This window comes from Nycticebus coucang, chromosome 8, assembly GCF_027406575.1.
Source record: "Nycticebus coucang isolate mNycCou1 chromosome 8, mNycCou1.pri, whole genome shotgun sequence".
Lineage (NCBI taxonomy): Eukaryota > Metazoa > Chordata > Mammalia > Primates > Lorisidae > Nycticebus > Nycticebus coucang.
The window spans coordinates 106,416,100-106,481,362 of NC_069787.1; the positions used below are offsets into that span (position 1 = coordinate 106,416,100).

Consider the following 65,263-nt stretch of genomic DNA (forward strand, 5'->3'; position numbering starts at 1 on the left):
CTGAAAAAGAGGATGGTCCTAAAGGTGCAGCCGCTCTACTCCAAGAGATTTTGGAGGAGAATTTCCCAAGCACTGCAAGAGATGTAGAACTTTAGATAGCAGAAAGTTTAAGAACCTCAGCAAGACTCTATCCAAATAAAGTATCTTCTAGACACATTGTGATTAACTTTTCCAAAGTTAAGATGAAGGAGAAAATTCTGCAAGCAGCCAGATGTAAGAAAAGCATCACTTACAAAGGGAGAAATGTCAGAATGACTGCAGATCTCTCAGCTAAAACATTTCAAGCCAGAAGAAGATGGTCATTGACCTTCAGTCTCCTAAAACAAAACAACTTGCAGCCCAGGATCCTCTATCCAGCTAAACTGAGTTTCATTTGTGATGGAGAAATCAAATACTTTAATGACATAGACATGTTGAAGAAATTTGCCATAATTAAACCTGCTCTCCAGGATATTCTCAGACCCCTCCTCCACAATGACCAGCACAGTGCTCTACCCCAAAAATAAACTCACCCAGAAAAATTTTAACAAAACCCAACTTCCACAGTGGTGAAAGGATTAAAAATGTCCACTGGTCATCCAAAAATCATGACACCCAAAACACAACCAGGCTTATCAATTCTCTCAATTAATGTGAATGGTTTCAATTGTCCTCTAAAGAGGCACAGGCTGGCTGACTGGATACATAAACTCAGACCAGATATCTGTTGTATACAAGAATCTCACCTTACCTTAAAGGATAAAAATGGACTCAGGGTGAAGGGATGGACTTGTATATTACAAGCAAATGGAAACCAGAAAAAAAGCAGGGGTTGCAATTTTAGTAGCAGATACAAATGACTTTAAACCAACAAAGATAAAGAAAGATAAGAAAGGTCACTACCTATTTGTCAAGGGAAACACCCAACATGAAGAGATTTTGATAATTAACATTTATGCACCCTACTAGAATCCTCCTCAATTCATAAAGCAGACCCTAATGGATATGAACAACTTGATATCCTCCTGCACTATAGTAGTTGGAGATTTTAACATCTCTTTGACAGTTTTGGATAGATCCTCCAAGAAGAAACTAAACAAAGAAATATTAGACTTAAACCTGATCCTAGAACAAATGGACTTTACAGACCTCTACAGAACATTTCACCCTAATAAAACTGAATATACATTCTTTTCATCAGCCCACGGGTCATCCTCCAAAATAGATCATATCCTAGGGCACAAGCCTAACCTCAGCAAATTTAAAAGTGTAGTTGGGGCAATGCCTGTGGGCTCAAAGGTGTAGGGTGCTGGCCCCATATGCTGGAGGTGGCAGGTTCAAACCCAGTCCTGGCTAAAAAGTGCAAAATAAATAAATAAAATAAAGTAAAATACAAGTGTAGAAATTATTTCTTGTATCTTCTTGGACCAACATGGAATAAAAGTTAAACTCAACAGCAATGGGAATCTTCATATTCAAACAAAGTCATGGAAGCTAAATAATTTTAGGCTGAATGATAGCTGGGCCAAAGATGAGATTAAGAAGGAAATCACCCAATTTTTGGAACAAAATGATAATGAAGACACAAATTATCAAAACTTGTGGGATACTTCAAAGGCAGTCCTAACAGCGAAATTTATAGCATTGGAAGCCTTCACCAAGAAAACAGAAAGAGAGGAAGCCAACAACTTAATGGATCATTTCAAGCAACTGGAAAAGGAAGAACATTGCAACCCCAAACCCAGCAGAAGAAAAGAAATAACCAAGATTAAGGCAGAATTAAATGAAATTGAAAACAAAAGAATCATTCAGATGATCAACAAAGCAAAAAGTTGATTTTTTGAAAAGATTAACAAAATTGATAAACCTTTGGCCAACTTAACCAGAAATAGAAAAGTAAAATCTCTAATATTGTCTACCAGAAACAATAAAGGAAAAATAACAACAGACACTTCAGAAATTAAAAAAATTCTCAATGATTACTACAAAAATCTCTATTCCCAGAAATATGAAAATCTGAAGGAAATGAACCAATACCTGGAAGCACGCCATCTTCCTAGACTCAATCAGAAATAATTAGAAATCTTGAATAGACCTATATCAACCACTGAAATAGCATCAACAATATGAAATCTCCCTAAAAAGAAAAGTCCAGAACCAGATGTCTTCACATTCAAATTCTATCAAACCTTTCAAGAGGAACTATATTATACAACATTTTCCAAAGCATAGAAAAAGAAGGAATACTTCTTAAGACATTCTATGAAGCAAATATCACCCTGATCCCCAAACCAGGAATGGATGCAACAAAGAAAGAAAATTATAGACCAATATCATTAATGAATATCAATGCAAAAATATTCAATAAGATCTTAGCAAACAGAATTCACCAACACATCAAAAGAATTCTATACCATGATCAAGTTGGTTTTATTCCAGGGTTACAGAATTGGTTCAACATATGCAAATCTATAAATATAATACATCACATCAATAAAATAAAAAACAAAGACATATGATTCTCTCAATTGACACAGAAAAAGCCTTTGATATATACAGCATCCTTTCATGATCAGAATTCTTAAGAAAATAGGCATAGAAGGAACATTTCTTAAAGTGATAGAGGCCATCTACAGCAAACCCACAGCCAATATCATGTTGAATGGTGTGAAATTGAAGACATTTCCACTCAGATCAGGAATAAGGCAAGGATGCCTACTGTCTCCACTGCTATTTAACATAGTAATGGAAGTCTTAGCCATCACAATCAGGCAAGATAAGGTGATTAGGGGTATCCAAATAGGGTTAGAGGAGAATGAACTCTCATTCTTCGCGGATGATATGATCCTATACCTGGAAAATCCCAGGGGCTTAATTTAAAAACTCCTAGAAGTGATCAAGGAATACAGCAGCATCTCAGGATACAAAATCAATATTTACAAATCAGTAGCTTTTATATACGCCAACAATAGTCAAGTTGAGAAAACCATCAAGGACTCTATTCCTTTTACAATAGTGCCAAAGAAGATAAAATATCTGGGAATTTACCTAACAAAGGACGTGAAAGACCCCTATAAGGAGAACTATGAAACTCTGAGAAAAGAAATAGCTGAAGATGTTAACAAATGGAAAAACATACCATGCTTATGGCTGGGAAGAATCAACATTGTTAAAATGTCCATACTACCCAAAGTAATTTACAGATTTAATGCAATCCCTATTAAAGCACCATTGTCATACTTTAAAGAACTTGAAAAAATAGTACTTCATTTTATATAGAATCAGAAAAAAACCTCGAATAGCAAATGAATTACTCAGAAAAAAGAACAAATCAGGAGGTATCACATTACCAGACTTCAGGCTATAGTATAAATCTATAGTGATCAAAACAGCATGGTACTGGCACAAAAACAGAGTGTTAAATTTATGGAACAGAATAAACAACCAAGAGATGAATCCAGCTACTTATTGCCATTTGATCTTCAACAAGCCTATCGGAAATATTCAGTTGGGGAAAGACTCCCTATTTAACAAATGGTGTGGGGTGAACTGGCTGGCAACCTGTAAAAGACTGAAACTGGACCCCCACCTTTCACCATTAATAAAAATTGATTCTCACTGGATAAAAGATTTAAACTTAAGACATGAAACTATAAAAATACTAGAAGAGAGTTCAGGGAAAACACTTGAAGAAATTGGCCTGGGAGAATATTTTATGAGGAGAATTACCTAAGCAATTGAAGCAACACCAAAAATACATTACTGGGATCTGATCAAACTAAAAAGCTTTTGCACAGCTAAGAGCACAGTAAGGAAAACAAACAGACAACCTTCAGAATGGGAGAAGATTTTTGCAGGATATGCTTCTGACAAAGGTCTGATAACTAGAATCTACAGAGAACTCAAACCAATCAATAAGAAAAGAATAAATAACCCTATTTCTATGTGGGCAAGAGACTTGAACAGAAACTTCTCTGATGAAGACAGGCACATGGCCTACAAACACATGAAAAAATGCTCATCATCCTTAATCATCAGAGAAATGCAAATCAAAACTACTTTGAGATATCATCTAAATCTAGTAAGATTAGCCCACATCACAAAATCCCCAAACTACAGATGTTGGTGTGGATGCAGAGAGAAGGGAACGCTTCTACACTGCTGGTGGGAATGCAAGCTAATAGGACCTTTTTGGAAAGAAGTTTGGAGAATACTCAAGGAACTAAAAGTAGACCTACCACTCGATCCTGCAATTCCTCTACTAGGTATATATCCAGATGATCAAAAATTATTTTACAACAAAGACATTTGTACCAGAATGTTTATTGCAGCCCAATTCATAATGGCCAAGACATAGAAACAGCCCAAGTGTCCATCGACCCATGAATGGATTAACGAATTGTGGTATATGTACACCACGGAATACTATGCAGCCATAAAACAGATGGCGACTTTGCATCTTTTATGTTTACCTGGATGGAGCTGGAACATATTCTTCTTAGTAAAGTATCTCAAGAATGGGGGAAAAAAGTATCCAATATACTCAATACTACTATGAAATCAATATTTAACCACCTACACACTCATATGAATGGCAAAACATAACTATAGTTCAGAAAGTAGAAGGGAAGAAGAGGGGGGAATGTGGGAGAAGGGAGGATATTTGGGGGCACCTCACCTAATGTGCATGATGCAAAGGTACATTTCAAAACTATTAAGAAATGAGTGATGAATGTGTTATTTAGTTCAATGTAAGCATTTCACATTGTATATTGAAGCAGTATCCTGAACCCCATAAATGCATCAATGTTAAAATAAATAAATCAATTAATTAATAAAAATAGAAAAACACAAATATGAACTCACCTGGTGGATTATGTTATCTATGTTAGGTTACACAAAATAAATTGTTTTTGTTTATTTTTGTTTATAAGCAACAACAAAAAAATCATTATCTCAGTTGAGGTCTGACATAGGAGCAGAAAGGGTTAAAGAGCATTACATATATCAAGGGTTTTTATGTATTTAATCCATTTAAGTAACTTTTTATATATAATACATATTAATCTTATTATATGATTGTTAAAAATACTTCCTCCAGTTTCTTGTTTGCTTTTGAACTTTATTTATTATACTTTTAAATATCTTCTATTTTCCCCCAAATAATGCCTGTAGTTATTACAAAAGTGAAAGTACTCTAAGGCTTACAATAAAATAGAATCTTTTGTCTCATCCCTACTCACTCAGTTTCTGATTTCCAGAAATAGTCATTCTCACCTATTTTAGTTGTTTCTCTGGCACTTACCTTCAACTTCCAAATAATAATAAGCTTGTATCTTTGTTATATCAATTTTAGATATTTTCTACTGACTCCTGTTAATGGATATTGAAAATTTATTACCTTTATACAAGCTTTTCCTTCCTCTTCCCACATAAACATTTATACCCTTTATTGGCTTTCTCTACATATCACTTAATTTTGATGCAGTGTTTATATGACTTTCACTGTATAAATATTAGTTGAAGTGAATATTATCCTATGATTAGATTTCTATTCCAGTCAACTTTTTGTTTTTCTTAGAGTCAACAGTAGCCTCAGGTTTCTGTTTGTTCACTTGAAATTGTTGGTTTTTGAAGGTCCAACATAATTGAATATTTTCTGTTTCATATATTCCAGTCTAATATATGTTTTTCACTAATTCTTCCCAAATGCTCAAACATATCATAAAATCAGTCTTATTAGAATCAAGAACATTGAATAAGACATTTGTTTTTGAAGATACCATCCCAGAATCCTTCATGCTGTTATTGTAGTCCTTCTGCTAAGGTTGCATCACAACTCAAGGTGGGTTATGCTGTGCTTGGTGTCTCTGAGTCCAGGAGCCCACTAGTATAATTTCCTAGGGAGTAGACCTGAAGTTTAGGGGTAAGTAGGCATAGTCAATTTTTTGGAAGGAGTAGAGGTAAAAAATGGAATCCTTTGTATTAACCTAGATGGAAGTGGAAGACATTATTCTTAGTAAAGCATCACAAGAATGGAGAAGCATGAATCCTATGTACTCAATTTTGATATGAGGACAATTAATGACAATTAAGGTCATGGGGAGGGGAAGGAAAAGCAGAGAGAGGGAAGGAGGGAGAGGGGTGGGGCCTTGGTGTGTGCCACACCTTCTGGGGGCAAGACATGATTGCAAGAGGGACTTTACCTAACAAATGCAATCAGTGTAACCTGGCTTATTGTACCCTCAATGAATCCCCGACAATAAAAAAAAAAAAAAAAATGGAATCCTAGTTTTTCTTTTTATAAACATCTAATTGATCCTTTTGCTTTTATTCTTTATCCCCACCCTGCATTTGGCGCTCTGGCTTCTGAGCCCCTCAGGGTTTCTGTGAATAAATTGAATTGCTTCTCCTTGTCATATCCCCTTGTTACTCTTGGTTTCCATTCTTGTGTTCTGCAAAGTCAGTTACTATTCATCTAATCACCTTCCCAATTTTTCTCATTACTCATCTGTTTTCATCTCTTTCTATGGATGTAGAACATCTTTATCATTTTATGAAAACTATTTTATGCCCAACATTTTTAAATGGGTAAAAAAAAAAATAGTGAGTGTTCCGTCTAGCCCACCTATTCAGATTATTTCTGCCTCTGGCTATTTTTTTCAATTAAAGAAAGGTTAACTTGTAGAATTGAACATAATGCAAATATTTCCAGTCTATGCCTATGCAAATTATTCCTGACCAAGGCAATGCAAATCGGTTTGTCCAGCAGGTAGTATAAATCTCTGCAGGTCAAATCCTCATTTGAATTAGTAGTAACATCTTACTGGTTCCTTCATTAATTAATGAGTTAATTTAAAATCTTTGACAAGTTGTCATTTTATATTTATATGAGTTGTGGTATTATCTTTTGTAAAAAATTGTCTTTTAACAGTTTCAGAGTTCTTGCTAGGCTGCACAATAAATCCATCTGGCAGAACCAGGTAAACTATGTACCCAGAGAAACATACTTCATGAACAGCTTAAGCCAAGATGTATTTTCTTCTTGGCTTCTGCAGGTGAATACCAAGTGGAATAGAAATTTAATATTGCCAACTCTATATTCTCTGGGGTCCCCCCTCCCCAGTTAATTTTGTGCTTTGTTTTTATTTTAGATTCATTTATAGTCAATAGGTTATACTTCTTGGGTAATAACAATGACTGGGGGTTTGGCTTTAAGGTCTGACCATTTGGTGATCTATTCTCTGTTGGTTGAGGGACGACAGAGAACCTGGCTTGTTTGCTTTCATGTTTGTCTGTTTTTAATGCAAATCAATTGAAAATTCCATGTTTACTAGAAAGGATATTTATTTTCCATCTAGAATGGTGAGAGCTTTAAAAAATTTCTCTTTCTTGTATCACTTGATTGCGGCTCAAGTTTAGAACTAAATCTGTCAGCACTCTGTAATTTGGAAGAGTCTTAACTTCTCAACGTGTGTGTATATTTTCCTATTTTTGGAGGGCGTAAATAAATTAGATTACAAAGTCGTTTAAATTAAAGGAGCTTTTCTCTTATTGATTTATAGAATAAATAAGTGCCTATATAAAATCCCTAAAACATAAGGTAATTAAATTTCTACTACTTTAACATGCTATAAAAATGTGCTAAAAATGGTTCTTCCTAAAACTAACTCAAAAACCTTTTAAGAATCTGAATTCACATAACTTACGTAAATGTTGGCAAACAAGACTAGTTTACCAACGTGGGTTTCACAAAAACATCTTTGTTTTTTCTGACTTATCACTGTTGAGTATAAGAAAATAGCTTATTTTATTAGGGTATACTTTTCCTAAGCGTTTTTTTAATTGATTATATAAGCTAGCATTACTTCTATGTAATGTTTTAGATTATGAAAAATGTAAATTTATGTTCAATAAACTGAATCATTATTCTGACAAACTTTTTATTTCTATAGCAATTATGTTTTGTAGTATGTCATATGGAAGATAATTTCTAAGATCTCTAGGTGACTTCAAAACTTGAACTGATAATCAAATTAAATTAATTTGTGCATAATCAATGAATACCTAGGTACTTTCTAAGCAGGATAGAAAGCTGATGTATTGATTACTAAGCATAATTTTGCTTGTTTTTATTCGATACCAGGGAAGCTATAGCAACGGATCATATTAGTGGAAGCGCTCTTTTGCCACACAGGGATGCATGTGACTGTAAAAACTTGTGTTATGAGCTTTGTTAATCTGCTTAAATGTTTCAATATGATACAAAGTTCTCAATTATCTAGTCTCCAGTTTTCTTTGTAAAATAGAAGTTAATTACTTCAGTTGAAAGTAATAATTAACACCAGTGGTTTCAATTGCACCAGGAACAAGAGTGACAGAAATGCAACTAAGAATATGCTTTAGTTTCCTCCTAAAAGCAGCAGTTCTTGGGATTTTAATCTTCCTAGCACTTCACACTTATTGAAGACCTCAAAGAGTTGTTGTTTAAGTGGTTACAACTATTTGTGTTTACTATATCAAGAATCAAAACTGAGAACTATTTAAAGTACTCATTTGTGTATTTATTTGAAGATGACAATGATAAATGCTATCATAAATAACATCGTTTTTTATTAATTCAAAATTAGTTTTGAACTTCTGAATCCCCTGAGATCCATAATAGAATAAAAGTATCACCAGCTTATGAAAGAACATCATAAAGGACAAAACTTGAAAAGCGATTTTTACTTGAGTAATTTATAATAGTAAGTCTGAAAAGCTTAGGGTTGAGCTAGCAAATGTGTTAAAAAATTTTGCAGTGTTCATTCAATTTTGATGGGCTCCCTTCCTTGATTTACTGATGTCTTCACCTTTTTAATGTCTTCACCTACAAGGTGAATGGTCATGCTTTCTAGGGTAAACACAATGCCTGATTTGCCAGGGACTGAAGGGTTTCCTGGACGTGGAACTTTCTGTGCTGAAACTGGGCCAGTCCTGGAGAAACCAGGGTAGTTGGCTGCCCTATTTACTTTTGTGTAACATGCCTAGAAGGCAAAGATTCTGTGACTTACCTGAATAATTTTACATCCTGTATGTTGACTTTACGTTCTTAGTTGTGAAAAGGAAGAAAGAAGAAGGAGGAAGAGAAAGAAAAAAAGGAGGTGGAAGAAGATAATGAAAAATGTTCCTCACTTAGGAAAGTGCTAAGGTTATCTACAATCATGTTACCCTCTATATTTATTTTTAAATGCTTTATTATCACTTTGATTCAATTGGAAACTGAATACTGTTTCTCAGGCACCCATGATCCTGTCTTAATCAATTTTCCAAATCTTCTCTGACAATTTTATTTTTGCTTTTCAAAAATGAGGTCCAAAATAAAAAGAATATGCAATAAATTTTTCAAGACATCTTTTATACCTAAAACAGCCTTTGAGATTCCACAAAGTTTCCTGAAAAATCATAAAGATTTGTTTTACTTTACAAAAAGAGAAGCTAGAAATAATTAGGTTTGGTGGGTTTCATGGGAAGAGTTGTCAAATCAGGACAGAAATTCAGTTCTTCCTAGGTTAAATTAGTATGGGTAAGATGCTGTTAATATAAATATTGCAGAAACTTTATGTTTTGTAGGATATTTGTGCTAAAATCAAATGCTTTGATTTCTGTATATGTTTTAATTTTAAGAAAAACACTGATCAAAAATCTTATAAAGTAGTTCTGTTGAATTTTCATGTATTTATTTGAGTCTTAGTGTTTTATCTGATGTACCAAGCAACAATATGTTTCAATTGTTCTGTAAGATATTGATTGGCCAACAGCCTTTTTTCTTTTATAAAAAATCTTAAATCAAGTAATTTTTAGATCAGCGATTCTCCAGGCATATCAGACCTACTACAAAGTTTTGTAGAAATAGAGACGTCTAAGCACTATGCTACATTTACTGAACCTCTTTCTTTACTTGATATTCTTAATGTATTATATAAATGCTATCTCTAAGGATTATTAGATATTTTATATCTTAAGATTTTTTTTCTCTATAAGAATATATTCATATAGTTTTGGAAAGTAGACATTCACTGACTTAGAAAGTAGGCTGAATTATTGCCCTATGAGATATTTGTTTGCCTGTGGCTCAGTCGGTAAGGCGCCGGCCCCATATCCCGAGGGTGGCGGGTTCAAACCCGGCCCCGACCAAACTGCAACCAAAAAATAGCCAGGCATTGTGGCCGGCGCCTGTAGTCCCAGCTACTTGGGAGGCTGAGGCAAGAGAATCGCTTGAGCCCGGGGGTTGGAGGTTGCTGTGAGCTGTGTGAGGCCACGGCACTCTACTGAGGGCCATAAAGTGAGACTCTGTCTCTACAAAAAAATAAACAAAAAAAAACTTTTTTGGTGAATGGGCTTATTATCTTTGTTTTGCATGCCAACAGCCAACCAACTAATGTTCCTTGAATTATTCTTTTTTCCTTGAATTATTCTTATTATGAATTCTAACCAGTCCTTTCACATTTGAAAATTTTCATCGATAAAATAACCATATTCCTGTCATTCATAAGTAGTTTTGATTTTACTCTAATGCTCACTGAAGTCTCTCCTATTAGTGTTAGGCCAGAGTTTGTGTCTTTGACAAAGACAGACAGCTTCGAGACTTAGGGAAATAGATGAACTGCAGTCATGTAGGCAACATTCACATCATAGCAGTGGATTGAGTCAGGATTCCTAGAGCTCCTTTTGGTTGAGTAACAGATGGGGTTGTGAGATTACTATCCATGTATACTTTCGTACCATCTACAAATGATGATAGTTTTGCATCCTAATTTCCAACTGTCATGCTTTTTATTGCTTTCAATTGTCTAAGTGAAATGGCTAATCCTTCCAGAAAGTATTAAATAACAGTTCTTAATAGGGAACATCCTTTTTTATTCTTGATTTCAGTGAAAATGCTTTTAATGTTTTGCCAATAGACTGATTAATTTTTAGTCTAATATGTCTTGTTAAGAAGTCAGCCATTCATATCTATTTTAGCAAACTTTTATTTTTAAGTTAGTATCAGTTGTAGATGTTCTGCATCATATGATTTCCTCTTCGGATGTGTTAATAATATAAGGAATCACATTGAATCTTCCTTTTACATTCTAGGAATTAACACCATTATTTATGGTACATTTCTTAATGTGCTTCCTGATTTTATTTGATTATACAGGGTATCCCAAAGGTCACCTGATGTCACCATGCACATACATAGGGAAAATGAAAATTGTAGCTAATGTACCTCTATTTACAAAATGTCCATTATAAAATTTTACAAAGTGGGGCAGCGCCTGTGGCTCAGTCGGTAAGGTGCCGGCCCCATATACCGAGGGTGGCAGGTTCAATCCTGGCCCCGGCCAAACTGCAACCAAAAAATAGCCGGGCGTTGTGGCGGGCGCCTGTAGTCCCAGCCACTCGGGAGGCTGAGGCAAAAGAATCGCTTAAGCCCAGGAGTTGGAGGTTGCTGTGAGCTGTGTGAGGCCATGGCACTCTACTGAGGGCCATAAAATAAGACTCTGTCTCTACAAAAAAAAAAAAAAAATTTTACAAAGTGGAGTCCAACAAGTAGAGAATATTTTGTAAAATTTTGTAATGAATGAATAGAGGTACATTTAGCTATAATTTCCCATTTTCCCTGTGTATGGTGACCAGTATTTATTTAAAATGTTTACGTGTATATTTATAAAGAAGGTTAATACATCTTTTTCTTTATTTTCTTTTTCTTTATACCTTGTCTGATTTGGGTATAAACGACATTGGTTTATAAAATGAATTAGAGAGTTTTTCTTCTTTTTCTCTGTGTTCTAGATTGTTTTATATCACAGGTATAAGGGTTGGAAGTGAAGACTTAAAATTGTCTTTATTTGATGTTATAGAATCATTTACCTAGGAAAAACGAGAAAAAAATACCCAATCTGTTAGAAATGATAACAGTTTGCTAGATACAGGAGCAGCCTACAAAAATCAGTAGCATTGACTATAATTTACTATGTCAACCATAACCTACTGGAAAAAAAGTAATAAAAAAGGAGAAATTGTTCACAAAGGAAATAAATCTAAAAAGAATCTAGGAATTAACAGAAGCAAAACCACACAAGATCTCTAAGGAGAACTCTTAAAACCTCATCAAAGGATACAGAAGATGACTGAATGAAAGGGGAGACGTTCCGTGCTCTCAGATTGGATAATTTAACATTATAAAGGTTTCTATTCCCCATAAATTCACCTATAAATTCAATATACTCCCAGTGAAATTCCAGGTAGTTTTTTTTGAAATATGTTAAAATTACTCTAAAATTTATATTGGGGGATAAACTTTCATGAATAGCTAAGTCTTTATAAAGAATAGTGATGGATGGGGATTTGTCTTATTAGATATTTATATACTACAAAGCCAAAGTAGTATGTACACAGTGATATTAACACAAGCTTAGACAAATAGACCAAGGGGACAGAACAGAGCTCAGAGACAGACCTATGTATATTTGGGAAGTTAATGTTCAAGGGAAGTTGCATCAGAAATCAATGGAAAAAGACAGAGAATCAGCAAACTAGTTCATTATACAGAGAAAAATAAAACCAATTCTATCCCCAATACCTCACACAAAGGTGCATTCTAGGTAAACTACAGACCTAAATGTTAATGGTAAAATTACAAAATTTTGGAAGCAATTGTAGGAGACCATTTTTGAACCTAAGAAAGGAAGCCTTCTTAAACAAAACTTCAGAAGCTCAAAACATAAGACAAAAGTTATTACATATAAATTAAGAATATCTGAAAAAAAACCCAAACTTTTCTAGGCTCTGTGCCTGTAGCTCAATGGTTAGGGGCCAGCCACATATCCTGGGTGAGTTCAAACCCAGCCTGGGCCTGCTGAACAACAATGACAACAACAACAACACTAACAACAACAAAAATAGCAGGGTGTTGTGGTGGGCGGGCACCTGTAGTCCCAGCTACTTGGGAGGCTGAGGCAACAGAATCACTTAAGCCCAAGAGTTTGAGATTTCTGTGAGCTGTGACGCCATGGCACTCTACCAAAGGTGATGATGTAAGACTCTGTCTCAAAAAAAAAAAAAAAAAGTTTTCTAACATTTCTCCGAATTAAGGATTTCTGTTCATCAAAAGATATTGGTCCGGTGTGGTGGCTCATGCCTGTAATCCCAGCACTGTGGGAGGCTGAAGAGGGAGATTGCTTGAGCTCAGGAGTTCAAGACTTGCCTAAGTTAGAGTGAGACTCTGACTCCTAAAAATATGAAAACCCCAGCTGGACACCACCTTGAGCACCTGTAATCCCAGCGGCTTCCAGAGGCTGAGGCAGCAGGATGCCCACAGCCTGAGTTTGAGGTTGCAGTGAGCTATGATGCCATTGCACTCTGCTCAGGACATAGGGTGGGACTCTGTCTCAACAACAATAATAATAAGAAGAACAACAAATATATCATGGATAAGATTAATTTACAACAGGAGAAGACAATTGCAATATCTAAAATCAACAAGTGAATAATATTTAGAATAGATAAGAAATCTCTGAAAATCAATGAGAAAGAGATAACAATCCTAATTTTAAAATTGGCAAAGGACACATAACCACATGAGTACAAGTACAGAAGAGAAAACTCAAGAGTTCTGACAAAGACATAAAATGGGTATGCAAACTTATCAGGAGTCAGAGAAATGTGAATTAGACAATAATGAGGTATCATTTTACAGCTGTTAAACCAGCCAAAGGTAGAAAACTGGGTAATGCCAAGTGTGGCAGGAATGTAGGGGACATAGGAACATGGCAGCTTGAGGACATGTGGATGGTGCAGCCATCCTTGAACACTATCTGGCCTATTCAATCAAACATATTAAGTCTATACATTATCTAAGTCTTTCCATTTCTGTTCCCAAGTGTACATCCTGAGGAAATTCTCACGTAGATCCTCAAGAAAATTTTACAGGGACATGGTGGGAAACCTGTGTATACATTACTGGAAAGGCATAGAGGTAAAAGGTGGTGAATGAAATATGGTGGATGTATTAATATATAATGGAATATTATGAAGCAATTAGCAGCAAGTTATTAAATGTAAACAGAACAATATGAATGAACCCCCTCCATGAATGGAGAAAAATAATTGAAAAGTAAGAAATACAATAAGATACATAACATAATCCATTTACATAAAGATACAGCACCACTAAACTATGCATATCTTGTAAAAATGTTGACGCTAAACCTGTTTAAATGGTTTCTCATGGAGAAGGAGGGAGTGAGAAGAAAAAAAGAGACAACCTTGCAAGAAAACATGTAATGGTATTATTTTTTCCTTAAAGACTTAATAAAAATTTGTCTATGAAACCATCTGGGTTTGGTGCTTTTGTGAAAAAGGGTAGTGATTTGACAACTTTCGTAATTTCATCTAAGGTACTTGGTCTCTTCAGATTTTCTGTCTTTTCTGGAATCAGTTTTGATCATTTCATATCATTTCATTTTTTGAGACAGTGTCTCACTCTGTTGTCTAGGCTAGATACAGTGGTATGATCATAGCTCACAGCAACCTCAAACTCCTGGGCTCAAGCAGTTCTTTTGTCTCAACTCCTGAGTAGCTGGGATTGTAAGCATGAGGTGTCACACTCAGATAATTAATTTTGTTTTCTTTTCTTTCTTTCTCTTCCTCCCTCCCTCCCTCTCTCCCTTCCTCTCTCTCTCTCTCTTTCTTTTTTTAGAGACCGGATTTTACTATATTGTTCAGGCTGGCCTCAAATTCCTGGCCTCAAGTGATTCTCCTGCCTCAGCCTTCCAAAGTGGTAGGATTATGGGGTATGAATCACCATACCTGACTTGGTCTTTCTTATTTTACTTGAAAATCTTCCATTTCTTGAAGGAATAGTATCAGTGGCTATTTCCTCATTCTATTTTTAATTTTATTTATTTATGATTTACTTTTAATTAATTTGATTAGCTAATGGTTCTCTATTTTGTTTACATTTCAGATTAATATGGGTAGCACCTGTGGCTCAAAGGAGTAGGGCGCCAGCCCCATGTGCCGGAGGTGGCGGGTTCAAACCCAGCCCTGGCCAAAGAACCTGCAAAAAAAAAAATTATTTTTTTTTTCAGATTAATATGAGGGTACAAATGATTAGGTTACAATGTTTGCATTTGTGAGGTAAAGTCCCTGTTGTAGTTGTGTCCTGCACCTAAGAGGTGTGCCATATACCCTTACATTGTGACCATTAGGTGGGAGCACACTAATCTCCCGTCTCCTCCCCTCTCCTCTCCTTTCCCTCCCCTCTCCCCCTAACTTGAATTGAATTGAGTTTTTCTCTTGTATGGGTGTGTATTAGTTCATCTACTGGCTTCATGTTAATATGGAGTACATTGGATACTTGCTTTTCCATTCTTGTGATACTTGACTAAGAAGAATGTGTTTCACCTCTATTCAGGTTAATATAAAAGATGTAAAGTCTCTATCTTTTTTATCTAACCACAGTGAGTATAGCCCACATCACAGTCTCAATATTCCATGGTATTCATATACCACAGTTCATTAATCCATTCATGGTTTGATGGGTACTTGGGTTGTTTCCACAGTTTGGCAATTATAAATTGAGCTGTGACAAACAATCTATTGCAAATGTCCATATGATAAAATGATTTTTTTTTCTTCTGGGAAGATGCCTAGTAATGGGATTGTGAGACAAAATGGAAGATCTGTTTTGAATTCTTTGAGGATTTTCCATATTTCTTTCCAAAAGGCTGTATTACTTTGCAGTCCCACAGTGTAAAAGTGCTGCGGTTTTGAGACTGTGATGTGGGCTATACTCACTCTGGTTAGATAATGTTTCAAGGTAGTTATTTGCATTTCTCTGATGATCAGGGACAATGAACATTTTTTCAAAGGTTTGTTGACTATTCATCTGTCTTCTTCAGAGGAAGTTCTGTTCATGTCTTTTGCCCAGTGGTAGATGGGATTGTTTGCTCTTTTTTGGTTGATTAATTTGAATTCTCTGTAGATTCTAGTTATCAACCCTTTGTCAGATTCATAACATGCAAGTATCCTTCCTATTCTGAAGATTGTCTATTTGCTTTAATTATTGTGTCCTTAGCTTTTCAGATGCTTTTTAGCTTAATTAAGTCCCATTTGCTTATTTTTGTTGTTGTGATTGTCAATAAAGTCATCTTCATAAAATTTTCCTCAGGCTGACATCCTTAAGAGTTTTTCCCATACTTTCTTCTAGGATTTTTATCATTTCATATCTTACATTTAAATCTTTTATCCATCTTGAGTAAATTTTTGTGAGTGGTGAAAGATGCAGGTCCTATTTCCTATTTCAATCCTTTACATGTAGTTAAACAGCTCTCCCAGCATCATTTATCATTCTTTTACCCAAGTATATGCTTTTGTTAGGTTTATTGATGATCAGATAGTGATAGCAGGCTGGTTCATCTCTAGGTTTTCTATTCTGTTCCATATGTCTATACTTCTTTTTTTTTTGTGCCAATACCATGCTATTTTGATCACTGTGGACTTATAATATAACCTGAAGTCTGGTAGGATGGTGCTTCTGGCTTTCTTTTTATTACTCAGAATTGCATTGGCTATGCGGACTTTTTTCCCTGGTTCCATCCATACAAAATCAAGCACTTTTTTTTTCCAGTTCTTCAAAGTATGATGTTGATATTTTAATGGGAGTTGCATTAAATCTGTAAATTGCTTTGGATAGTATAGACATTTTTGACAATGTTGATTATTCCCAGCCAAGGGCATGGTGTGTTCTTCCATTTGTTAATGTCTTCTGCTATTTCTTTTCTTAGGGTTTTGTCATTCTCCTTGTAAAGTTCCTTCACCTCTTTCGTTAAGTATATTCCCAGGTATTTCATTTGCTTTGAAGCTACTGTGGGGATCTCTATTTTTAAAGATCTAAACCTTGGGTTTGTTCTATTTCTCTATTTTCAGTGTCACTTATTTCCGCTTTTTCTATTAGCAATTTCTTCTTCCTATTATCCTTATGCTTATTTTTTTATTCTTTCCCCCAACTTTTAAATTCTTAATTCAATTATGTCCATACTTTGTTTGTTAAGTATTATTAAGTGTTGAAGGGTATGAATTTTAACACATACCTGTTTTAACTATATTCCTTAAGGTATTATATGTAATGTAATTTTAGAAGACTTTTATTCTGGAATAGTTATATACTCACAAGAGTTGCAGATATAGTCTAGAGAAGTCCTATGGACCCACCATCTAGCTTCCTTTGTATAATGACAGAGCATGCTCAAAATAGGAAGTTGATTAGTACGACTAATACAATTAACTAAATTACAGATTTCATGCAGACTTTGAGAGTCTTTAGCATGTTTTCATTTTTATGTATCTTTGTGTACATTTTTATGATATTTAGTCACATATATAGACTTGTATAACCACCCAACACAGTCCTGACACAGGACTGCTCTGTCCCCACAAAAGACCTTTCCTAGGCTGCTCCTGAACTTCCCCTTGGAGTCACCTTCTCCCACCTCTTCCCTAACACCTGACCCCCACTGATATGTTGTCCATTTTTATAATTTTGTCATTTAGATAATGTCATATAAATGGAATTGAATATTCTGTAACTTTTGTGATTAGCATTTTTCACTTTGTATTATGCCCTGATAAGATCCATCAAATTGTTGTCAGTATCAATAGTTTGCTCGTTTTGTATTGCATACATACATTGCATGGATGTACCATAGTTTTTTAACCTTTCCCCTGCTAAAGAACCTGGAATTGTCTTTATTCTTTGGCTATTGCAAATAAAATGGTACCAGCATTCATGCACAGGTTATTGTGTGAACATAAGGTTTCATTTCTCTGGGAAAAAATACCCAAGTGTGATTGCTAGATTGTATGGTAAATGTGTCTTTAATTTCTTAAGTAAGTGTAAGACTCATTTCCAGAGTTGCTCTGCCATTTTATACTCACATCTACAAGGTATGAGTGATTCAGCACTTCTGCATCTTTGCTAGCATTTATCAGTATTTTACATTTTAGTTATTCTAACAAGTATTTGATGGTATGTCATTGTGGTTTTAATTTGTGTTTTTGATGTGTAATGATGAACATGTTTCAGGGTGTCTATTTGCTGTCTTGGTATCTTCATTGGTGAAGTGTCAACTCTTTTGCCCATTTTCTAATGAGATTAATTTTCTTATTGTTGAGTTTACTGAGTTCCTCATTGATTTAGGATATGAGTCCTTGATTTAATGTGTGATTTGTAAATATTTTCTGCCATGTCTATTTTAAAGTTATCAATTTCTAATCATTTTGCCATTTAAGTTTTGATTTAGAGTTTGAGTCACAGTTTGATTCTCAGAGTGCAATGGTGTCATCATAGATCACTGCAACCTCGAATTCCTGGGTTAAGCAATCATCTTGTCTCAGCCTCCCAAGTAACTGGGACTCATTGCTTGCCACAATGCCTGGCTAATTTTTCTATATATTTTTTTATTTTCTCTGTACATATACATGTGTTTATTTGGTTTCCACTTTTTGCCTTCACAAAATTAAAAAGGCTTAAAATTTAATAACAATAACAATAACAATGTTTAAGGACTAGAAACAAAAACCTCGTAAAGAACGAACGAAGATAAATACATTCAGAAAAGAAATCAGATGATTTCCGCAACGAAATATTGAGCAATAATAATAATAATGCAAAAAAGTAACATTCACATTGTCAGATAAGAGTATGTCTATCATAGAATTCTTTGACTCTGAGGTTCAGTATAGAGTCATCAGTTAACTTTGTATTATGTTTTTTCCAAAGTCTCAAAATAAGGACAACTAATATTTATAAATAAAAATAAAAGATAATTTTCAAAAAATAAATTTTTTTTTAGTAGAGATAGAGGTCTCATACTTGCTCAGGCTGGACTTGAACGTCTGAGCTTAAGTGATCCTCCTGCCCCAGCTTCCCAAGTAGCTGGGGTGACAGGCATGAGCCACCGTGTCTGAATAATTTTTTTTCCATTTGTTGTAGAGATGAAGTCTCCATCTTGCTCAGGTTGGTCTCGAATTCCTTAGCTTAAGTGATCCTGCCTCAGCCTCCCAAAGTGCCAGGATTACAGGCATGAGCCACTGTACCTGGTCTCCAAAAAAGTTTTTAAGCTGGTTACTGGATAAAAAAGTGAATGAAACTTTTAAATGACAAAGTGTCAGTCAGGAGAGGTTATCAAGGTCTGATAGAAAGGCATCTTGTTTAAGTGGGGCTTTTAGCTGAGTCTTGAATAGGTAGGGGTTGTGGAGGAAATCTGTAGCTGATTACAGCAACCTTGAGGGTTATTAATCAGGGGCTATAAAATGTTACAAAGTACAAAATGGCAGAGATTTTCTTAAGACATTTCCAGATATTATCTTAATACCTTAGATTGGGTGATGCAATGCTGACCTCGTCTAGAGAACAGAATCCTCTCAGAGGTGACCCCTTCTGTGGACCAAAGGTCCTCACCTATGGCTGCGTGGCAGGAAGATTTCTTAACATAGTCTGGAGGTCTTCATAGCAGGGCCATAAAGGAAAGCGTGGTCAAGGTTGGTCTGATAACCACAGTGTGTGAAGTTCAGGCTATTAATTAACTTACTTGCACAGTCTAGTAGTCAAAGAGCACTGAGAAGAGTGACTGGGGAAAGGAGAACAGTATGAAACCAGGTCCTACCTGGCTGGAGGAAGTCCACTGGAGCCCCTGTGGTGTGCAAATGGGTCATCAGAAGGACATCTTTGACGTGCAAACAGCCCTGACCCTTGTGCCAAGATTATAGCTGCATCAAACTAATTGAAATTGAGTGAAATTAGTTAGGAAGGGCTTTCTGTAGGAGGAGATTATTATTATTATTATTTTTTTTGTAGAGACAGAGTCTCGCTTTACTACCCTCGGTAGAGTGCCGGGGCGTCACATGGCTCACAGCAACCTCCAGCTCTTGGGCTTACACGATTCTCTTGTCTCAGCCTCCTGAGCAGCTGGGACTACAGGCGCCCGCCACCACGCTCGGCTATTTTTTTGTTGCAGTTCGGCCGGGGCTGGGTTTGAACCCGCCACCCTTGGCATATGGGGCCGGTGCCCTACTCACTGAGCCACAGGCACCGCCCAGATTTTGAGCAAGTTCATAAGAATTCGCTAGAAAGGGAAGGACCAGGCATTTTTCAGAGGAAAATGGAAAGAAAAATAGTGCAGTTCAGAAACCATCACATTTTAGTGGATAAGCCTGGCTCAAACAGAATCTTCAGAGAAGGGACTTAAGGGGGCCTTAACACCAAAATGAGAAGGGCGGATGCTATATGACAGGAGTTCAAGTGCCACCACTGGTTCAGGCGGTTTCCTAAACTCTCTCATCTACCACTCACTATGGCGTCTGAGATGTCACCGAGCATCTAAGAGCCCTTTCTTCCTTTGTTCCCTCCCTCCCTCCCTTCCGTCCTTCCTCTCTTCATCCTTCCATCCATCCCTGCCTCCCTCTCTCTCTTTTTTTCTTTCTTTCTCTCTCTCTCCCTCACTGTTTCTCTCCCTCCTTCCTTTCAATCCCCCCCGCCCCTTTCTCTTTCTTTCTAGATGGAGTCTCACTTTGTTGCCCAGGTTAGAGTGTGGTGGTGTCAGCCTAGCTCACAGCAACCTCAAAGTCCTGGGTTCAAGTGATCCTCCTGCTCAGCTTCCTGAGTAGATGGGATTGCAGGCACCTGCCACAATACCCTGCTAATTTTTCTATATTTTAAATAAACACATAGTCTGGCTTTTGCTCAGGTTGATTTTGAACTCTTGAACTCAAGAGATCCATGCAGTTCAGCCTCCCAGAGTGCTAGGACTACAGGCGTGAGCCACTGAGCCTGACCCCTAAGAACATTTCTTTGTGATAAGTCTCCCTTCAGGTTCTTCAAAAAGTCTGAAGATAAATTTTCCCTCTGGTAATCTCTTCATACAATGGACCAGCCCATGGGGCATATCTGTGCTTGCTAGAAATTTCCCTCCTTAACTTTCCAGATATCCAGCCTACTTTTCCAGGGGTCTTTCTACACTGCTCTCTATATGCCAGTGAGCTCCTAGGGCACTGTCTGGGGTACTCATTTGGACCCCAGCCTTGATGTAACATTTCTTTTGTGAATGGCCCAGCTATTGCCCGGGCAAAGAGCAGGTGATCAAAACATATTTATGGAGGAATGAAAGATGCCAAGAGCACATCTTAATCCCCTAAGGCCATTTTGAAATTGTTGTCAGATACTGCTCCCATCTGCTCATTTTATTTCATTGTTTTTTTTTTTTTGTTGTTGTTCTTATTTGTCTTGGTGTTTCTGTATTTTGGCTTATGACAACAGAAATTTATTCTCTCAAGGTAAGAGGCCAGAAGTCAAAAAATCCAGGTGAAGGCAGGTTTGGTCCCTTCTGGAGGTTCTGAGGGAGATAGTATTCAGTGCCCGTCTCCTAGGTTTTAGTGGTTGCCAGCAATCCCTGGCATTCTGTCTTGTAAACACGTCACTCCAGTTTCTGCCTCCATATTTAAATAACCACCTTCTCTGTGTGTCTCTTGTTGTCTTTTGTAAGGATAATCTTATTGGATTTAGAGCTCACCCTAATACAGTATGATCTCATCTCAATCCCTACTTTAATCACATCTCCACTGGGTTTTAAGTAATTAAATGTATAAGCAACCACTATCTTATTCTATTCTCTGATTCTTGACCTCTCTAGATTCCGAACAAGCTAAGGTTTGTTAGCTCCTTCCCACATCTCTGCTACAGTGCCTCCTTTTCCTAGCTCTTCAGCATCCAGGCTGTAAAAAGTGGCCTCACAGTAAGGGGATATAGTCTTGGCATCATAAAGACCCAGGAACCCATTCCAATGCTGCCCCTTGGTTTTGCCTATAAATCTCTGTAGAGTGGAGAGAAGTCTTGCCATCAGCTGATATGCCAGACACACAGGGACCAGTGGGTGGGCACAGTGGTCTTTCCTGGATCTCATCAGCGTACTTCATGGCCATCCTGATTGTGTATCTGAGAGTTCATATATTAGTTATCCATTGCTATGGAATAAGTTACCTCTAAACTTAGTAGTTTGAACCTACATAAACATTACTGTCTCAATTCCATGGGTCAAGAATTTGATGATAGCTTAGTTGGACTAGAGAATCTTCTTTAAATGGTGGCTCAAAAGCTGTTGGTGAGAAACCTCAGTTGCTTTCCACATGGGCCTCTCCACAGAGCTGCTCAAGTGTCCTCATGACCTAGTGGCTGCCTTCCCCCAGATCACCCAGGAGGATCCTTTTATGTCCTTTTATGACCTAGCCTCGGAAGTCACATGCCATCACTTTGGCCACCAGTCCACATTCAAGAGGAGAGGAATTAGTCTCCACCTTTTGAAGGGAGGCATGTCAAAACATTTCCCCAAATATTTTAAAACCACCCCAGCTCCCCTTTCCACTAGGTCTCCACTATTTTCATCTACTTGGTCTTATTACTATTCTGCCCCCCACTTGCCTCCTAACCCCCGTCTGGGATCTATGTCAGAGTCGTGAATTTGTGTGTGGTAGTGGATATGGATGTGGTGTGTGGGTGTCAGATTCAATCCTAGAAGCCTTAGGCACAACTGGACGGGGCTTTAGATCCTTTTGATTTTAAAACTTAAGTTTTTACCAGAAAACTCTTTGGTTAATATGGAGCCTGCCTCTTATTGTATATAACCTTGATGCTCACCAAAAACCTATTCAGTTTATTTATTCAGTTTATTCAGTTTATTTATTCAATATTTTAAAGAAACTTTCCCAATATAAGATGAGTGAGGAAAGAAAGGGGCTAGGAAGAAAGAATACATTTGACACGTAAGTGCATAATTTTAAGAAATTGCACTAACTTCTCAGAGATTTAGCTCATCAGGACGCTGAGGGTAATAACATTCATCTCACATATTGTTATATTAGGACTATTTTAGTTGCAAGTAACAGAACCCCAAACTCATGCTAGTTGAGGAGAAACAAAGAATCAAACTGGCTCACAAGTAAAAGGTCCAGGGTTATGGTGGCTTCAGGAAGGGCTGGATCCTGCTGCTCAAATGATGAAGCACCTCTTCATGTCTTGCCTTTGCCTTCCTCATGCAGGGGTCATATCACCAAGGCTCTATCCTTGTGACAGCTCTCAGCAGATACAGACAGATAACTTTACACCTTTAGTATTCCCAAATAATGGAGAACATCTCTTCCGCAAGTTTGAACTAAAACTCCAGTCCAGGGTCCTTGAATTGGATTTGCCATATCTGTGCTGCGTGCCCAGCCCTGGACATAGCTGAGGGAAAGGGAGGTCAATCCTGTCTGAACTTCATGGACTGAATGTTAATACCAGAAGAAAGGGGAACAAATGTGCGACAAGCAAACTGGCAGTAGTCTACTACACTGATGGTGAAGACTGCAGGAGAAAACGGTATAAACTACCTGGTATTTGGTGGGGATTTTTTTTCTTCTCCTTTCCTCTCTCTCTGTATTTGATCATTCAAATTTATTCTTTGCATTATCCTTTAGCATTGTTGCATGCAACTGCCCCTCCACTCCATCCTCACTGATGCTCCTGGACTATCAGGAGCAGGACTGACTCCACACCTCACTGTCTCAGAGCACCTTAAGCTGAATTTGGCTCTGGATGATCCATCATCTCCACATTCTTTCCAACATCCACCTATCTACAGAGGTCCACGTGGATAGTTTATGCCAGAGAGAGCTGGCAGCAGGTGGGTGGTAGTGCAAGCTGGTTGGGATGGCGTGGAGATGCATGAGAGCCAGGGTGGTGGCTCCACACAGTTCCCAAAGCAGCCTACAGACCAGAACATCTCTGAGCTGAGCGAGACTGGATGACCAGAGTGTACTATAGCTTCTCAGCCTCCTTCTCCAAGCAGCTTCACCCTCCACCATCCCCACAAGAGAAGCAACACTTTCTGGACTTTAATCTACAAAAGAAAGTGCCTGGCTAACACTACTGGCCAGTTCTGCAAGGGTATTCATAGTGAAGCCAGATGGAGTTTCATTTTGTGTGGGATTTATTTATTTATTTATTTATTTTTGTTGGGACAGAGTTCTACCCTATGTCCTGAGCAGATTGCAATGGTGTCGTAGCTCATTGCAACCTCAGACTCGGGCTGTGGACATTTCACCGCCTCAGCTCTGGAAGCTGCTGGTAAAACAGGTGCTCGCCATGGCGCCTGGCTGTTTTTTTTTTTTTTTCATTTTTTTAGGACTTGGGGGTCTCACTCTCGCTCGAACTCCTGAGCTCAATCAATTCTCCCTCCTCAGCCTCCCACAGTGCTGAGATTACACGCGTGAGCCGCCATGAAAAAGTCTTTATCATTGAATATTTCCAACCTCTGTACAGGCAGACAGGATAGTTGAATGAATTCTATATACCCATTATTCAGCTTCAACATTTATCAGTTCGTGGCCAGTCTTATTTTGTCTCCATTCCTGCTACTTCTTCCCTCTCCAATTATATTGAAACAAATCTCAGACATTATGCCCTTTTATCCTCAAATATTTTAGTATGCATCTCTAAAAGATAACAACTTCTAAAATGCATGTGTAATGCCATGTATGTATCAGTACAGTATTTCCAGTAATACTAAATATTGATTATTTAACAAATTCCCCTAATTATCTCATGTACGTATCTTCATTTTGGTTTGTTTGCTCAGTTAATTTGTTTGAATTGGGATTCAAATAAGGGCTATAGTACAATTAGTCGAGGCATCTCCTGAGTCTCCCTTAAGACAGTAGTGTCCCTCTTAGCAACTTCTTTGTTCCTTGAAATTTATTTTTCGAAGAAACTAGGTTGTTTGTCCTTCAGAGATTCTCATTCTGAATGTTACTGATTGCAGCCCTGTAATGTCTTTTAACATGTCCTTCTGTCCCTGAATTTTCTGTAAATTTGTAGGTAGAGTCAAGGCTCAGACTTGATCTCTTAGCAAGACTACCTTGTAGGTGGTGTTATATAGGAGGCACAAAAGCCACCTGGCTGCTTTTCTATTTTGTGATACTAACAGCCATTGGTGACCATTGCCTCAATCCACTAATTCATTAGGAGTTAACCTTTTTTTTTTTTTTTTTTTAGGACACATTAAAATTTGCTTTAATATTTCTTTGGGGAAAAAAAATCATACTTGTAGTGAATGAACAAGAAACATTTTTACGCTATTATTTGTATCTACCATGCCATGAATTCATAGGGAAAGAGGTTCCAGTAGCTCAGGGAGGCACCTTGCCAATGAATGTGACAAAGTGTTGATTGACTTTTGAGTTCATGGGAAATAGGTTCCAGCACCTTGTATCACTGTTCCATGGGGTCTATTGGTTATCCTGTGTGCTATGCTGTACACCTATTATGCCATGAGCTCATGGGGAATAAATAGGTTCTTGCACCTAAATACATGGGTCCACTGGTACTCCTGTGTGCTAGGTTATATGCTTTATTATGCCTTGAATTCATAGGGAATGGGTTCCAGGAGCTCAGGCTCCTTTCCGTTGGTTCTCACCAAGTGGGCTTCTCTGGGTCGCGCAGGCTGGCGCTTCAGTTGAACCCAGGTACCTTTCTCTTTGGCTTCCTTCTTTTTCTGATCATTTTCCTTCACGCGTTTCAGGAAGCTATCTCGGCTCTTAGAGTGCTTAATATGCTCAATACGATCATTAATCCTCTTGGCAAGGATCTTGCCCTTGTTTGTTTACAACAATGCCAACAGCATGCTGGGTAACATTGTAGATTCTTCCAGTTTTGCCATGGTAACATTTGTGTGGCATGCCTTTTTGAACAGTACCCATTCCCTTGATGTCTACAATATCACCTTTCTTGTAGATTCGCATATATGTGGCCAAAGGAACAACTCCATGTTTTCTAAAAGGCCTAGAGAACATGTATCGGGCGCCTCTCCTTTTTCCCTTTGTGTTTGTCATTTTGGTGAATTACTAGAAGATGGCCTCTCTGGCCAAAAGGGGGGAGTTAACTTTTTTAATTATAAAAAGAATATATTCTTGGGCGGTGCCTGTGGCTCAAAAGAGTAGGGTGCCAGCCCCACATGCCGGAGGTGGTGGGTTCAAACCCAGCCCCAGCCAAAAACTGTAAAAAAAAAAAAATATATATATATATATATATTCTCATTTTAAATGACTTAAATCATATAACATGATATAAGGCGAAATGTAAAAATGCTGTGCTTTTCCTTCTTGCCCTCTAAGTGTCACTCTTTAGATATAACCATGTTTATAAGTTATCATGTAATTTTTTAAAAATTGATTTAATTACTTTAGGAAAATGGGTATTATGGAGGTATGATAAGTGTGGTACTCACACAACCCCACATGATGGTGTATAAATCTAAGTATCTACATAAAACATAAAAAGTATCCAAGTATGTATTATATATGATGTTATGCTTATATATACGTTACAGAAAGCAACAGCAATACAAGACAACCACCTAAGGCAGTGGTTCTCAACCTTCCTGATGCCGTGGCCCTTTAATACAGTTCCTGTGGGTCGCGACCCACAGGTTGAGAACAGCTGACCTCAGGAAATCTCAAGCCGCACAGGATTAATGACCAAATGAATGACTATTTTAGGAAAGATTCATTTTTAGTTTAACAAAATCCTACTGGCTTAAGCCTGAATGAGAAATGTGATACCAGGTTACAGGAATAACTCTTGGGAAGTGTCACTGGGCCTGACAAAGGACTGTCATGTCCAAGATTTGAAAAATCACCGGGAACATGGCAGCTGACTTCACAGGCTTCTCTCTGCCTATTTGCTTCATTTTTCTCTTTGCAGAAAAGCCCTCTCTGCCTTTCTCTAATCAGGGCACTAAAAAGCGCTCCTCTCGTCGGTCCAGCCCTAGACTCGAAGTCCGTAATTTGAGCGACAGCTGTGACCCGCTCTCCTCTCTGAATCGCAGTTCCGGAGCCCAGGAGAGAGCTGATTGGCCTCCTAGGTCAGGTGTTCATCTGCCTGGGTCCAATCAGCACAGCTGTGCTCCCGCTGCGGCTCCTCCCTCAGCACGTGTGTGAGGCTGGACTCAGGACCCGGGAGGGAGTTATGAGATGGGCAGATACCCACCAACAGGTGTGTCAGTCCATGTTCTTTATTACAAACAGAAACTGCTCTAGATTGAGTGGGAAAGGGGTAGTATCCCCAAAGCTCTAGAATGGAGCGTGGAGGCTGCGCATCGTGAAGCAGCGTGCTCGCTACACTGTGGTCCTCTCTTGCTGTCCACCGCCAGCCTCGATAGCACCTATGGCACCAGAAACCGAAGCTCCGCCGCTGCTGCCGTCCCAAAGCCAACCCCTCTGCTGCCGCCATTTCCAAAGGATGGAGTCTGCATTATTCACCTTCCTCACAGAATTCTTTTCCTAAATCTCTTCACGGGGGTGCATCTGTGTGAGGGGACCTTGGCCTCATATCTGGAGCATGGTTGCAAGGTAGGCTGGGAAAATGAGTTCTTCCTTCTATTAATATCTGGGAGGGATGGAATTCCTAATGAAGGAAATTCCCCAAAGGTGGGAGAATTGTTCACAAGATGATGGGCAGCCACAAATGTTGCCAATGTCCATAGGTGTGTCTAGGACAGTGGTAAGAATGAGAGTTCAATGTTAGGATTTCAAACAGGGACTCCAATGGGACCGACCATGCAGTGTTGGAGGAGCAGAATCAGTTGGCCCAGACATCACGTTCATGAAGGGGTTTTCAGCTCTTGACAGCATCTCCAAATAGAGGTACACATGAACGTTGCAGACAGACAGTGATGAGATAATATGAAGTTCATTCTCCACCTTTAAACTTGGGCACCATGACTGGACCGGACTGCATCAGATACACTATGACTTCAGAAATTTTATAAACCCTGTAAGTATTTCGGAACTAACACTACCTAATTATATCATTTTTTTTGTGTTAAAATATTTAATTTGTTACATATAATGATTTAAAATTATCCCCAATTTCTTTCTTTCTTTTTTTTTGAAGTAAGAGCATTTTTTTTTTGCTGTTTTTGGCCGGGGCTGGGTTTGAACCCACCACCTCTGGCATATGGGGCCATCGCCCTACTCCTTTGAGCCACAGGCTCTGCCCTAAAATAATTCCAAATTTTATAATTCTGATGTAGTATTTCTTTCTTGATGTGTCTGTCTCAAAAGGGAGAAATGGCCAGAATCACTCTTGAGGGGCTTGGAGTTCAAAGAAGGGGGGATTTTATTTTTTAGTTTTTTTTTTAAATGTATGAGGTAAATATGCATATATAATTTACCTTCTTTGTCATTAAGTGTTCAGATTAGTGGTAATAGGTACATTTATATTTTTTTTTCCAGAAAGGGGATCTTGTAGCCTATTGGCGAGGGGAGAGGAGGACCCTAAACATATCTCTGAAGGACTGGTAGGGTTTATTTTGGTAATTCGAGCAGGGATGGGGCATGTCATTATTGTTAAATGTCCATCTCAGAGCCAATCAAATCCTTTTTTTGTCTCTGAGTGGAAAGCCTAGTCCTGTGATGTCTATAATTAGCAGGTCACCACCACCAAGGTTGACACAGCTCTGCAAGTCCCCAGCTGAGGGTGGGCTGCAGGGCTGGGCTGAGGAGGTGGAGAAGCCCCTAGGATTTCAGGGTTCTGAGAACTCCAGATTTGTAGGTGGGGTGAGGTGGCAGGGGGGATTGCCCTCCTCAGTATCAGTGTGGGTAAGAGACAGCTGGGAAAGCTAAGCAGAGTTTATTGCAGTGCAGTGTCGAGCTGTTTAATTTGCACTGAAAGGAACAGTAGAGGTGTCCTAGTTAATTGAGACAGAGATTATAAATTAGGGCTTCCAAAGAGGTCCTTAGGGTTCACCTTGTCAGGCTTTTCTTGTGGGAAGGTTTTGAAGGCTGCCCAGAGAATGACATTTGAGAGACCTGGGGGTCTCAGTGCTTACTGCCTGAGTTGTTTTACATGGCAGTCCTGTTTTTTGAAAGCTTGAAATCATGTGATGTAAATATATTAATAAGTTCTCACTTAGAGTACATTGTGAAATATTGGGAACTTCAGTTCAAAAAATGTCAAAAACTCCATACTTTTCAATTTGGCAGACCCAGGGAATTGTGAAATATGGTAACTTTATTTCCATGGCCTACTGCAACAGGTGAGCTGATAAATACACAACCTCCATCCTTTGTCACCTCCTGTGGACATCACGGTATTGTTGCCATGCTTTGGGAAGTCAGTGAGTGAGTCCTTTGTTAGTGCCTGGTTATGTTATTGGGAACTGTTAGAACTGAAAATCTTTTTTATATCCTATAGCAATGGCACCCAAGTGTTAGATAAATGGTGGCACTTGCAGCAGTTTTCCAAAAATGGAGCTACCATGAGTAGCTTTGGATGGAAGGTAAGGTGCTAAAATGCCATCAAGAACCACCTTGATGCTGCCAATTTAGGAGCAAGCCCTCTGCAAAATTTTGGATAGTGACAAGAAATGAAAAATGAAAAGCAGCAGTAAGGCCAAAGCCTGTTACTATGGTTGTAGATTTACGTAAAATAAGAAACATTAGTCTCACTTTGTATGTCTTTGGGAATATCAGTCTCATATGATGTGAATTTTGAATTAAATTGCAGTATCCTATGATAACTGGTATTCCTAACTGGTATATTTCACTCTTTCTGTTTTCACTTCTGAAAGAATGGCTGTAAGATCAATTCTGCTCAGAGGCTGTTCATGTCACTGTCCTCAGAAACCTCCCACTGCCCACTAAGATTGGTCTGAATAATCAAGCTGCTCAATCACAGTGGAGTTGAATCTTCCCTTGGGACCAGATGCTCCTGAAGGAAAGGGCTCAATTCCTCCTTCCATGTATACTCATGCTAACGGGGCTGTAACTTTGAATCTATATCAAGTAAGGCATTTATGTATTCTGGGTAGAGGTCTGATGGGGGTCTCAATACCTGGCATGGAATGGGAACTTGTGGTGTTCCAAACACTGTGGGATGCCCAAAACAAGTTACCATATTTCACAATTCCCTGGGTCTGCCAAATTGGAAAGTATGGAGTTTTTGACATTTTTTGAACTGAAGTTCTCAATATTTCACAATGTACTCTAAGTGAGAACTTATTAATATATTTACATCACATGATTTCAAGCCTGTTAGATTAATGCTGTTACACGATGGCCTTCTTTAAATATTTGTGTGATGAATGAATGGTCTTTATACAATTTTTTTCCTTTGAGTTTTCTAAACTCAGGGACAGGGACCAGGGCCACAAAGGTGCAAGGGTCTCCAGGATCTTAGGTAATTCTGAGTTTTTCATTTCCATGGTTTAGGCTAGGGAAATGATCTTCATAATAAGCAAACAAACAAAACATTCCTTTTGGTGCGTAAGACAGGGTTTCTCAACCTTGTGACTATTGACTTTTGGGGCCAGATAGTCTTTGTTGTGGGGAAGTGTTCTGTATTTAACAGGATGTTCAGCAGCTTCTCTGGCCTCTAACCAATAGATGTCAGTAGTGCCCAGCATGCAAGTTGTGAAGTCAAATATGTCTCCAGACATTGCCTAATGTCCTGGGGCTGGAGATGTGAGAAGCTCTGAGTGATGCCCAATTGAGAATCACTGGTCTAGGGCAACAGTTGCATGTTAGAATCATTCAGGGAGATTTAAAACTACTAATGTCTGGTATTTTGAGACGTTCAGATGGAACTGGTTCTGGGGACTGGCCTCTGTATAGGGTATTTTGAAAGCTTCCCAGGTGATCTAACATTTAGTCAGGTCTGAGAACCCTGGTCTAGTGCTTCACAGTCTATTAAGGTTTATGTGTATTACAAGCTTTACATCCCATCTGTGCTGGAGGAGACATGGGTTATTATTGTGGTTTTCTGGCTTGAGAAGCAAAATGCAGAGGGGTGTCCTGTGTCCCATAAAGGGTGAAGCTGGGCTTTCTACTTAGCTCATCTGACTCCTAACTCAGTGCTCTGTTTATGAAGTACAGCGCAGCCCAGGCATTTTCAGGTTGACCAAGGGGTCCTCACTGTGAATCTCCCCCTTTTCAGTTGTTTTCCCTATGCAGGACCTCCCTCCTTGTCATCCCCACTTTGGTTTTCCTGTGCTTCCCTGTGCAAAGGCATAGCCAGCAATCATCTCCACTTCTGTGAACATGAGGCTGCTCTTTCTTCTAGGCGGATTTGCAAGTTAGTTCTCATCTACAACAGTGAAAAGAAAGGCTTTACATCAGCCCATTGATGGGTGGTGTTATTCTTTGGGTGGTAAACCATGTGTTTGTGACAACTGTGAAATCAAATCCAGTAGGTAATTACCTTTGATTAAAGTTTATCTTATTCTAGCTTTGGGCTTAAAGTCCTGTCTAATTCCATTTAATTTGCAAATAATTATGGAGCATCTCCCTTGTGTACAGTACAATTATGAACCCATTCTCTGCTGTTCAGATCTCAACTAGGTTCTGGGTTCCCAAGGTGAAATGTATCTTCTTCTGCTTCTGTGACATAGTCCCAATCAGACATATAAACTGGTAGGTACTTTGTACTTAATACGTAGATGATTGAAGGTCAAGCCACAACCACCCCCCAATTCAAACCTGTACCCCTGGAGAAAAACATGCACAGGTGCAGCCATGGGACAGAATCTGCAGATGTGTGGCTGAATTTCTCTTTTCCGCTCCTGAGTAGCATCAGAGAAGTTGGCTTCAGAAGCCCTGGCAGAAAAGTGAGCACAGTGAGATGTGAAATTTCCCCCAAACAGATACCTTGAACACAGATCACTTTATTGACGGGGCTTTGTTTTAAGCAAAGGAAAAGAAACAAAGCCAGAAGGCAGACTCTACTAACAGATGCCTGGGGGTGGCTGAACATCTCTGCCTCATGCTATGCAAAGAGTGGGGAATCCTGGCCCACATACCCACAACACTCATTCCTGGAGACCAGCAGTCTGCCTGGGCCTCAGTGTACCTTCTTGAATACTTGCTTGCAGACAACACCCTGCACTCTCATCTCCTGAAACAAAAGCAGATGCTGGTCATCGGCTAGAGCAAAGTCACACACGGGGCTCAGTGTAGTTAGGGACAGGAACTTTGAAAATCCTTCAAGAGTTGGTTTAATCAGCCAGTTCTTTAGAAAGCTGGCTAAACTGAACAGTGGAGAAGAGGGTCTGCAGTACCCTATAGACAGAGCTGGTTGGGAGATGTGGCTCACAGCTGACCAATAGGACCCCTGGGCCTCCCTTCCCACACCCCAAGCCCTGTCCCCATATCTAGAGTGAGATTATGGCTTAGAGGAGCTTAGAGTATTCTCAGCTCTGGCCTGTACAATTTGGTATGGTGGGTATATACATCATTTGGGAGCAAATGTTGGTTTTGCCTTTTCAGGATATGCAGTTCGGATGTGTAATCTAACTTTTTCAAGTTCCCACATCCTCATCTCTGAAATAGGAACCACATTCCTATTTTGAGAGAATGGAAAGAGAAATGGAATGCAAAGAGCTTACTTAGCTCATTACTGATGCTCAGTAGATGTACCTCCTCCCCTCATCCCCCAGATTAGACCATTGGGTCAGCCTAAACCTTGAAAACACCTTGCTCGTTTTTTGAAGTCACTCAAGCATGTTCTGCAGGTCCTGGGACCTTAACAGTGGGGATGGCCTCTCAGGGCCGCGTCTGGCCCAGCCCAGAAACCTACCAGGTGCAGCTCATCACCCTCAATCCATTGGGTCCAGCCGCGTCCCTCCTTCTCGCCCTTCTGCACACACTGGAGCTTGTCCCCGTCCCAGCTCACTGTGGTCTGCCAAGCAAGAAGCACAGTTGTTGGTCCTGAGCAAGCAGGCAGCCCCTGGAGGCTGGGGAGAGGGGGCTGCTCCCAACTGTGATGATCCAGCATGAACTCATGTCAATTTCATTACAGAAAGTTTGCAGCTAAAACTCCCTGTCCACCACATGCGTTTATTAAACCATGTATATTGGTTTTAAAATTTATGAAAACCTTTATAAATTTTGTTTAAAGGGATAATTAGGATGGAAAGTCATCAGGGTGGGACTGTCATTGCAAGAGCTGAGAATGGGGCTGGGCAGGGGATGGCAGGGGAGAGGCTTCTAAGGGCCTAGCACATCCAGCTGGGTGTGAGCAGGGTACAGGCTCTTCCTATATCTTGTTGGTGAGGGAAAGACTTCTCAGAGTATCCTCCCCATTCCCGGACATTTCATCCATTTATTTATTGTTTCAACTTTTGCTGGCTCCTGGGATATCTAAAAGGCCCCATCTCTGCCCTCAAGTGCTCTTCATCTCTTGGGGAGAATGCCTTAGATATAAATAACCCCTATAAGTGCAAATATCAACCATTTGCTTTCTGCCTGCTCTCCACACTGCCTGTGCTGTCTCTAAATCCTCACTTGACTGTCCATTTGGAGCAGGCGTGAGCATCTTCCTTCACAGGTCAGGTTAAAGGACTTGCCGTGCTCACCCAGGTGGAAGAGCCAGGTCAGAACACAGATCTGCGGGGCTCTGCGGCACCCAGCCCCCAGCTGCACTACAATGATTCTTTAAGTGCCCAGTGTCATCAGAGTTACAAGCCAGAGGCTATGGGAGCCCAGCTGAGAGTCCAGGGAAGGGCGGCTCAGGAAGAGGAGGCACCATAGCGGGGCTCTGAGGAGGAGGAGGGAGCTGAAGGGGAGAAAAGGAGGTGCTGAGGGAGGGAGTTCTCAGTGGGCCATGATGGGGTGAAGGCACAGCAGCAGGTGTGCTCAGGACTGATCTGGCAGAAGGAAGGGGAAGGTCCTACTGCCTTGCCTGGGCTCTGCGGAGCACAGATGAGCTGAGACACCTCCTTACCTCTGAGCACTAACACCTGCCCTGAGCACAGTGTGCCCTAACCAGGTGTGAGGCAGCTGAAGGGAAAATAGGCAAGGAGGTGGAGGCCCAGCCCAGGGCCTTGGAGATTTTAGTCTTGTTGAAACAGAAAGGGCCCACCCAGAACACAGTGCTTAGTATCAGAATTCAGAAGCAAGGCAGTCCTGTGTCCCCAGACTAGCGCTGTGTCTAGATTGGGACCTGTGTCCTGGAGCGGTGCACACAGAAGGCACAGTGGACACCGCTCATGTTTGCGGCCGCCACCTCCTCTTGAATAGTTTTCCGTAGGGGGCTTGTCCATGTTATGAGCCTGCCTCCCACTGTAGTGGTCAGAACTCTGTTCCTTGTTCACTGTGCAGCTCTGAGCAAATCCATTCCTTCTCTGCACCCCTGTGTTCTCAGAGGCCTGGGCTTTGGAGAGCCAGGGTTTAGTTAGGATTCTCGTGTTCCCTGCCATTCTCAGCTGAGAGTCAGGACAGTTATCAATGGCCTGGTAAGGACTTGGGAGAGGAGAAATCTGGGAAATAACCCCCAAGACCTCCCATTTGGGCTTGCTGGTCACTAGCGCTCTCTGCTGTTGGGATGAAGCCTCCAGCACAGTGGCACAGGGAGTGGAGCCAGGTGTGTTCCCTGGCTTTTCAGAGGAGTAATTCTGACCTTTGTCCCTGGACCCTGTTCCAGAGGGACATGGGGCACAAGAGAAGTTGGAGAGGGGGATAGATCCCGCACACTGGACCAGAGATTCACTCGGGGCATATGTCTAGCTCTAAGCCAGAGAGAAGGCCCCACCTTTACGTCAGAACATACCGTGGTTGATGTCTGGTAAGACATGTCATGGCCTGACTGCTAATGGTGTCATGCCATAAATAAGACAAGATGCCCATTCGCTGCATTTGTGCTTCATTCATGCCAGGCCTGTAAAGGGAAGTGGGACCAAGAAATCAGTCCTCTTGGGAGGCCGAGGTGGGTGGATTGCCTGAGCTCACAGGTTCGAGAGCAACCTAAGCCAGAGCGAGACCTCGTCTCTAAAAATAGCTGGGTGTTGTGGTGGGTGTCTGTAGTCCCAGCCTCCCGAGCAGCTGGGATAACAGAATCCCTTGATCCCAAGAGTTGGAGGTTGCTGTGAGCTTTGGTGTTGTAGCACTCTACAGAGAAGGACAAAAGTGTCTTAAAAAACAAAAAAAAAGAAAAGAAAGAAAAGAAAAAATCAGTCCTCCACATCAAGGAGTGAGTCAGAACACCTGGTTTCCCCATCAGCTGATCTTCTCTTCCTGTGTTTATCCAGTAGTCTACCTTGCACATGAGGGATTCCTGATTCAGTCAGAGGCACAAGAGAACATTAGTCTGGAAACATTAGTCAGTGAGCATAGCCCCACAATGTGTACTGGAAAATAGAAAAATGTTCCAAGAGGAAAATAGTAATAAAAAGAATACATGCAATATTGCTTCTTCAGAGATAAATGTTCTGACATTGTATATGTTACAATGTATATTTCCATCCAGTCTTCTATCTATCCTTCTGTTTTTATAAAATTAGGATTGCATTATTTATGGTTGTGTATCCTCATTTCTTCATTTAATGGAAGCAATTTTTCATTTCAATAAATATTCTCTATAGCATTATTTTAATTGTTATATAATATTCAGAAAATGGTTGCATAATTTGTAGGCCACAGTGCAAAATGAAAATGAGAAATCCCTTGTTCAAAATGGTTAAGAATTTTAAGACACTGACAGCATTAAACCAAATGAGGGCCCTTCTAGATGTGGGGCCCTGAGGGACTGAGGGTCACAGGCCCCTGAAGCTGGCCCTGATAGTATTTCATTACACATGCATATTACTTACCTGACTACCTATTCTTGTATATTAAAGTTGTTTATAATTTTGTACTATTATAAATATGACTTTCTTTCTTGACGTTGTTTCCTTATAATAAATTTCCAAAGGAGGAATTGTTGCATCAAGGAGTCTGCATACCTTTAACACTTTTGATAAGTATTGCCAACTTGATTGCCAGAAAGCTCAGGTGTAAGTCATTATGAAAGTTTTGAGCTACACAAAAATTAAGAAATGTAAAATCTACACAGGTGGAAACAAATGAGGCCTTCCCAGCAACACGGATAAGCCAAGCAAGTTGAAACTTGCACAGGTAAATCAGAAAGGACGCTGTTTACTATGTTTCTCTGAAATGGAATAATGGACCATAACAGAGTCTATCTCAAAATTTTCGTAATGACCCACAAACATGTTTACCTTCCAACACCAGTGTCAGAGAATGAACATGAAGAGATGTTTGTAATGGTAAAGCAGGCGTTTGCTCCTGTGCCACTGTGCCTCTCTTTGGTGGAGATCACTTGTTATCTCTTAACGAGGCTATAGGGATATAAATAATCATTCTTTAGCCCAGACTAAAGACTGATGGCAGAATTTTAGGCATGGTGGTAGATCACAGCCCGACATGGTAGGTCCTGGGGTCAGGGAAGCGCAGGGGCTGGAGTAGAAGCCTATTTGAGCGCAGAGAAGCCTTTCTTAGAGCCCTACAAATCAGATCTCTTAAAGGGAAAGATCCCTATCACGTGAATACTACATCAGCTTCCAAGGAAGCACTTTTTTAACTCCAAACTTTTGTTCACTATGAACCTGCGTGAATGGGACAGACCAGAGATTATTCTTGATTATATTGGATGGAGATGAGTGGCTGAGCTCAGAGAGGTTATATGACTTACACCTAGTTAATGAGAGGAATAATTTGGGCTGGAATATGGGTTTCACATGACTTGGTGCCCACTTATTTCCCAACCCAAAACAGGACATCCGCCAGGTGCCTGCTCAAGTCTTTAGAGCAGTGGTTCTCAACCTTCCTAATGTAGCAAGCCTTTAATACAGTTCCTGTGGGTCACGACCCACAGGCTGAGAACCACTGCTTTAGGGGCTGCAGAAAAAATCATGGGCATTGTTTAAAGACCCTGAGCAGTCTCCTGGAACATACTCCAGTTCAGTCCAACCACTGCAGGGTGTGGGTGCTGGGAGTCAGAAGGGGGGTCTTAATGCTCTTTCTTGTAAAGAGATCCCCACAGAGAAGTTCAGACAGAGAAGCAGCCGGGCTGTCACAGCCAGAGGTGGTAGGTCCTGGGATCAGGAAAGCACGGGGGCTGGGGTAGCCAATGGGGACTCCTGATTCTCAAAGGGGTTTTAAAAAGTGGGAGAGGCGTTTGGGGCAGAGTGAATAAGGACTTATGTTGGGGGGCTGAGAAAGAGATAACAAGCCAGTGCTGTAGAAGCCTATCCTGGAATTAAGGGGGCAATGAGGCTGTAGGGTGTGGCGGGTAGACAGGCCACAGTGCCAGACTGAGAAACTCAGACTGTGGCCTGGATCATGTTTTCACGCCTGTCTTTGCTGCCTGTGCCACTCAGTTTGATCCAGTATTGGCAGCAGAGGACATGTTCCTTGGCATCAGTGAGAGCTGAGTCCTCTGTTCCTGGCTATGTAGGACAATACTGGGTAACTAGATTGACCTCTCTGAGCCTCAGTGCCCTCAGCTGCAAAAGAGCGCTAAATGATAACTGTGGTAGATATTCCACTGGCAGCCCCTGATGGATCATGTGATATCCATACCCTTGTGAAGTTCCTCCCCACATTGGCTTGGCTTGGCTATGTGACTTGCTTTGGCCAGTGGGACATTAGCAAGCATGATGTAACCAGGGCCTTCATAAGTACTTGTAAGCTGTGGGCTTGTCCTCTTGGAACCCTTCCCTTCTGAAACCTAGCAGCCATGCTTTAGGACCGGCCAGCTAATCTGCTGAAGAGAGAGGCCCCATGGAGAAGCCCTGGGGATGAGAGGGGAGGCCGCTGGCCAGGGGCTGAGGCATCCAGCTGAGCACAGCCAGGAGGAGCTGAAGAGCTACCCAGTTAACCCCATCATCATGAGAACATACAGTTGCTGTTATTACATTTTGAGGTGGTTTGTTACATGGCATTAGATAAAACACTTAACTTTCCCAGGTTGTTCTGTGAATTTGAGAGATTATTCAGAACATGCATGGTGCTGGCACATAGGAGACACTAGGTAATGGTAACTATGATGCCCAGAGCTTAGATGACGATGGGGTTTGCTTGTTAAAGATGATGAACAGTAACTAAAGTCTTTATTTTTTTTTTTTCAAAGAATTGGAGACGTTTGAAGCAGCGAAGCACTTGCTGTCATGTTGGCTAAATTTCTTGGAAGCTCTTTCTCATTCCAGGAGACTTGGATGTAAAAGGAGGGCTTTCAGAGGCTGCCCGCTGAGCACTGCCACACCTGCTCCTCCTAAATTTTAATAGTCTTTATTTAAGCAGCATATCTACTTGGAGACTCTCCACTGATAGCTGGGATGGTTGGCAATGTGATGCAGTTCTCCCACTCAGTACCCCAGGTTCGATTTTGGTAGGATTGGATTTTTCTTTTTTAAGCTGTTTATCTAGAGCTGTATTTTTCACTTTTTTTTTTTAATCTCATGGCACACTTGAACTTAAACTTCCACAGCACACATAAATTATATTGATCAAAAAAAGAGTAAAAAAAGAAGACTATATTTACTGTGTCTTGAACTTCTTTAGAAAATAATTTAATTAATGATCTTTAAAAATTTTTGCGGCACACCTAAGATCCTCTCATAACACACCAGTGTGCCATGGCACACCGGCTGAAAATCACTGATCTAGAGGGAACAAGCCAGCCATTTCCCAGAGGATCAGATTTGTTATAGAACAGAAAAAAGGGGTGAGGGTGGGGTGAGAGAAGGGCAGTCACTTAAAGTAAATGGGAAGAACAAGGAAATGAGTAATGCTGGAAGGGGAATGGGTAACAAGCCATGGTAACTCATTTTCTTGTGACGTAAAATATAACTTTTGGTAACAACCTTCCTCAGGACTCAAGTCCGTATTCCATGACCTCCCTCTGAAGTCAGCAGCCAGTCACCTTTGCTACATCAGGGGCAGCGAGCAGTCTGGGACAAGGATTCAGCCTTACCTGAATGCCATATCTGAAAGGGTCTTTAAGAGGTCATTCAATCCGGTTCCCTAAATTAATATAATTAATCGGGATCTAAAGGCGGAAATTTCAGGAAGGTGCATGTTCCTGGTGCTTCTCAAGTCTCTCACAGGGAAGACAAACACCTGTGGGGGTGAGGTGGCCATGGTTACAAACCAAAGGGGCTGGGCAGTGCTGCTGCCACCCCCTCCATGGGCTCTGGGACCCTACCTTAGAAATGAAGTTCAGACAAATCCAAAACAAGGGGAAGGAAGGGCCATCTGCAACTCACCTTCTCACCAGTAATCCTCACCCCATAGCCTACCTGAAAATCTGCAAATAGGTTACAGCCCAGGGAAGCTGCTTGTAAAGTGAAGCCAGTTTAACTTTTCTATTAAAAACTAATAATAACTCACATCACTTTGGCTTTGTCAGCAGTTTTCCCAGAGAGACATGTGTCAACAGATGAATGAAGACAACTTTACACCACAATGACAAGGGACTGTCACTTCAAAAGCCATTATCTATCTCCTCTGACCACTTAGAAACCCCAGGTGACACGGCTGTATGGGCTCAATGACACAGAAAGCCCAGCTCCTACGGGCAGCCTGAGTGAGCATGTCTCAGTGATGTTGTGAGGCTGCTTGCCCTGCTCAGGTGACTGGTACTGGGAGTGACATACAACTCCCCCTAAGTGGAACCACGTCTTGGCAGAGACCTAACATGACCTGTAAATGGTAGGACTCAACTTGGCTGTTAGGAAACTTGTGACATTCGTTAAAGCTCCCACATGCCCCACAACACTCACTTTCATCTACCGGGGCCTTAGCAGTCCCTTAATGGACCCACCTCTGGAGGGGTGGGACTTAATCCTGCTGGCTCTGTAGTTCCAGGGCCAAGCTGTAAGAGGTGAGACTTTGTCCATAGTGATACTACTTGCAAAGGCCAGAGCCACGACTGACCCAGGTCTAACCCCCAAACACATGCTTCTTAGATTTGGGGGTAAAATTTAAAAAACAGGTAGTAAGTAGATACTTTTTATACATAATGTGAATTGCTAAAAGATGAAAATTGGCCTTTTTTTCCCTGGAGTTTTCTTTTAGAGTGTACCTCTCCTCTTAAGGTTATGTGTGTTCCTGGGGCAAATAGAAGGTTTGCAGTGTCTGGTGCTTGTGTTAAATGAGCGATTGGGAGGGAAGGTCAGGGAAGGTAACAGAGAACCTGCCAAGGGCTGGGGTGCTGTGCCAGGGGCTCTCCACAATGTTTCACTTAATCTTCAAGCTTTAGAGCTGATGAACATTAGGCTCTCCTAAGTAACTAGCCAGTCACCTAGGGGTAAGGGTTGAGCTGTCACTTGAACCCAGAAGTCTATGAACTTCTCCCAAGGCCAGGCTGGGTGAGCGGGTGGGCAGTGGCTCCTCTTCTCTGGTCCATTCTTTGGGAGTGAGGAGGAGGCTGGCATTACCTAAATGCAGCACATTCAAGAGGAAACGCCAGTTTCACTCTCAACACAGATTAAAGCTAAATTAATAAGGCCTTAAAATATGAATGAGTAATTAGAGATATAAAAACTGTTAAAATCAACTAATTCGAACCAGTAAAGCTACAACAAGACCTTTGTGGGCATGAAAGAATGCAATTCTAAATGAGAAGATGTTAAAACTAATAATTTTGACATATTTAGTTTTTTAGAATTGGTTTAAATATTTGGAGTAATTAAGGCCCCGTGGAGGTCAAGGTTCTGGATAGGTAGGTGGGAAATGGATTTTGAGAAGGTCCCAGGGCTCTGTGGCACTGAATGACTCATTCATTTCAGGGGTCCAGTACATAGGGTGAGCTTGAGGCTGGACTGGGCCCAAATTATGCCATGGGGCAATTCAGCCTGGAGAGAAGGCAGATGTGAAAACTAGCAGTGCACCCCTGTGCTCTGTGCTGGGATGGCTGATGGCACTAGATAACAACATATATCTAGTACTCTAGGATATATGTTATGGGCTCATGAATAGGGCATGGTGTTATGCAAAGTGTTGATTCTTTACAACCTCCTGGAGCAAGTATATGTCTCCTCATTTTACAGATGTGGAGACTGAGGCCTGAAGGTCACCCTGCCATGAAGTGGGGCGATGAGACTTGGCTCTGGAGCCTGTGCTCTTAGCTACTGTGCTCAGCAGCTTCCTCATCTAAGCTGACTCTTGAATGAGCAGTAGGATTTTGCAGCATGGTTGCAAAGGAATGGCATTCAGCAGTTGTGGTTTCCACATCTCCTGCTGTGGGTGCTGAAGAGAGGGAGGTAAGGCAAGGACCTCACTTTCAAGGGCTCACAGACTACTAGACAAAAAAGGAAGACGGAGAATTCTAGCAGAACACTAAGTTCTGGCAGACAGGGGTGCTGGAGGCTCTGGAAGTGGGAAGGTGCCCTACCAGCTTCTGAGCTGGGACAGAGGCCCATCAGGAAAGGCTTCCTGGAGGAGGTAAGGTTACAGGTAATTCTGGAACTGATGCCAGAAAGCACCACGAGAGCTGGGTTAAAAAGTGGAGAGAGGAACAAGAACAAGGGAATTCCAGTTAAAGAGAACTGCAGGAAAGTCAGGAGCAGCAAGGGCTGTGTGGGGGAGGCTTCCAAATGGTCTTCGTCCAGCTGGACTCTCCTGGTTGACCCTCTTCATGCAGATTGGCCCCATACTTCCAATGCCAGAACTGACTGCTTCCCAGCCTGTCGTCTTCCTCACTTCCTATCTTTGTGCTTTGGCTCCAGATTCTTGCTTATCTGCAGGCAGGGCTGGCTCTGCTACCAGGGTTCAGTGCAAGGAATCAATCTGTTATCAGTTCCACCAGCAGCGATCAGGGGGGCGGGAAGAGAGAGGCAGGGGAGGCAGGGGAGAATGTAGAATAAGGGAAGGCATGTCCTGCCAGAGAGGTTCACTGAGGCCTTATCTCTTCCACAGGAGCCTCTGGCTCTATTTTTTTTTTTTTTTTAATCTTTCAAGGAAAACAAAAGTAAACAGTTCCCAGAAGGTAAGAGGTGCTAGCTTGGTAACCAAGGGAGAGTGAGCAGGTCAAGATCTTTTGAAAGCTCCTTGGGGTCTGGGATGCTTTTATTCACTGCAGGATACCAGCCCTCAGCTTAGAATCTGTGGCAAGGAAAATGTGCATTGCCATTTCTTGAATCAAGGAATGGCAAAAAACATTCCAGTAGTATTCTTGTAATTTTTCAGGCAATGAACACCCCCTTTACCCCCTTTTAAAAAATTTTAAGATACAATATCCCAAGCAATGTGGCTGTTTATTCTTCCATAGATTAGCCTTATAGGAATGAGTTACCCATTTGAGTGATTTGGCCTTGAGTGTCGGAGGGTCGGAGTGCTAAGCACTATACCCAGAGCCACACAACTAGATAGAGTATGAGACACGGTTTAAACTCCCTTCTGCCCAACTCTGAGCCCCTGCTGGCCCACTGTTCCCTACAGGAACATCTTAACTGCTATGGCTACTGCAGCTGTTGAATAGCACCTGGCAGGCTGTGGGCCTGGGTCTGGTTCCCACGGGCCAGAGGCTCACTTGCCCAAGCTGGGCACTAAGGAGGGACCCAGTGACAATCCTGGATAGAGGCAGGTCTGAGCTCTAGTCCAGCCCCACCTCTTTCTCACTGGGAGACCCTGAATAATATTCCCCATCTCTCTGAGCTCCCACTTCCTCATCTGCAAAATGGGACCACAGAGCATAGCCATCAGGACGAAATGAAGCAAGTAAGTCCAAGGGCCCATCTCAGTGCAGGACATCTAAAATATGCAGTGAAAAGCAGTCTCTGGCTGCTCCGGGCCTTGCCCAGTCTGTTCTCTGTGGGTGTGGAGAGGCCAGGTCCTTCTCAGGCCACTCTCTGCTCTCCTAACCCTGCTAGCTCTTCCCTGGATGTCCAGGTGTCCCTTCACATGTGTGACCACACTCAGAATTTGTCTTTTGGAGGCCACAGTTCATGGGATGCGAGGATTAATAATAAAAGCTCACCCTGATGGAACAGTTGCACGTCAGGTTTTTCCTTACACCATTCAGCTAGTCCTCCCCATCAAGTAGGTTTGCCCTGCTTTGTAATTATCCCCCATTCACAGATAAGTAAAGGCCCAGAGGGCCTATCCCAGTTTGTAAGGAGAGCAGAGATGAGTTTCCCAGGATGATGGTCTGGCAGATCTGGTTGATCTGGCTTCAAAGCTGAACCAGCTACAACTCAGACTGCAAAGCTCCTGGATCAGAGGGAGTTGGGCTGTAGAGTCAGGAACAGCAGTCTCTGGCCCTTGAAGCTGGGGCGCTCAGCCAATGTGACCTCCACTGTTGGGAAAATAGGATGCAATCCTGCAACGGATGACTGCATTCCACATCGCTGCCTCATCAGGGGATACTCATCTTCGATTTCAAAAGCCTCACAGAGAAATTAATCCAGAGCTCTGACTCCTTAAAATAACAAGTACTCCATCTCTTTCTGGTAACAGTCTGGAGTTGGACTGCTTATTTCAAATCCTAGCTCTACCAACTACCTGACCTCAAACAAGTTGTATCACTGTTCTGCATTCCATTTTCTTCATATATGGTATAAGAAAAATTTCATCAGCGTCATCATAGAATTATTGTGATTAAAAGAATGAATGAATGGAAAATGATCAGAGGAATTCCTGGCACATGGGAAATACCCAAAAAACTTTAGCTATGTGCATCATTAAATAGCAAGAGGATCTTGCAGTGATATGGCCAATGACGACCATTTACATGATATATATGGGGTTCTGCTATTTTCATTTAACATTCATTCAGTAAATATACTGGAGCCCATTGTACTAGGGACCAGAGATATGCAGGTATGGCCCTTGCTCTCCAGACTCTTAAACACATCAACTAGACTCACAACTGCAGACGGGGGCCAGGAAGTAAAAGGAGGGAATGGCGGTGGGATGGGGCATCAGGATGGGATTAGTGGAGCAGTTCGGCCTCGGCTGGGTCTTGACCAATGGGTAATTATCTTCCTGGGGAAGAGGGAAAGAGATACCCCAGGGAAGTAAGCAGAGAGAGGATGCCAGGAGGATGGCGAGTAAAGCCACTGACTCTGAGGGATGGGGCCAAGAATAGAGGTGAGGGTGGGAATGGGCTGAAGAGTTGGGCAGGGCATGACCTAAGAGCCGAAGTGCCATCTGGTCTTTACCTGTCAGCCCTGGGAACTCCTGGGAGTTTTGAACCCGGGGGGACAGGGGGAGTAGCATAATCAGCTTCTCTTTTTATAATGTTAAGGATGGGCTGAATTGTTGAGCATGGAAGAAGGGAGATCAACGTGAAGATACCGCAGTAATGAAATGAAATAGCCCATGGAAAGTGCTGAGTTTGGCACATGGTAAGCACAAGAAATGTTAATTGATATTATTATTACAGGCAAGAGCTATTCAGAGCAGTGGGGATGGGGAAAAGGAGAGATGTTAAAAAGTAGAATCTAAGCAGCTTGTTGGTTGATTATCCATAAACACTTTTCATTTATTTTCATAGTGATTATTTACATGGCTATGTAGTGGTCTATGGAATTAAAAAGCCACAATCTTTCTAACAACCTGCAGTTATTTGGTATTTAGGAATAGAAGCAGGTATTTATGGACATCCTGTTCCATAAACCATACAAAGTCAGGAATCAGAGATATCCGAAGTCAAATTCGAAGTTTGTTGTTAACCAGCAGTATGACCTGGTTCCCTGTCTGTCCAGTAGGAGAGCAGCACCTCCCGTCCACGCTTGATGGGACACTCAGTACACACAGAGCAGGAGGGTAGGGGCTGCCTCCAGTAGGCCTTCAGCCAGTGGGTACACTTCTGTGGGTTGCTGAGGATTATTCTCAGAATGACATACATCCTTATACAAATGGACTAGTTTTCCTAGAATATAATCTCATTAAGTGGGATACCTGGGTCACAGAGTAAGATGATTTTCTGACTCACTGAACACTGCTAGAGATTTTTCTTTTTCTTTTCATCTTCTTGGTGCAGGGCCAGTTCATTGTAAAGGCAGCAAAGGTGGGGTTTGGAGCCTGGGGTCTTTGCTGTCCCTACCTTCATACCCATCTTGTTCGTGCAGTTCTTCCCCCAGAGTACTCTTCTGCTGTTCTGGGACCCTCAAGTCAGAAAAGGAAGAGGGAAGAAAATGAGGAGGCAAAAGGAAGGGAGGGGAGGAGGAAGAAATGAAGAAGGGAGGGAGGCAAGGGAGGACTCATTAATATTCTTGTATTAAAGGAAGCTAGCTAGCACTGTATGGCGTTTGCGTATTAGAGGAAACACCTAGATAAGTCATTGGATATTTAACCAGAACAAATGCACTCTAATGGTGGCATTTGAGATAGCATGACATACACCTAGGTTCCTCTTTGGAGGACAAGGGACAGTGCATGTGTAAGGTGTGCTTGTATGCATTCTGGCACAGCTCAATTCATACAACAGAAATAGCTACCAAATGGTTCCCAGGGAGAGTGCTACTGTAAATCAGACACAGTCCTTGCTTTTAGGGTAGTTTTCAGTCAACCCCAAGTCAAAAATACAAGTAAATCCCTGAGCCTAAGTGTCTGCAAAGGAGCTGCAGGGACTAGTTTCCAGAGGACTACTCGCAGAGGGTGGAGAGCTGTCCAGAGAAAGGGGTAAACTCCTTCACCCCCTCTTCTCTTCCAACATAGGGGCCCTTGGTAGTGGTCAGTAGTGGACATCTTCTGGGTGACTAGAGAGCTTATGGTTTCACCTATCTCTAATATCTATTTGTAAATAAAGACACTGAGGCTCAGAGGGACAAAGTACTTTTGCCAAGGAAACACAGCTGGAAGGATTTGAATCCAGGTCCATCTCAAAGCCAAAGCTTCTTATAATTGCTCTGTCACACCCCACAACTGTCCAGCTGTGCAGACTATCATTGTCACTTACTTGGACCCTCAGCAGCAAACCATTGTGGACTGCTGCAAAATTGGCATCCACAGGCTGTCTTCTGTCCTTCCCATCTGCACCTGGGACAGGGCTCTCTCCTGTCATTCATCCCCCAGAACTGAGCACATTTTACCCCAGCACAGACTTATTACACTGATTCATAGTGGGAACATCACAGGAACCTCAGCATGGGCCAGCCCATTTCCTTGTTTTTCTTTCTTGGTACTTATCAGGAGCACGGTCCTTGAACCAATAACAGCAACAGCATCTGGGAACTTGTGAGTTCTCTAAAACAAGTTCTCCAGCCCCACCCTATATCTTCAGAATCAGAAACTCTGGGGGGTGGGGTATGCTCAAGCTGAGAACTATTGCTCCAACTGCTTATGGGGTCTTAACCCATAATCTCTGAGGTCTGAATATCTTAGGATGTTTCTGGATACAAGTGACAGGAAGCCAGCTCAAATAGCTTAAGGGGAAAGAAGGGGAATGCATTGGCTCAAGTACCTGGAAAGTCTAGGGATGATGTTGATGTCAGGAACTCCAGTAACCTTTCAACCTTGCATTTGCATCTCTCTTTCTCTCTCTCTCTTCTCAACTTATATTTTCCTTCTATTAGATTTTTCGTGGAGCCACAGAAGGGAGGGAGGGGGACTGGCCTCAGAAAGCTCCAAGATTACATCATACCAGTTTATCAACCTTTAAGGAATTAGAACTTACTTCTCTTTCTCAGAGTCCCTAAATTAAATTCCAGGGGAGGGTATGATTGGCCTAATTTGGGTTCTGTGCACAATCAAGTGACAGGCCATGGGATACTTTGATGACGCTGGCAGAAGGGGCTCATCCCAGAAGAGACACTGTACAGTGACTTGCTGCCCTGCCAGGCCCTGCAAGGCAGTTAGGGGTAATCCTCACTGTGCTTCTCTGGATAGGGGGCCAGGGAGCAATGTCGGTCAGAAAAACAAATAGCTGACCCTCGTAAAAGATTACACTTTGGCCTCAGCACACCAGTAAGCTGGGGGAGGACCTTATACATGCCTCAATTTTTAACCATCATCAATTATTTTTGAAAGAAGTTCAAAGCACAGTGAATATATTCCTTTTCTTTACTCTTTAAAAAAAAAATCAACATAATTTAAATGTGCTGTGGAAGTTTATCTATAAGTTCAAGTGGGCTGTGAGATAAAACAACGGTTGAAAAACACTGCTCTGCGGTATCATGGGCCCTGGCCCCGTTCTGCACGCTGCACCGTGTTTTCACAAGGTCCTGCCCCCTGTAGTATCTCTCCAGTCCTCAGAATTTTCCTTGTAAGATAGGCTGAGCAACAATCATGATGCCTGTTTTGCAGATGTAAAAACAGAGGCGATGTGTCTAATCATTTAAGAAGGTTACTCGGTGATGAGGTAACAGAGAATTCAAAACCAGACGTTCTGACTCTGACATGAGGGTTCCTTCTACTCATCCTTTACCTTGTCCAAAGTGTACCGCTTACCTCTGGATTATGCTGAGGCTTGCGATAAGGAAGTAGGGTGCTGGTCCTCAGCAAGGCTCTGTGGCAGACCATATGGTAGGGAGTTTTATAAGCAGATTTGTTAGAATCCTTCCTCTGCCACCTGCCAGCTGGGGGACCCTGGGCTGAAAAGGTACTTCATCTCTCTCAGCCTCAGATTCTCATCTGTGAAATGAGCATAATGATACTTATAGAATAATATTGTTGTGGGGACCAAAGCAGAAAGCATACTAAAAGCGTACTAAAAGCACTTGGCGCAGGCAAGGCACTTAGTAAAGATTTAGTACATGTTATTTCCCTTTGTTCCTGCCTAATAAAAACCTAAGTCTAACAAACCAGTGTGATTTTTGAAAGCTACTTTGTGAATTTTCTTTGGGTTGCTTTAATTCTTCTTTTTGTAATCCTCAAAAGCATGCTGCTGACACTGATTTCAAAGGTCGGAGAACTTTAGCTAAGACATGAAAGAGATGCTGTGTTTCTATCCTGGAAAGGACCCAGCTGAACGCTGGGTGTCTGATCTGGGCAGGGGCAGCTATCAGAGCTCCCAAGTTCAACTGCATTCTCAGCCCGGCAGCCTAGGGAGTTAATTTCGCCAGTGGCATTGTGTTTTTAAAATAAGAACTAAAAAAATTCTCTTTAATGGGTCAAGAACAGGAACAGAAAGCTGGCAAGAGTTTAAACAAAAGTGTTAACAGGGGAGTTTATGTATTACCATATATAATCAGATAAACGGATGGATGGATGGATGGAAGTAAGGAAGTCAGGAGCAGAAGGGAAGGAAACATAGTTAGAAAAAGAATTCAGAAAATCCGTAACTGCTGATATGGAAAAATGCCTGAGAAATATCATTGAGTGAAAAACACATACGCAGAGAATGGATTCTTTCCCTTCCCTCACCTCCCTCCCTCTTTTTGTTTCTTCTTTCTTTTCAGCTTTAGATAGATATATCTATCAATTGAACAATCCAGAGACATATCTTACGTGTTTGAGGAAGATTTGTAGGCAGATCCATCAGAAACAGTAGCAGCCTCTGGGGAGTGGGAACAGGGCCAAGTAGGGGAAGGGGTCCTGTCCTTTTCAGCCCACACTTTCTTGTGCCATTTGAATTTTTTCTTTTAAAAACAAAACAAAGAAAGAGACGGTGGGGCAGAGGGTAGAAGTGGGAGGCAGGCCCTGAGGAGGGGTCATCCTGAGTTCAGCGCTGGTCCTGAAGGCGAGGCCTCAGCCAGGGGAGGAGGTGCCAGGTTCCTGGGTGAACAAAGCTGCCTCCTCCAGGGAAAAGTGACCCGGGGTCCACAGCGGAATGACAAATGGCCCTTCTGCCACCACCACACAGAGTCAGGCTCACGGCTGTGATTCCCAGCCCAGGCCCCTCTCCCACCACAGCTGTATGCCAGAAGGCTATGCCAGAAGGCGTGGAGACAAAGATCAAGAACCGTCCTGAGGGACTCCCTTGCCCAGGGATAGGGAACACCATTCTAAGTTGAAGAGAACTTTCCTTTCCTAGGACTGCACCCTGCCAAGTCCCACATGTGTTATAGTCAACAAATGATACTGGCTTCTTCTTGGGCCTGACACCATATTTTAATGGACAAAGGCATGTCGGAAGAAATAGAGAAAACCTATCTCTGTTCAGCCAAGCCCATCCTTTCTGCATTTCCATCAAAATGATAGCCCCTGCTGTTTGTGGTTCATACACATACAAAATCTGAATAGACCAGACTGGAAATGTGAGCTGTGGGATTCAGACTAACACAGATCTGAATCCCTCCATCCCTCAGCCAGGGGAGAGGCCCCAGAGCCATTTCAGGTGATTCTGGGAGTGTATGGCAGTGTTGTTAGGGAACAGGCAATGGACCAAACCAGCCAGGGGCCCATGGCCCACTATACCTAATTTTATAGTTTTTCCACTTTTTGCAGAGACACAACCAAGCACACAGAGGTTTTCTGTACTCCAAAACAGAGGTTCTCAATCTCTGTTTGTGTGAGAACCACCTGGAGGGCTTCATGAGACTGACTGCTGGCCTGACTCCCAGAGTTTCTGATTCAGTAGTCCAGGGGTGTGGCCAGAAAACTTGTATTTCTAAGATGCTGCTGGTGTCTCTGCTTTGGGACCCACAGATTTAAAGAACACACAGTGCAAACAGTGACAAATGGCCACTTGGTCCTTGACTTGAGGACTGCTACCTGAAGAATGGGGAGGAAGCAGTATCCAGGGAGCACAACATGCAGGCATAAAAGGATACCCAGTGCTTTTAGCTCTCTTGATTTTTATTTTATCTTTATTTTTTGTAAGAACAGCTAGAAATATGGATATTCCATTAAATCTTATAATCTTTGGCAATCCGTGGCAACTGACTGAAGTTTTTCAAACATTGTTCAGGCCAAACCAAACACAACTCTAGGATGGATTTCATCCTCTGGCTGTTGTTCTAGAATACAGATAAAGTTCCAGTGGAAAAGAGGCAGGACCAGAGACCTCTGAGCCAGCAAGCCTCTGGCCCTTTGGGGAGGAATGTCAGCCTGGCCATGCCTGTCCTAGCAAGGACTCCTGGAGACCTGTTAGGGGTACATCTAGGCTCCCTATCAGGTCTCCTGGCTCTCCTCTGCCCTCGCCATGCCTTACACACCTGCCATGCTGAAGCCTTTGCAGTCTGCACCTTTCTCACCTCAGAAATCCCCTCCCAACCAGGCTTCTCTGACCTCTGTGCACGTGGTTCCCTCTGTCTGGAAGGCTCTTATCCCCTTCTTCACATCTGCTCTAATTCTTACTGGTCCTTCAAGTCCTCCCCCAGCTGTTACCCCTCTAGGACCTTCCCTGACCACTGCTCCCTCCTCCAGCTCTGTGCTCCTCTGCCTGCTGAGCTCCTATCACAAGCTGGGCTATAACGCCCTGAATATGCATTTGTCCCCTCCACTGGCTTGGGCCTCCAGGAGACTTGCTGCTACCGCAACCCTGGGGCCAAGCCCAGGGCCTAGTGTGGGACAGCTCTGAAATAACATTTACCAAATGTTGTTCTCTTGGCCTTGGCCTTCCTCTTGGCCTCTTTCTGTTTGCTTAACTACTTCCTGTCTCTCCTTCAAGCCATATCTCAATCTCCACTTCCTGTAGGAACCTTCTCTGACCTTCCAGACCACAGAGGGAGTGCTTCTCTGCTCCCCATCAGCACACTGTCCACTACAGTGCTGCGGATGCTTTGATCAGACACCCCCCTACACTGCACTCCATGAGGGCAGGAATCAGTAACAAAGGGGCTCCAAAGACAGCTCCCAAAGCACCATGGGGTGCCCAGAGAAGAATGAAAAAAACAGATGAATGAATGATCCCAAGTGAGAATGAGACTCCTGTGATGTGCTGGGAACAAACTTTCCTGGGCCTTTGCTCTAGGGTGGTGGGTGCTGAACATGTTGGGGCGGCTCCCCTCCATTCACAGTGTCAGGCCCCAAAGTTGCTACAATTTTATCATCTTACATTCATCCTGCCATGCTCTTTCCAGAGATTCAAGCCACACACCAGCCCACAGGTAGCACTGAGAAGGGCTTGTCTGCACTGCAGGGGGATTGGAGCAGTGGTGTCATCCCACCTTCTACAGGTCTCCCATCTTCTATGTCCCACAGGTGAATCAGTGGCCGTGTACTTGGGATGGGGCCTCCCTGAGTCTTGGAGGAGTGACAGTGACTCTGAGTCCTTGCCCAGTTTCAACTAGTTGTCAGCTGCTGGCTCCACTGTCCGCTCACCTACCAGGTACCTGACTCTGTTGTGACAAGAAGGTGGCCATTGCCCCTTCTTTTACATCCAAAATCCTCCCTTCTACCTCCCCTGCTCTGCATCCCACACCCCCACTGCTCTTTGCTCTTTTTATTTACAATTAAGTACAAAAGTCACTTCCCCAGAAAGCCTGGGATCCCCTCTCCTGGGTGCTGTTAATCTCCCATCCCCCACCCAAGGCTTCCCTTTGTCATGCTGTGTTGTTGCTGTTTGTGTTTCTGTCTCTGTGACAAAGAATGTGAATTCTTGGATATGAGGGACTGTGACTTGCTCTATTGGACAGTGCCTGGTGCAGTAACCAGCATGTGAGGAAAGCAGTGCGTGCAGAGCAGTGGTTAACTCAAATCCTGCATCTGCCACTTACTGAACCTCCCCAATGTCACATAAGAAGAAACTTGCCTCGGTTTTCTTATTTTTTAAATAGGGTTGGAGAGGGTGTTGGTTTTCTTATTTTTTAAATAGGGTTGGAGAGGGTGTTGTGAACATTGAGTGAGTTAATATATAACATTTCAACAGTACCTGGTACTGGATGGGTTTGCAGTAAGCACTGGATGAGTTTGGTGCTCACTAGTATTATTATGTGATCAATGAATGTTTCATGTCTTACTGGATGAGGGAAGAAATGAAAGTGAAGATAATTAGCCATGTTTGAGCCAGCACATTCAGAATTGTGGTGACCCCAAAAGAAGAGCCATTTGATGTGTTCTGTGGATTCCCAAAGAATGAGTTGGGGCTGCTGGGGGGTGGAGCAGAGATGAGGAAGGCAGACCTTGTCTGAAAGTCTCAGTTCCCAGTTCCCATTGTGACATTGTGAGCCTCTCCAGCAGATTAAGAGGCCTTGCCACTTTTAAAGGCACACAACCTGACATTTCCCTGCAACAATAGTGTTTTCTCCCAAGAGTGGTCCCTCCAAGGGCACTCCCTGCTGACTCCCCCTCCTACTGATCATTCCAAACAGCAGACTCACATACCAGTCCTGACTGTCTTCAGATGAGTAAACAAGGTGGGAGATGAGTCACCCAGGCTGAACTCCTTATTCCCAGACACAGGCATCCCTTCAGCCACAGTTCTGACAAACCTCAGCTAACTGGTTTTTGCAAAAGCTACCAACAGAGGAGCCTGGTGTAGGAGTGCAGGCGTCAACATCAGAAAGCCTAGGGTTCAAGTTCCGTCAAGTCTCTTCCTCCCTCTGAGCTTCAGTTGCCATGGAATATGGGGTTACTTATCCCTGCCTCACTGGGCTGTGATAGAAAATGACTGGCACAGAGCAGGGCACACTGCAGACCAGCAGTAAAGACTCTTGATAAATAACAGGCCAGGGCTGGTGAGGACCCCATCATTAAACAAGGTGACTCCTGGGCTGAGCCTCAGCCAGCTCTGGACCCAAGACCATAGAAGGGAGAATGGGAGTGCTCTGACCTCCCAGCAATCTGATGTTGATGGAGGCCTGGAGCTGATCTTCCTGAGTCTGTTGTGGCAGCCCTAACTGGTGTGTCCCCAGTCACCAGCTTGATATCATTGGTGGAGGGGAGGCTAAAGTTGTTACTTTCCCCCACTGCTGGTCCTCTGGCCTGGGCTGCAGGGGCACTGACCTACTAAATGGGTATTTGCAGGAGGTTCAAAGGAAGCTTTGGACAGTGGATGACAGGAATGGCCAGGAGGCAAATCCCAGCTTTGGGGACAGGGGATGGCGGGCCAGAGGGCTTCCAGCAGAGATCAAGGTGCTCTCAGCTTCCTAGACTTTGCACTAGGTCATATAGGAAGTTTACACCTCATCAGGGCTCTTGTTCTTTCCTCCTTTCTTCCTCTGCCTACCCCACACACTCCCCAACCCCACCATCCCACAGCCAGCCAGAGACAGAGTCTTACAGATTTGCTGGAATTCCAGCCCAGCCCTTCCCCAGCTGTGCTACTATGGACTTGTTACCTCATCTCTTTGCGACTGTTTCTTCACCTGTAAAATGGGCCTACTCATACCTCTCTCAAAGATCACGCGAGACTTAGGTGAGGTCATGTGTACCCAGTGGCTGGAAGAGTGTCCACAGCGCTCACTCAACAAGTGGCAGCCTCCACAACTAGTATTACCGCCGGATGAGTCTTCACTGCCTACCATGGGGGCCGCAAATGGGAAGTTTGGGGGTGCCCCCGCAACACAAGGGCCCTTGCTCCCCTCTCAGGTGAACTAGTCCAGCCCTTGGTCAGACCCCTGTGCAGAGGACCCTGGGCCTCGCGAGTGCTCACCATGCACTTGCGGTCATCTATGCCCGTCAGGTCCTCCTCGAACTCCTTCCCGACCTGGAAGTCCATGATGTAGTTCCTGAAAGTGCTCAGCGTGCGGATGATCATATGGTCGCCGTCCTGCAGAATCTCTTTGTCCGGTTTCAGCAAGTTGGCGATTTTGCGCAAGGCCACGTTGACATCTGCCGGAGGTCAGGGGGATAGAGAGGGGCAAGAGTTGGTAGGAAAACTCAGGGAACTGTTTCCAAGGTAGCGGGCCCCAGAAGCCTGCCAGCCCCAAACTCTGCTGGGGCCCCCAGGGCTTCGCACCGCTTAGCGCAGTCTTTCCCGCGGCCTGTGCCTCCCCCTACCCTTGGCAATAAAGTTGTCTGCCCTTATGTTAATCCTTTCAAAACACAAAACTGGCAGCCAAGCACAGCTTTCCTAATGGAATTACCCCGTCGATTAGCCCTAACAACCCCGCGTCTTCCAGCGCGCTGCCCGTCGGCGCCCTCGGAGCAGATCCAGGACGCCCTTTCTGGCGCCCGGGCGCAGCAGGCGGCGGCCCGCGGGCAGCGCTTACCGAGCGCTCGAAGGTACTCCTCGAAATTCTCGTTGGCCAGCATCTTCCAGTACCCGGTGAAATCGACCGGCATTTTGGGAAGTGACCAGGGCCGGTCCGCCACGGAGCGGGAAGGAGCGGCTCTGGGCTCTGCAGGGGCAGGGGCAGCGGCTGCGGCTGCGGCTGCGGCTGCGATCCGGGTGGTGGGCGGCCCGAAAACGCGCGCCCTGTGGGGACTGGGGGCTCGGCGGGGCGGCAACCGCTGGATTCCAGGCGAGCACAAAGCCCGCCCGGGGATCCATTGTAGCGGTCGCTCCTCCCCCTTGGAGAGGGCGGGGCAGAGGCGCGGGGGCCGGGACCCGTACGGTAGAAGGCCAGGTTTGTGTCTGGCTAGCTGCCACCTTCGTTCAGACCTTCAGCCCGTTTCCCCTATAAAGGAAGAGGAGCTGATGGGAGGTAGGGAGTTGCTTTGTTGTCCCCCTCGGCTCTTCGGTTCTTGAGAAATTCCTTCAAGCTCCCTGAACTTCTCACGCTCGAAGGCCACTTGAGGGTTGGGAAACAGAATCCTGCCTGTGCTGGAGTGATTAGGAAAGAGGCCACTTATGGGCCTTTGTCTAAAGCCTCCGCTCCAGTGGCTTGGAGTGCTTATGACTAAAAATGCCCTCTGTGTGACTCCGATGCACAATCAAGTTCGAGACCCACTGCTTTATGCAAATATGAGTAATTATTAATATACTGTATTATTCCTCCTCTTTCACCTAATGGCAGCACAGCCCTCGGTGTTCTGCACTTTGCTTTTTTCACTTAATGTTTTCTGGAGCCTTTTCTATACCTGCACATAGAAAGTATCTCCATTTATTTGCAGGGTAATCTACTATTTGTCCAGCTTGTCTTTTATTGATGGACATTTATGTTGTTTCTGATCCTTCACTATTAGAAACTACTGCAGAGAGGATCTCTGATCACATCTCATTTGCCACCTGGGTGGGTGTGTCTAGAGCTTTCAAATGGCTGTCTTTGCCACCAAAGAGATGACATAATCACATGGGTTGACCTTTTGACCCTCTATTAAAGACTAGCTCTTAAATCACTTTTTGCACAAATCACAGGCTAGGTGACAGCAGACACATTTTCTTCCTCTTAAGCAGTACCTCCCCACCTTCCTGGGGCTCTGCTTAGTTTTCACAGTGCATTTGGCTGAATTAGGAAAAGATACCTTTTCCTCAGGGTAGAGGCAGCTTCCTCCCAGGAAGTGCCTTAGATTTCAGCCCCTCTCACTCCCTTGCACCTGTACCCGGGGTTCTAGCCTCCCTACTATTGATAATTTTTTGTTACAGGGACTTGTCCTATGTGCTGTGGGATGTTTCAGGGTATTCTGGGCATCTGCCCACTAGATTCCAGTGGCATCCCACAAAGATGTCTCCAGACGTACCAAATGTCCTGCGTGGTGGGGAGTAAATCACCCCAAGTTGAGGACACTTCCCTGGACAGCTGCACCTGCCATCAGGCCCCTGTGTCTCATTGCTCCTTTGTCTGGCTCTGGGATGCTCAGACCATCAGTTTTTCACACAGGCACTGGCTCTGTGTCCTTCTCTAGCCAGTCCAGGACTCATCTGTGGGGCATTTAGCACAGCCTATCTCATCCTGCCCAACCTGAAGGTGCGAGAAGACACCTCTGAGATTCAGTCACGGGGTGGAAGCCTGCCCTGGGCTTCCTTGTTGTCCTGACTCACCAGAATGAAACATCAGCCAAAGCTTTAAATGGTGAATTGGCCATTCCTGGTCACCCACATCTAGTCTAACTTCTTCTCTTTGATCTCTGGTGCCATCCAGCTCAGCCAACTGGATTTCTTTTTTTTTTTTTTTGGTTTTTGGCCAGGGCTGGGTTTGAACCCACCACCTCTGGCATATGGGACCGGCGCCCTACTCCTTGAGCCACAGGCGCCGCCCAGCCAACTGTATTTCTTACCCTTCTCCATCTTCTCCCTTTGTGCTGAGTCTCCTGAGATAGTTTATGCCAAGTGCCCAGCACAGTGCCTGGCACATAGCAGGTACGCAGTCAGTTCTGCCCTTCTGCTATGCCCAGAGTGGCTCTTTATCTTCTAGGCAGAGGCCAGCCCTTTCTCCCACCTCTGAATCCCAAAGAACCAAGATCTGTCCACTCTCTCCTCTTCTGACCACTTTGGACATCTGCTTGCCTGACCTCTCTCTTCTGAGCTGGTTGGCTGTGCAGGTGGTGCTTAATTCAGCCTTCCTTCCCAGGAAGGCTTTCTCAGGTGCAGCCCCTGGTGGCTATGCAATGTCTTGCAGCTGAGGGTAGGTTGCTGGTGTAGATTTTAGAGGCAGAATGCCTGGCCTGACATCCTCTGTGTTGTCACTGTCCAGCTGAGTGATCTTGAGTCAGTTGCTTAGCCTCTTTTTGCCTCAGTAACCACACTGGTAAAATGGGGACACTCTCACTGCCTGCCTTTCAGGCTGGTGAAAAGCCAAAGAGATAAGGAATCTGTGGGGCATGACGCAGAATACTCTTCAGATCCACTGCTCTCTGAGCCAGAGGTACCTTAAATGTGAAGGAAAAAGCAAGGGAGAGAATGTCACTGGTCTGTGCCCTCTTCTGGGACCTAAAGATCAATTTAATGGATTAAAATAGGAGGTGGTCTGAGGAAGCATTAGGTACTATCATGACTATCCTTCCTCAGCCCATTCTGTTATGCTCAATTTAATCCCTTAATCAGAAAGTAGTTTTGGAGTTTCTTCCCATCCGGGGTGATACTGGAATGTGTAAAGCAAAGAAAGAGCCACTGAGGATAGTATGTAAAGAAGAGGGGGGTTCTGAGTGGGGCTGACAATCAGTGAGGGCTCCCTGGAGTGGGTGAGGCTCTGGCTGGATCTTAGGAACACGAGGATTGCAGAGGTAAGGAGGAAGGAGGGTAGTCCAGGGTAAGGAGGAGACAGGTGAACAAAGAAGTAGAGAAGGAAGGGGCAGACTTGTTAATGATTGAGAGAGAAGGTGAGAGGAGGCCGGCAAATATACCAGGATGCCCTTAGCAGGGCTTGCTTCATGCGCTAGCTTTAAATAAGGGCAATAGAGATCCATGACCAATTCTTGGAGGTCCAAATAGGGCCACAAAGAAGAGCCAGGTCATTGGGGGGCTGTTCTGGACTGTGTGTGTAGAGTTGGTCAGGCAGGTAGGATGAACAATTTTGAATTGGGGAATGAAGGGGGAAGAGGAGAGAGCCAAGGGTAGGTTCCTGGGGTGGGGGTGGCCCTCAATGACATTCCAGGCCCTTCCTATGAGAACAGGAGGAAATGTGCCTTTTCATTCTTTAGCTGATCTGTGGACTCCACAGGAATAAATTAGAACTCAAGGCAATATGTCTGTGAAATGATTTCTCAACTGTCTGCCTTGTGAGGTGGGGGCATGTCTCCATCACTGCAGAGCTAGCAGTTTACCAGGGCCCCCTGGGGTAGCAGAGCTTCCTATTGGCGATGAAGTTGGAGCAGGGAGCCCAGGGACAGACCCTGGAGCTCCCTCCCGCCCCAGAAGATGCTCCTGTCAAGACAGTGGGGCAGGGAGTGCCTTCCAGCCTCTGCCTGCTCTCTCTGCCAGGTCTGCCACACCAGGAGACTCACTCCTAGCAAGGGACAGGTGGCCTGATGCTTCTGCCTCATAAGAAAACCGCCCTCATCTTGCTGTGCTGGCTCTGACACCACATCCCTGCTTCTCTTCTCCAGGGATCATTTTATCTTGGAAACTTTCAAAATCTTCTCTTGTCCTGTATACCGTTATGTCTCTGGAGTTATGCTATGAAGAATAAGCCCAATCCAGTCTTCAAGCTGTCACCAGGCCATCTGTGAGGTTAGTGTCTGAAAGGATGAGAGTGGTCCTAAAAGCTGCCCTCCTGTGTTGAGGAGTGAGAGGGCTTGTCAAGAGGTCAAAGGGACTGAGGGGCACTGAGGTCTACTGAGGATACTCTTCTTTGATGGCCTCATGAATATTCAAACATGCAAATATCTACAAGCCTCCAATCTTAAGCCCACTTTAGAGAGTGGCCTGAGTATTTATCTGTATAGAAAATGGTGCTGGAGAGTGATCAGCTAGCTTCCATCTGACCCCTCATCTATAACATGGCAATTGTTTCTACAGATTATGACATGCATTGCAAGAGTTTCTTTTTTTTGCTTTTTTCTCTCTCTCCCTTTTCTTTCTTGTTAAATTATCTTATTATGTAAAATTTTAAACCTTTATAAATTTTAGTATATTGACTACCATGGATTCATTCTCCTGCTTCAACAATTATTAATTGAAGGCCAATCTTGTTTCATCTATATTTCCACCTACCCTACAATTTCCAAAATTATTTTGAGGTAAATACCAGGCATCATAACTTCCTATCATTTCGTTGTGGACATTTCAAAAAGTATCTCTAAAAGAGAAGGACTCTTTTTTTTTTTTAAGCTTAAAACAACCTAAATTTATTATGTATAATTCTGAAGGTCAGAATTCAGATAATGGGTCTACAATCCATGGACTACAATTGAGGTGTTAGCAGAATTGTGTTCCCTCTGGAGCAGGGGTCCTCAAACTTTTTAAACGGGGGGCCAGTTCACTGTCCCTCAGACCGTTGGAGGACTGGACTATAGTTTTTAAAAAAAACTATGAACAAATTCCTATGCACACTGCACATATCTTATTTTGAAGTAAAAAACCAAAACAAGAACAAATACAATCACCCTGCTGCGTGTGGCCTGCGGGCCATAGTTTGAGGACCCCTGCTCTGGAGACTATAGGGGAAAATCCATTCCTTGCCTTTTCCAGGTTCTCGATGCTGCCCACATTCCCTGGCTCATGGCTACATCATTTTGACCATTGCTTCCTTACATCTTCTCTGACTCTTTTGCCTTTTATAAGGACCCATGTGATTGCATTAGCCCACTTGGATATGTAATTTCCCCATCTGTTGATCTTCAATTTAATCATACTTGCAAAACCCCTTTTGCCATAAAAGGTAACATATTCATAGGGCTTGAGATTAGGGCATGGACATTGGGCTGTTACATCAAGGAACAAGAAAAATCTCATTCTGGTGATACAAATACATCACTCGATAGTATAAGCAAGACCTTAATGTGATCACTAAATTCTTTTCCCCTAGTTTATGACTTTAAGGGCTGAAAACTCGCAGGAAATCTTTTTTCTATGTTTTGCTTCTCTTCTGTTATCTAGCAAGCTGGGCCTTTTTACATTTAAATTTTTGTTTTTTATACAAATAGGGAAAGAGGGTAGTGATATTAGATTGGGCAGTTCTTACTTGACTTACTCTTTAATGATGTGCTCTGGTTCTGTGGCTTGGTGGTTCTTCAAAGATAGTTGCTTCTTATGGAGCTCTTCTATGCATCCCTCTGTGATATCTTGCTGAAAACACGTAGTTGCATAATACCCTGTTTCCCGGAAAATAAGTCTTATTTTAAGGTGTGCTCCCAAAGATGCTCTAGGTCTTATTTTCAGGGGACGTCTTATCTTTCCTGTAAGTAGGTCTTATTTTCGGAGGATGTCTTATTTTCGGGGAAACAGGGTAGCACATGAATGATGCAAATTCTTTGGGTGACTCCTGAGAAGAACTCAGTTTTTAAGAAGCATAACCACAACGTTATTATCATATCTAAAAAACAATATGAATTCCTTAAAGTTATCAAATATCCAGGCTGGGTGCAGTGGCTCACACCTGTAATCCTAGCACTCTGGTAGGCTGAGATGGGTGGATTGCCCGAGCTTGAGTCTGAGACCAGCCTGAGCAAGAGTGCGACCCAGTCTCTAAAAATAGCCAGGTGTTGTGGCAGGCTACTTGGGAGGCTGGGACAAGAGGATCACTTGAGCCTAAGAGTTTGAGGTTGCTGTAAGCTATGACACTATGGCACTCCACTGAGGGTGACAAAGTGAGACTCTTGTCTCAAAGAAACCAAATATCCAGAAAGTGCTTAATTATCTCATTTTTTTTCAGTGTGTGTGTGTGTGTGTGTTTGAGTTGGGATCCAAATAAGTTTCATGTATTAGTACTGGCTGATGTATGCATTTTATTTTATGGTTTATCCTTCCATTAAAAATATGAATTTAAATAGAGGGTTAACATAAAGTTCGCGTGCAATTTAAAACAGTTTAACATAGTAAATTGCACACAAACTTTACGTCCACTTTGTATATTATATCATCATTACTCCCCTTGCTTAGGTAAATGGTAGCATATCATACAGTTTTCTTAAAACGTCCTAGAGATTACTCCACAGCAGTTTGCAGAGAGCTTTCTCCTTTCTTCCTATAGCTGCGGAGTGCTCCACTGCGAACATGTACTACAGGTTACGGAACTGGCCTCCTACTGATGGACACATGGGCTATTTGCAGTCTTTTGTTGTAACAAACGGTGCTACAATGAGCAGGCCAAGTCTTTTTATGTTTTGCCAGTGTATCTTTGGGATAAATTCCTAGAAGTGTGATTGCTGTGTCAAAGGGCGAATACTTCATGCACTTTTGTGAGATATTGCTGAATTTGTGAGATATGGCGTCGTATCATTTTGTCTCCCCACCAGTAGCAAATGAAAGCATCTGTGTCCTCACAGCTCTGCAGATTATGTTGTCAAACTCTTGGATTTTTGCTGGGTGAAAATATTATCTTGGGGTACTTTGCATTTGTATTGGGGGAGGGTTTCGATAACAAGATGTGAATGGTCATTTTCTTATTTAGCCAGGATTATAAAAGCCTCAGTTGATCCCCTCTATACAGGTGAATAACCATCAGCGTGGGATAGAAATGCTGAACACAAATACAACTTCTGGGTTTGTTTTATTAAGTTGTATTTATAAATTCCAATCCACAATCTTTTTTCCTGGATGTTGCGTCATGTGAATGACATGCCAGCAGAAATGCTGAACCTAGCAGGTCAGGGCCGTGAGGAAGGTGAGGCCTCTCAGGACGAGGGAAGATAGGAGGTGGTCCCATGGGCAGCCACCTCTGTCCACCATTTTGGTAGGCTTTCCACTGCCTCGTGTTAGGACCCAGATTTAGGGATAGAGGGTCATTTTTTCATGTGCCTTGCTGCTATCCAGCCAGGGCTTGTGTGGTAGACTCCCACACAAGGCACACCTTGGAAAGGGTGGTACAGCAGGGGGAAGTTGGCAAGGATTTTGCCCACAGTTATGACAGCATGGTTCAGTGGACAGATCCAGTTTTGTGAAGGACAGAACATCTTTTGTTTTATCTCCCCTAGCTGACCTCCTTAGTTTGGCAATATCCTTTTCCAAAGATACCTGGGTCTGAGTCTCCAATCCTATGGCCCCACAGACATCTATCCATTTGCAAGGGGAATGGCTCCTGGAGGATGAAGCATGGGTCCTGTGGAGCCCTGTGGTGTCTGTGGGGAAGCGCAGATGTGGAGTGGGGTGGGGTGAGGTTGGGGAGGTTACCCATCAGCTGGAGGAAGCCCACACATGAGACTTCCAAGTCCACGCCAGAGAGGACACGTCTCATGTCCTGCCAGCCCTATCGTGGCATGGACCCCTCTCCACTCTCACAGGCCCTCCAGCACAGACAGTGGGGATCAGAGGATTTTGGTGGAGTTATGGCTGCCTAGCAGGATGGTGGCCCAGAGTACCGTTCAGCTGAGAGACAGCATCTCATAGAGTGGCTTAGCTGGTAGGAAATCAGAAAAGTCAGCCTTTGACTCTCAGTGTTATTTCAGTCTCTAAGTGTCCATTTCAACCTGTGGTAGACACAGTAGTTGCAGAGAGCCGGAGATGTGCTTCATTCCATGCCCTAGTCACAATAGTGGGTGGGGACATTCATTTTCATCAGAAGCAATTATTAGAGGAATTTCTTAAATGATATGTTAAGGACAATTAGGTTATACCAGAGCCACTGAAGGGTAGGAAAAGGGTCAATACAATTTATCTCCCTCCTGGTGGCCAGTCAGCCTCTCTCCCCTGGGACATACCCATGAAAAGTCTAAAGTAGGAGGTGGAGCAAGCTGAGAAGCTGGGCACTGGGAACAGCCATTGCCAAGCTGGTTTTAGATAGAAGATGTGTGTAGGCAGATTGTTGACCCACATGGCTGCTTGTTTGGTTTCCAGAGGCCCATTGGGCCAGGCTGGGTAGAGAGGCCAATGTGTTTTTGTTTTTTGTTTCTTTTGTTTTTCTGATCTCTTATCTTGGGCAATCTTTCTCAAGTACTTGGTGTAGTACCTGGGCCTTGAGAGCTTGAGACATAGCATAAGATTTGTAAGTTTTGTGTTTTCACTTTGATGATACTCTTTTCTTTTTTTTGAAGATGAGAGTCTTACTCTGTCACCCTGGGTACAGTGCTGTGGTGTCATAGCTCACAGCAACTTCAAACTCTTGGGCTCAAGTGATCCTCTTGCCCCAGCCTTCTGAATAGCTGGGATTACAGGCACCCACCACAATATTTGGCCAATTCTTTTTCTATTTTTAGTAGAGACAGGGTCTCACTCATGCTCAGGTTGGTCTCGAACTCCTGAGCTCAGGTGATCCACCTGCTTCAGTCTCCCAAAGTTCTAGGATTACAGGTGTGAGCCACAGTACTGGTTTGATGATACTCTTTTTTTTTATTTTATTTTATTTTTTATTAAATCATAGATTTGTACATTAATGAGATCATGGGGCACCATATACTGGTTTTATAGACCGTTTGACACATTTTCATCACACTGGTTAACATAGCCTTCCTGGCATTTTCTTAGTTATTGTGTTAAGACATTACATTCTGGGTGGCGCCTGTGGCTCAAGGAGTAGGGCGCCGGTCCCATATGCCGGAGGTGGCGGGTTCAAACCCAGCCCCGGCCAAAAAAAAAAACCACAAAAAAAAAAAAAAAGACATTACATTCTACATTTGCTAAGTTTCACATATACCCTTGTAAGATGCACCGCAGGTGTAATCCCATCAATCACCCTCCGTCCCCTCCTTTTCCCCCTTCCCCCTATTCTTAGGTTATATTCCTGTGATGATACTCTTAACAATTTTGGCTAGTAATAATCTGAAAATGATTTGCATTATATATATTCCACAGTTCCCCTTAGCCTGATTTTTAAGGAAAATCATAGTTCTGTGTATTTCACCTTATACATTCTTCCTGAGCTAATCAGGGGTACTGGGTGGAACTGAGGATTGCAGGAGGCCTTGTGAGGTGACAGAGAAAAAGCAGGGACAGCTTCCCTTGGAAGAAGAGGAGGAGATAGGGAAAGGGTGAGGGATGGAGGGGTGGGACAGGATGGAAGTTCTTACACAGTTAAACTTAGCAAAAGTAATGGTTATGGCCATACAGGGGTTTTATGCTAATTATAGAATCCTGAGTAAGCTGGGACTCCACTGGGTCTTTATTTTCAGAAGAGAATGAAGTTTAGAGGAGTTTTATACCTTGCTCGAGGTATAAAACCACATGGATGGTGTGGCAAGGCTGGGGACTCAATCCCAAAGCCCAAGGTCTCAGCCACCTATTGTCTCCTGAAAGGCAAGCTGGGGATCCCAGCCTGCTGGTGTGATAAATATGCCTGCAGAAGGAAATCCCACAGAGAAAATAAGTCTCCCAGGTCATCATCAGTATGGAAGTAGAACTCGAATCCCCAAGTGAAATGAAAGCACAGGGCATGTATTCCAAGCAGAAAAATCTATAATCAGTTAAAGATTAATGTACCTTCGTGAGGCTCTGGCCAGATTTAAAAAGAACAAATCTTGCCAGAGCAATGTTTTTGCGTTCTCGGGGCAGAACTGTACAATGGAGAGATGAAAGGGAAGCAGCTGGTCAAACACACATTGATTTCCAGGAAGCATGTGACCGAGTCCTCTAAGGCCTTCCTTGGGAGTAAATCCAGATCAGGGGTCATGCTGACCCAAGACTGGGGAGGATGGTCTCAGAGCCACGGTCATCTGAGTGGGGCTAGCCCCAAGGCCTCAGTGTATGTCCTGTCTCCTCAGAGGCAGCAGAGGGTAAACATGCTTTTAAAGGCAGCTTGCAAGGAATCTGTGCATCCAAAAAGATAAGAAATAAGCTAGGAGCTCATTTATTCAGGAACAGAGAGCACATTCCAAGCAGCATTATAACAATCTTTATTAAGACCCTTCTTGTCTGTGACCTTCCTTCCTGCTCCACCCTGCCCACTGCCTCTGGAGTGATAGAGTCCAGTGGAAAGAACAGAGCTGGGTTTTAGAGTTAGAGTGGTTTGTAATCCCAGCTCACCATTTCCCAGTTGTGTGATCTTGCTTGCATAAGTCATGTAACATCTCTGAGCCATTACCCTCACAGGGCAGTTTTGAGGAGTGTGACACACGCATCCTTCCAGTTTCCTTCTCTTTCTTGTCACTGGAGGCCCTCTGCTGTCTTTTCCCAGCCCTACACTAGACTCCCCTTTAGTCACCATCTCAAGCTGGTGCCTCTGTCCTCTGTGCCCTCACAGCCAAGTCTTACTCCTGCAGATTCCCTGGCCTAAAGACTCTCCCCCTGTCCTTCTCCACTCTTGTATCCTCATGTTCCAGTTTCAGCATGGCCTCTTGTCTGAATTCTGGGAGCCTGAGCTCTCCCTTCATGTTGCTTGCACTGCCTTGAGTGGCAGAGCCCATTTTCATGCGCATACTAGTCTACACCTGCTTCAGCTCCCTTGACAAGACTCAATGCTTTGTGGTTAGTGACTGTGTCTTAAATTCCATCTGAATTCCTTATGGCACCTGGCCAAGAGCTGGACACACAGTAACATGAACCCACAATGGACATCCATGGAGAGAACTGGGGGAGGTGTTAAAGCTGTAAGCTTATGGATCCTTCCAGAGAACACCCCCTGAGCATGTGCCAGGGGTGTGGAACTGGCTGGATGCTGAGGGCAGTGCCATGAGTGAGACACAATTCCAAGGCAGTCAAAGTCCAGGGGGAGACAGAAAGTAACAAGTAGAGGACTGTGCCATGTGCTGCACAGTCAAGATGGTGGTTGAGCATGGAACAGAGTTTTGAAGGCGGAGTAGGAATTTGCCTGACTGAGGGTGGAGTGGAACTCCTAAGAGGGAACAGCACCTACAAAAGCAGGGGGTGTAGGAAATATGGCTTCTTCAGGGAAAGTGAAACAGTCAAATTGGCTCAGCATGGCTACTGGAGGGAACAGAAGGGGCAGGAGGGGTGGGCTGGTCTGATACATTGGGAGGAAGTGTAAGAGGGACAAGTGGGGCCAGGCCAATGGAGGGTGGTGACAAGGTGCTTGGACTCCATTCTGTAGGAAATGGGGAGCCACTGAAAAGTTGTTTTTATTTTTTATTTTTTAAGACAGAGTCTCACTATGTTGCCCTTGGTAGAGTGGCTTGGCGTCATAGTTCACAGCAACCTCCAACTCCTGGACTTCTCCCAAGTAGCTGGGACTATGGGCACCTGCCACAGTGTCTGGCT

General features: G+C 42.8%; 1 protein-coding gene and 1 pseudogene across 2 annotated transcripts; both read right to left on the reverse strand.

The window, feature by feature from the left end:
* Positions 1 to 25,448: 25,448 nt before the first annotated feature.
* On the reverse strand, positions 25,449 to 25,929 carry LOC128592316 (60S ribosomal protein L21-like; annotated as a pseudogene).
* A 5,812-nt stretch (positions 25,930 to 31,741) lies between these two features.
* Positions 31,742 to 54,152, reverse strand: RBP1 (retinol binding protein 1). Of its 2 annotated transcripts, XM_053599447.1 has the most exons (5): positions 54,004 to 54,130; positions 53,850 to 53,969; positions 53,291 to 53,469; positions 32,669 to 32,770; positions 31,742 to 31,987 (listed from the first exon to the last, which is right to left on the reverse strand). In XM_053599447.1, exons 1-5 carry the CDS (start codon positions 54,128 to 54,130, stop codon positions 31,934 to 31,936), a joined length of 582 nt encoding a protein of 193 aa, XP_053455422.1. In that variant the 3' UTR covers positions 31,742 to 31,933. The 2 variants fall into 2 exon arrangements, with proteins under 2 accessions (XP_053455422.1, XP_053455421.1); XM_053599446.1 differs by having other exon boundaries at positions 53,850 to 54,152.
* Positions 54,153 to 65,263: the final 11,111 nt, after the last annotated feature.

Excerpts from the sequence above, each read along its gene's own strand:
- RBP1 (XM_053599447.1), bottom strand. The coding sequence starts at position 54,130 with ATGGATCCCCGGGCGGGCTTTGTGCTCGCCTGGAATCCAGCGGTTGCC. Across the intron at positions 53,470-53,849 it reads GGAGTACCTTCGAGCGCTCG|ATGTCAACGTGGCCTTGCGC; the intron begins GTAAGCGCTGCC and ends GACCTCCGGCAG. Across the intron at positions 31,988-32,668 it reads AGGGTGATGAGCTGCACCTG|GAGATGAGAGTGCAGGGTGT; the intron begins GTAGGTTTCTGG and ends CTTTTGTTTCAG.